Consider the following 72,089-nt stretch of genomic DNA (forward strand, 5'->3'; position numbering starts at 1 on the left):
CGTGAAACCCAATCCAATTAGGTTCAAATCCAAGGTGCCACATCATGATCTCATTATGTCTTCATCTAATGGCTGATGAAGATCAAATGGTCATGATTAAAAGCCCTATCTTCTCTGGGTGTCTGATATAATGGCCATTGTTTGTGTGGACTGTGGGAGTATTGGACTCATTCTTATTTCTGGGACAAATGGAGTTCTTCTGATTGGCATCATTAACCCTTTTTTTTGTCGAATTCATTCACTCTTTGAAATGAATGCATATAGAAACTTTACTCTCTCTCTCTCTCTCTCTCTCTCGCTCTCGCTCTCTCTCTCTCTCTCTCTCTCTCACACACACACACACACACAAAAGAAAGAGAGACAGACACAGACACGCACAGAGCTGTTTAAAGAGGATCGGTATTATTGCTAGAACGGCAGGATATATTAGTACCAAGCACATTAAGGATATCACGTGTACTACATCTCATGAATGCATACAATTGTTCCATAAAGTAGACAGAGGGTGAGGGGATGATGCTTCTCATGGAGGAGGAGGAAGCTTTCCCTTAAGGAATGCAGAGATCATGACCAGAGCCTTTTCAGGTTGGTAGCTCGGTACTTCATGGCCAGCTCCTCTTACTGTCACAAAAGTAAGTCCTTTGTATGCTACAACATAGCCTGCTACCTGTCATATGGATTATCATGGCAATAGCATGATTGCTTAGAATAGTTTATAGCCATTTAAGCTTTAAGCCATTACATGACAAAGGAATCGGGTTCAAGGATTTCCTACCTCACCATTGGCCTGCCATGGGCGCCATGGACTTTTGATGGGCAAGCCAAGCATTCTTAAAGAGTACTTTGTGGATGTTACTGAAACAATTGAATCCGTGTCACCACTGCAAGTGCAAAGTTTCATATAAAAATGAGTTCTCTTTCTGTTCACATTTTACTGATGTGCTTAGTTGCAGCGCAGTATCGAACTTGCCTGTATAACCAAATTCTTATGCCACTCGTCGTCAATTGCTCGATCATAGGCAGCATGGTATCAGGGGAATCCCTCCAACCACCAAGACTAAATAATGCAATTTACAATAAGAAGAGAATTCTCAGCAGTTTCAAGTGAGCATTTCATTAATTCTATTAGATCGACGCGAGAAAGAGAAGATAACCATGTGTACCTGCAGTGCGTCCATAGGCTTGGAACTGCATGAAGAGACTTTTGCACCACTGGTTGATTAAGATATACATCAACGTACTCATCGGTGCACGGATCAAACTCGACATTCTGGTCATGTTAGATTGCTGATTAGTACTTCTGTGAAATTAAGAATAACAGAGTTGAAAACACATGAAATGTCACGTTGGGACTTACCGAACTGGTAATGCAAGTTGCTTTGTGTGATTTTTCAGTGCAAAGTGGAGCATACACATTGTAGGGATTAATCGACCCAATTTCCATATCGGCCAGATTTGTGGCATGTTTGCACTCTGGCGAAGACATATCTGAAATGTTACATGTCCTTCGAATCAGCTTGTGGGTCCTGTCGGAATACATATCATGCATCCACAAAAACTCGTACATTGCCATCTCAGTTATGTTGCTGTCGATGTATGCGTTGCCCATCTATGCAGTGGTCAGTCAAGGTAAGCAACATATTAGAGACAGTAGTCAGTTCCAAATGGCAAATTGATCGCTTAATATTGGATAAGATGTTAAAATTGAGCTCCTAACGAAATACCTAATTTAATCATCATCATATATATTGTTTAATTTTCTAACAGTTTGATAGTATTGTCTTACTGCTATGCCTCTTAGGTTGATGATTGGTTTGTTGGGGTTCTTGTTGTTCAGAAGAATAAGACTGGCAAGCTGAGGCACATAGTGGCCAGCATAGCTCTCGCCAGTTATGAATAAATCTCGGGTCTTGTATTCCGGGAACCTCTCCAACCAATTGACTAGAAAGGTATAGGTGTCTTCTGCTGTTCTCTTGTCCCCCCTGTTTTTGTAATCTGAACTTGTATTGGTGTATGAGAACCCTACACCCGCCGGAGATTCCAAGAAGATCACATTTGCAACTGTGATTGTCGAGATGTAGCAATTATCGGATAGATGATATAATTTAAGTTAGTAGAAGACTCGAAGATTGCTGAAGAAAATGAAATAATGTTCAAGAGGTTAACTACACCACAAGTAGCCAAGAATCTCTTATCTAGTATCATAATTGCTTAGCAGCATTTTATTTCGATCACTAAAGGATCGGTGTAATCAACTGGAAAAATTGAGATATGAGGGTTGAATTCACAAACCATTGTTCCATGCATGGTTATTTCTGAGAAGGGTTTTGCCATCCCTGTTAACTCTGAAGGGTCCTAATTCCTGCAAGGCTCCATATCCCAAGGAGGAGCATCCGGGACCTGGGCAATCCAAATTTTACACATAAATTCATGATCTACCGAGAGGTGTTTTACATTTCTTTTTTCAAAAAAGAAAATAAAAGAAAAGAGAAGAACGGTGGCAGACCAATACATTTGTAACATCAAGTTGTGAATAATTCGATTAAGGTCTATTATTTGGGCAGCAAATATAAAAAGTAAGGGAAGTGAACAAATACCTAAACAATAAAATGCCAATTGAACAAGAAAATTGAATTATGATGGCATTGCTTGAAGAATGCCAATATATGACATTTGTGCATGGCAAACATTTGAGTTTATGATTGACATGATAGGCAAACAGCTGAAGTAGCAGTATGCAGTTGGCTAACCTCCATTAAGCCATAAGAGAAGTGGTTTCTTTTCTGAATCCCGTGGGGACTCAACAAAGTAGTAGAAGAGTGTTCTTCCATTCTGCGGCTCGACCGTCACATAACCAGCATATTGATCAAAGCTTACACCTTTAGGCTGGCCAGGCAATGCATCAATCTTATCTAAATCTTTCAGCCCATTCTGTGGAGCAACATAAATCGGTGGCGATGCTTCACTCCCGTTCACAAGATGCAAGAAACCATCAAAGCGACCACTAGATGACCTATTGGATCTTATCAAACTACGAAGAAGGTCAGCTTGCTTGGCATCGGTGCAAGTTGGCAAGAAGAGGAAGCATGAGAAGAGTATCCAAGTAAGTAATGAAGCATCCATCATGTGCTTGATGGTAGGGAATACATTGAATGAGCCAGAGGGAATGTTAGTGTGTATAGATATGGTGAAGTGGCTACAAGGGTACATCAAGGTGGCCATGCCACATGAGTTGACATTTCCTCAAGAGGCCTGGGGGACCAACATCTCTTTCAGTTTCGAAAGTCAGGATGGTACTTTGTCTTGTAGTTCTTTTTGGGGAGTTAAAGACATACTTGGTTCGAGAGTGAAGCTTTAATCAACTGGAAGCATGAGGACCTGATGTAATGCATGACCACAGAATATGAAACGGCTATCCAAAAAGAAAAGGAAAAAAAAAAAGAGTTTATGTATGAAGACAAGAAATAAAATGTAAGGATATGGTAAGGAACAAAAGATGGAAGATTTGATGGCCCATTTCAGTATTTACCCTTTTAACTCTGAGGAACTTCAGGATTTATCAGTAATTTTAGACAAGCTATCATCACCATCAAAGGAAAAAAGGATATGTGGAATGGACAAAAAACACATGCGGTGTCAAAACTTTCAGACTGGAGGAATTGTTATGCCAGTATGGAAGTTGATAAGTAACAAGGGCTCTTTTTGATCTGGTTTTGTCTGCCCTGCCTACTCTTCTTTCTGTTTTCTCCTTGCGGTGTTCTCAAGAAAATGGATGGCAAGGGCCTTTCTGAGAGAAGGGTATCCTTCTCCCTCTGGATTTTCTTTCATTGCCAATAGACAGGTGGTCACCAAGACTAGGAAAAAGAGAAGCCTAGGTGTGGCTAATCTCAGATTTTAATTGTTGGACCATAAATAAAAAAGTAAAATAAATAAATAAATAATGAAAAACAATCTGCAGGATTTGGCCATGTGTGGTTGGTGTATACTTGCTAACCCTTACCTTCCTCGGGCTGAACAGAACTTTGGATCATGCTTCCTACTTTAACCTTTCTCTTGTTAATTGCTATCTAGCTAGTTATTCAATAAAGTGGGCGCACATTATCAGTTTGTTTCTTTCTAGCTATGAAGGGACATTGTGCCTTAGTAGCTTAGAAGCATTTATTGCCAATTGAGGCCGCTAAGTGGCTGGCTTGGGCCAACTCACTGTTAGTTCAGGCTTCATATCTGTAAAATTGAAGGCTCTGATTTTGAGGCTATGATCTTTAGGGATTGTGATAGAAATGTATCAGATCTTGAGGCTATGATCATTCCGGACATAACAAAAGTGGCAGAATTAAATCCAGTGCTTAGGTCACATTTTGATATAATTTTAGATATGGACTGGTTAGCGTCACATTTTGCTACCATTAACTACCATGAAAAAAGGGTAAAATTTAAGATTCCTGACCATATGAATTTAGCTATTTAGCTTAATGAGTAGTAGTGCTTATACTTCCCCTTGAGTCGTCTTTGCAATGCAAATAAAGCGGCTACTCAAGAAAGAGAGTATAGCATATATTGCCATAGTAGTCGATACTAGACAATCAGACTAAAAATTGGAAGACATCTTAGTAGTGAATGAATACCCTAATGTCTTTCCGGAAGATCTTCTTGGTTTACCACGAGATAGAGAAATTGAATTTACAATTGACTTGATTCCCAATACCATACCAATCTCTAAAACTCCCTATAGAATGGCTCCAACTGAAATGAAGAAATTAAAGAAGCAGTTGCAAGATTCATGCAAAATTCGATATTTAGGAGAGTATTCATGCAAAAAAAAAAAAACTTAAAAAGAAAAAAGAAAAAAAGAAAAAGCTAACACTAATGCTTTTGTAAGTCAAATCCTGGTTAAAAAAATTCGCTCGACTGATATGCTGCCTTTCCATTGCTTATTTTGAAGTTTCTTATAAGCAATGTTACGACCTTAGCATTGCTCAAAAGCTTGTTCCCACTCCCCACCAAGCAGTTCAGCATAAAATTTTGGTTTCCCTCCATTACCAGCCTACACTCGAGCATTGTTCATCGCAGCGCCATTTGTTGAAAGATACTGAATTCATACAAGACTAGGATCATAAAAAAAGAACATTAAACTAAGCCTAGGTTAAATACCTGCATTGAGCTAATGCACTAGTGGTTTAATAGAAGAATTCTCCGGCAGACTGGATGCAGTTAAAAAGATATCTCAATACTGATCAAAATCTATTCCATCTTGCTGCCCTGGTAGCTGCTCAATACTGTCGTCTTCCATTACCAATATATGCTGGGGATTACATCACAGCACTCTCCGGTTCAAGCAACTCGCATCATGGCATTTTAATGGATCGATCTTTAGCTCATTTTGCCCTCGCAAGCTTCTCCAAAGGATCAAAACCTATGCGCACATAAGCAGTAGAAAGGATGCTGCAAGAAGAGGGGGACAACAATGCGAGGAACACAGCTTTCACCATTACAGTCACAATTTGCCTCTGATCAGTAGATGTCAGAGGTGTGGAGGATCCCATAATAAGAGAACACAACTCGGATAATGGCAGATGGCGGTTCCATGGAATCCCAGGAGGCTGGAAACCGGTGGGTTATTAACATATATCTTCTTATCGCTACTTGGGTTGATTCTGTTTTCCAGATTCTTGTGGAAAACCAGACCCAGAATGACATCAAATTAGACTTCATGTGGAAGGATCTATGAATCTTTTCAATATATAATAGTGACTTGTCTTGTGATACCCAAGTTGCACTCAGCATGAAAGCTATCTCAGTTGTCTTGCTTCGTCTTAAGAGAATGGACTCCAAATATTTTAAAGAAACCAGAAGAAAAGGTGGGAAATGCCTTCCCAAACAGAGTAAGACCCCATATTTCAGTCTTCTCACATGTTTGATGCATTAGATTGTAGAGAAATATCTATCCCTCATTAAGTCACAGATATTTCAATGTGGCCTCTCACGCTTCAGTTTCTTTACATAATAGTCACAATTTCAGCTTACTATGATGATTCAAATGTCATATTCAAAATATTTTTTAAAAAACAACTTTGCCAAATGTTTACAAAGAATACAAATAATGCAAGAAACAGGAAAATTTTATAAAAATGACATTAAATTTACAGTAACATATGCAAGTAAATGCCAAAGTTGCAAGCATGGCAAGGAAATCACCAAAACCAACGGGAAGAACTCTAGAGTCTTCCATGTTGGTAAGAAAAATTCAAAGAAAACCTAAACCATGAAATGATCATGACGAGAACAGCGCACTTGCAAATAGCTCTGGTCCGACGTATGAAGATGCATCATGAAGTATGATTTATTGTTTCATATGTTTTAGAAGCTATAGTAGTATGATTGTTCCCTTCATGTGGTTATTGAACCACAGATGCTGATACTACTAGAAAAAAATATTATTCCATGCCTCGAATCATCAACTTGCTTGGCACAATGAGAACTGCAGCAAAAAGCTTCTGATTCATCCTAGGATCGCTATATTAGCAGAGAGAAAAATAATGAGTCGAACAAAATATCAATTTATGGATCTGTCAAGGTTAGATGAATGTACAGTCTCAACTTTCTGGATACATTATGGATTTATGAGCCCGATATTACCTTGGTCATAGTACTCTGCAATGAGGTAACAGAATCCACAACAGATTTTGTAAGCCAACTTATCCCGACTTTTACTCGGTGTTCATCTGTAGGCAGTCTCAGGAGGTATGCTATCTTCCTTCCTGCAACATAGAATGTTCCCCTAACCTCCACAGACCCAGATTACAATTAATCATGTAATGGATTAGGAGAGAAGTTTACTTACCAGCATGCCCAACGGGACCCTCCAACGTGAGACCCTCAATGAAACTTGGTGAGATTGCAGCATCATTCCTCCCAAGAGTCATCATCTCTCCCAGATTTTGAAACCTGATTATTAAATGGACAACACATTCTATATTATTGCAATGAGACTAGCTACTCTTTCAGTCAAAGAATATATACTGAAGAATATATGATTTTGCATTTAGTATTTAGTTAACATTGGGGGAGACCAAGACAACTGATTAAGATGAAAGCAACATTCAGCCTGCATGTACACATAAGATATTTGCAGAAAGCAAATTTTCTAATCTACAGCAGCCGCTAAACTAAAAGCAAAACTAGCCAACTTTTTAACTATGTAGAAAAACTTAGTTTGTAGTTTGGAACTGTTTTAAATAATTAAAGGGACATTGCAGAGAAGAACCTAACCAGCAGACTGAGTATGAACACATTTTAACTGAACAACTGATAGTAGTGAAATAAGCACTTCATTTAACTTCAAATCCAATCTCAACTTTTCAGGACTCTATTAAGAAGCACCTCCCCTCCCAGAGGAAATAGGGCTGCAGATAAACCAGAATGTTCATGAATAGCTACGGCTCAGCTCGATAACAGGCTCATTCAAGCTCGTTCAGCTGAGAAACAGGCCAAGCTCAAAACTCAAAACATCTTTCAAATCTTGACTTGTAAAGGAGCAAAGCCTGAACATTCTGGACTTGCAAAATAAATAGAAGCTCGGCCAGCCTTGATACCAAGCATGTCAAGCTCATTTCAGTTCACAAATGTCTGACTTCGAAATATGTTGTTAGGTTCATCCAGAACCGTCTAGTGTAGGGCATACGGAACTGAAGTGGTCGATTATCAGAATGGAACGGTCTATCTATTATGTTCCTGTTCGGGCTGTACAAACCCTCGCTCGCCTCTTGCTTACCTCAGCTAGGGTTTCGTCATCCCGGCCACCACCAACGACGACCCCATATGCATCCCCCTGTCTCGCTCTCTTGCCCTCTACATTCTCTCTCTCTCTCTCTCTCGCTCATCAGTCTCGCCCTCTCCGTTCAAGGAAGCCCTACTCTATCTCTCTCTCTTTTGCCTCTCTTACTCAACTCTCACTCACTTGCCTCAGCAAGGGTTCTAGCATTGTCGCCGCCCAATACGCATCTCTAAGTCTCTCTCTTGCCCTCTCCGTTCTCTCCTCTCCCTCTCCCCCTCTCCCCCTCTCCCTCTTCCTCCTCCTAGTACCAATATAGATCGCGTTCGTACAGTAGATACCGACACCATACCAAATTGGTCGTTGACCGGTACAATGCCTAGTACCTATTTGGCAAACCTTTGTTTCTTACCATATACTAAACCAAAGAACCATCTTCTATGCTTTTTCATCTTATGCGAGGGAAGGGGCAGCATGACGTACTCATGCAAGCCATTTCACAAGAGAAGAAATAATTGAGGAGAATTTTGACTTGCATGTAAGAAGGAAGAAGTCTGATCACCTTGCCATGGTGAGAAAACCAATGTTTTACCAGTATAGATCGGTTCCATATGGTACGTGATGCCTGTGACCCCATACCAACAAACAGTACACTATTGGAGTCAGCACAGCACACATACCATGCATCATACCAAGTCCCTATATGATACCGATACCATACTAGGTTAATATGCTACATGCCATGTCGGCCAACATGGTTCGGTACTTAAAACCTTGGAGAAAATGCTAAACAAAATTATATCTAAGAATGCTCCAATTATGAATTGCACATAAGGATGCACCAATCATTGAGGCACACACTAATCCATGATGCCACACATAAAACTTACAGGCTTGCATAAGTCAAATCTTTGCTATATCTACTAACAAGTATGCATGTGATTTTTGGCACCAAACAGTAGTATGTTCTTAGTCACTGATGTAAATTTCTGATTGCCTCCATACCATGCTAGTTGGAGTTCAATGGAGCTTCACTGAATGTTTAAGCCCACTTAAAGCTAGTTAAAAAGTACCTGCTACCTAGTGATGTAGTGTCATAATTTATTTGAGACTACATAATGGTTCCTTTGAACACACATGATGAGTTGAAGAACAGCACTATGTAAGTTATTAGCAAAAGACAAGATCCATTCAAGTGATTGGAAGATAGAAACAATGCATCTATTATGTCCCAAGGATGCCGAGGTTCAGCTTTAGCAGATTAACCTACTGAAAATAGAAAACCATAACTCTATTTTCCTAAGTGAATTAACTAACCTGTTGAGGCTGACCAGTTTGAAAGGCCTGAGTCTGCATTGATGGACCTAAGGAACGTACTAAACTTGGCAAAGGTCTACATTTCACTATTCTCTCGTGCTACAGAGAACAGGGCAAATTTCCCAGTTGAGCTGTGTCCAGGCACAAGCAGATTCTTGGGATGTAGCTGTCTGAAGGTGTAACTTTCGGGGTCAATGCCCCTCTTGCATACTAAAAGGAATAGGAAGGAAAAGATGGTCTCAGTGATTATAAAAATTAGGAGTCAGATACTCTCTTGTGGGTCTTTATGAGAGAAATGAATCCTGAGGATACAAATTTGCAGCTGACCCGGTGACTGATGGAGGTAGATATTTGACTATTAAGAGAATTTCATATCTCTAAAATAAAAAGGTGCAGAAATATGCAGGCTATGTAGAAAAGAAACATAAAATTAAGTCTATTCAACTATTCATTTTAGGTGGGAAATGGTATATCTATTCACAGCACAAAAGAAATAGTGATACTCACAGATTCTGTAGCGCAGAGAATCAGCACACAAGAAGAGTATCGGCAAAAGAGAATAGTAGGAAAAGGAAATAGTGAAATTCTCCAATGAATATGTGTATCCAACTATTCATTTTAGGTGGGAAATAGTAATATCTATTCACAGCATAAAAGAAATAGTGAAAATCACAGATCTCTTTAGTGCAGAGAATCAGCATATAACAAGAGTATTGGAAAAAAAAAGAAAAGAAAAGGAGAATAGCAGGAAAAAGAAGAGCTTATAAGAACAAGTGCGCAGGGAGAGGGAAAGAAAGATGAGAGACGAGGAATTATAGATTAAGAGGGAAGAGTTGACCAAACCTAGAGTTCGATCTTTTTCTTTCACCCCAAAAAAGAAAATGGTATGAAATAATAATAATAATAGAATGCTTTCTTTCCATGCCCATCCATAGGGATTTTCCTATATCCTTCTCATGGCTTCTTCAACAAGTAATCTAGAATTCTTACAATAGGAAGTGCATCTCCTGAGTAAATCAGCAACTAACCCTTTATTTTTGCACAAATTAGACTCTCTTAAGATCTTAAAAGTCTGCTAATAGTAAACTAACTGAACAGCTAAGTTCCTAGAGGAATCTAAGGGAAAAGGAAATAAATCTTTTTCATGATTGACAGCATTACTGTATGGACATTGATCTGTGAATAGTATCTTACCCCCAAAAGAAAATTTCTAATTAATTTAAAATCCTTTCAGAAATTCAAAACTTGACATGGGCTGCAAGAAAGCCTTTTGTGGATGACTAAATCTACAGCCTGAATAATTGATCCGCTAATTTTGTTCCGTCAATGCTCTAACTAGCAGATTGTGGACTCAAATGATAATGATAAACATGATGCCATGCTTTCACAGCCTCGCCACCTGCTCCAAAAACAATTTAAGGTAGTGGGTCTAATAAGTTTCAAGGGGACTAGGGAGTTTACAGCTGCAACATATAACTTGTAGCTAGAGGATCGTAAGAGTTTTCGGAATAAATTCAGGTTTTACACTGTTTTCCAGAGAATCTTAGACCAAAGTCTGGTAAAATGCACTATTATGCATATATGGGCAAGCTTAGATGGAAAGTTTCATAATGGTGAATTTGGATTTAGATCATAAACCAAATTGTGTGGAAAATACTGATTGCAAAAGAATACTGAAGATTCAAAAGCTAAGCTACTAGGAAAAAACTTAGGTTGACAATTAGCTCCTGTATAATCTACTGTACTTCACATTCTTTTGGAACTGATTGCAAGAAATCATCAATCATATGCTTTGACAAATGCTTCTTATGTACAATCTTAGCCGGTAAGAAATTTGATGACAGATGTAATCATGTAACCCTAAAAGTAAGGTTTATGCAGTTAGATGAATATCTCAGAATGAGATAAGCTCTTGAAAATCTCTTTTGAACAAGATTCGCCGTCTCTGTACCGGACCCCGTACCAGATACAGTACGGAGTTATTTTGGCGTACCGAATGTCCGTATGCCACCCGTATCGGATACTGGTACGGTATGCTACGCTCCGTACCATGCAGTTCGGATCGGTACAACATACCATGCTTTTGCATTAGCTTTCCATTTTACTCTCTCTCTCTCTCTCTCTCTCTCTCTCTCTCTCTCTCTCTCTCTCGCTCTCTCTCTTTGTGTGTGTGTGTGTGTGTGTGTGTGTGTGTGTGCGTGTGTGTGTGGTGTGTGCCTGCATGCGTGTGAAGGAACTAAAAAACCTATTCAGCATATTGCCAAGCGAATCTGATCATGGAATGACTCTATCTCGGTTAGCTAAGCTGCATACTGAGCTTAAATATTAAACAATATTAAATTAAAAATAATGCTTGGGTAAATCCATATTCTAGAGTGCAATGTCTGTTCCCAGTTATATTACTCTGTCACTAATGATTTTTTTTTCTGTAAATAAGCAAACCTGAATGGTAATAGAGGCCTGTCATTGATTGCTGCCCAAAGATTCCAACCAGCGAAATCTGCCTGCTGAAAAGCAACCTGAGAAAGTAATACAAAAAATATTATTACAGAATAGATGATTTAATCTGATGCACAAAAATAAGAATCATCATACTTGTGCGGTGGCAGGCAGAAGCTTGCCGGAGGAATCCCTTAAAGCTGCTGAGTCACCAATGGCAAATATTCGAGGATGACCCCTCACGCGGAGAGTTTCATCTGTTTCTGCTTGCCCTCTAGCATTCAAAGAAAATATGTTGGACTGATCAAATGGATCCAGATGAGGAATTAAAGGCTTAGATCCCACTGTCCATAACACTATATCTGCTTCCAAAATCTGACTTTCCAGGCCTCTTTGGGCAGGTTGAAGTTCCAAGATGAATTTATTTTGGTGATTCTTTGCATCAATACTTATTTCTTCTCCAATTCTCGTCATCACAACTGAATTTTCAGAAGCAGAAACCTCTTTTATGCAGCTCACAAAATATCCCAAGAAAAGCTGAGTCTTCCGAGATTGAAGAACCTGATGGTATCATTGACAGAAGCTCTAGCTGTGAGCATTTGTAAAAGAATATAGCCTTATTAATGGATTAGCCTTTAACAAGTCATGGGTGGAGTCAGACTTTAAAAGATATTAAACATAAGCATCATGATAATAAAAAAAATCTCGTTTGTAAACATTTTTTTATAAAGGTTTTAGTCCTTTTGCACCAAGTCTTAAGATGACTTGTCGAACACAACTATCTGAATTTATTCTGGCCATGCTAATGGGTCCAAGAATGTGACAATCTGTGCTAGGACTTCTTTCATTACATGTTTAATTATTCTACATTTTTCTAGCTCTATAACAATCAAACATCAATTAAGTAGGAGCAATGAGCCACCCACCCATCTTATCATGCTACCACACATGAATTAGGCCCCGTTTGGCAAATCTTTGGTGGGCCAGAAAGCACTTTTTGACCCTCCAAAAATACTTTTGGATAGAAAATGGGTGTTTGGTAAAAAAATCAAAAAGTTGTTATAGTTTTGCCAGAAAGCTAAAACAGCTTCTCGAGAGAAGCTCCAAAATTACAAAAAATGGAGCTTCTTCAGAAAAGCACTTTTAGCATGCGTCAGAAAATTGTTTTGATTTATAAAATTTTTTTTGGACCAAAATATCCATAATAAAATATTATAATTACAGAAAATATCCCTTTATATTTATTAATATATAATGATAATAATTACAATATTTTATATCTTTATTATTGTATTATACTATAAATATAATATTATATTACATTATATCATAATACATATGTTATGTTATATAATATCAAATTATGTTACATTATTATGCTATAGTATACAATATTATATTATTATATTGTAATAATATTATATTATATTAAAGTAATATTATACTATATCATATATTTATGTATTAATATATATTATATTTTATTATGCTCTATTGTATAATATTATGCAATATCTTTTATGATCATTTTGTCATACCAAAAGTACTCTCTTAATTTGTTTACCAAATACATTAAAGTTCTACGGCACTTTAGAAATGCAGTTACCAAACAGTAAATAACTTTTTATAAAAGCTCTACTTACTTTTAAAAGCTCTACTTACTTTTAAAAGCTCTACTGTCAACAGCTCTGCCAAACGGAGCCTTAATAAGTAGAGATGCACATGACTTGGGTCTCCACATAAATTGACCACAATCACAATGCAACGTGACAGCACCTAAACAAAACTATATGACATCTTGGGTTGGGTTCAGCTGGTTCCAAACCTAGACTTCACTAATAAAAAGGGTAGAGCTTGCCACTTGTATATTGTAACTTAATCCCAACATACTGCAAATAGTATGGACCAAGGTACGCCATACTGTACTAAATCGGACGGTAGAAGCATATTGTACTATGCCTATTCGGCACCAATATGCGGTACATGAGGCAAACTGATACTCGATATGCTGAACCAACCTCCGTTAACATGGTAATATGGTGGCACCGGTATAGGGCCGGGTACCGAGACGGCATACCTTGGTATAAAACATAAAATGGTTCAGGTGATAACCCAACCCAACCTGACCCAATAAAACAAATACTTATGCTAATACATAGATACATATAAAATTAGATACGTAGATAAATGCATAAATATTTTTTTTTTGGTTTCTGGAGGCATGAATACGTACATTATACTATATATCAAAGTGTAAATGCACTCTCCTTCATTAGGCCTTCATGGCTCTCTTATTTCACTAGAACCATTTTAGCCCTCAATCGGAAGTACCAAACCCAACATCACTATCTCTTCAATGGTCGCTTTTTTTCTCTCATGATCTACACAACCACAATTTATTGTGCCTATATCTCCCCCTAGAATTCCCTTTCCCATTAAGAAGCCATAGATGAGTTAGAAGATATCCAAAAGAATTGAGAACTTGCACAAACGCTCTCTCTCTCTCTCTCTATACGTAATTCTTTGTAACAAGATTCTGAGGAATAAAATATTGCTCAACTTCCAATTTAAGGAGACATGATGCACATTTGTGTGCCTTCCAATTACGCGCAAATGACACTATGACATCTCGCTGCAAATGACAGGTAGCTGGTGAATCACAAGTCATATGGGTAACTCTACCATAAGGAGTACATGGAATACAATCCATAGTGATGGCCTTAAAAAGTGCCCTCCCACACCCCCACCCCCACCCCCCCACCCCCCCCGCGGGGAACATAGAATGCTGAAAATCTGTTTTCTAAGAAAAAAGCAATCTTACAAAAAGATTTATAAATTGAGAAACAGTAAAAAGCTTATTAATCAAACATGACCCTATGAAATCATGATAATGGTCCTGTTTTCTGGTGCTGTGCCATGATGAAACATAATCAGACATTGGCCCAGCTGGGCATCAGTCACTTTGGACTTACAATATACTAGAGCTTTATTAGATATGACACATGCAGAAAATAGAGGAGCATTTGGTGGATGGTTGTGATCAAAGGAGGAAAATAAAAGAGGAATCTTGGATTCTTTGTTTTAAAAAAAGCATAAAATAGAGGAGTTTACAAAGGATGTTAGAAGAGGAAAAGATGAGACGGATACAAAAAGAGAGGAGTTCTCAAAATTTTGTTTTGAAGAAAAAAGGACCTCAGAACTTGAGATGTACCTAGATTTGTGGAGTATGGACCAAGGTTCGTTGTAATTGGTACAGTACGGTATGCTCGGTATGGTACCGACTGACATGGCAAATCTTACTATAGACAATATTGGGATTCTAACAGGAAATACAAAGAAATAAAAGTCTGATCACAGTTTTTTTCTTTTTTCATTTTTCTTGTGTGTGTGTGTCCGGAACTGAAATGGGAATCCAAGGACAGAAGGCTCTCCCATGTAAAATGGAAGATAAAGATTGGACTTTTATTATCTCAATCAAAATTCTTATGAAAAACATGAAAACAATGGCCATTGAGTTTGCCTAATAGAATCAATTGTAAGGACATAATACACAAGAACAGTATCTTATAAGTGCTCGTCCAAATTTCTGTAAAAAAAATGCATGCGGACATGGTTGGCTTCGCTTGATAATAGAGACAACGCAATGCATAAGAGTAGCTAAACCAAGATTCGCCATCTTAGTATTGGCCCTCATACATACTAGTACCATACTGGTAGTGTCGGTAGGCCCAATATGGAGATCGGTTCAGCATGCTAAGACTCAGTAAGATCCATGTACTGAGTCTCAGTTCAATATTGGTATAGTATGGTATGCCGGACGGTGTGGTATCCACTAGTATAGTAAATATAAACTAATGTAACTTCTTGGTCAGGTCATTAGTTTAGACAAAAATAGAACCAAGAAAAGAATACAACGTACCGTCCAAGATGCTAGAGCTGCTTCAAAGTTTTTTTCTGCTCACTTAAATTTTAAGATCATAACTGAATAAAATTTAGCCATATATCGCTACAACCGATCACTAAGACGAGAAGAATAACCGTGTAGAATAAAAGAAGCATTAAAAGCCCAAAGACACAAGAAAGCATCCAAGTCTTTTATTCCATAAAAATATACATTATCATACAAAATTCATCATCCTATATGGACCACTATTCATGCACACCCAAACCAAGACACAGGGATCCCGGACTCACTATGGAGGTCCTTGCATCAGGAGTTTCTTACATGAAAGAGAAAATTGAAAGAAAATGAATGTTTCTGATTTCATTACTCCAGATATCATAAAATAAAGAAATTTCCCCCCGATGAAGGATTCAAACAAATGAGATTAAGACCCAAACAACACAATTATGCAATTGATTGTCACAGGTCTCAATCTTCTGTCAATCCACAAGCCACAGACTTGTATTTCAGTGACAACAATAAGAACGGACCTTCAAAGCTTGCATCAGCCATTTAGAGATAGTTGGATTGCTTACAAATGGTTTTTACTGATTTAGGATTATGAATTCCATGGATTAATTTAAGGTGGTTTAATGAATATTCAGGTTGATCAAGCACATAACTAATTAAAGTTGATTTTCTATCATGTTGCTTGTAGTTCAGCTTGTACATTGGATAGTCTATTATGGATCTTAAATTCAACATACAAATGAGATGGCAGACACCATAAAAACCTGAATCAAAAGACTAATGTGAATGCACAATTTGGACAAACACAGAGAGCCATAAATTTTGTATTCTATCAAAATATGCTCAATATGAATTCTTACTCTGAATGCAGCTTCTCTATTTCCAGGTGGAGCATTCGGACAAATAGCAGTTTCAACACTGATTGCTTGAATTATCCCTCTATGTTCGAGTCTTTCAGAAATGGTAGCAGCTAACTCAACACCAGAGTAGCCACAACCGACAATAGCCACACGTATGGGAGGGGAATCCTTACCAAACCTCTCTCGTTCCAACATTCTTAACTTGCTGTTGACTTTCTGCAGCATTGGAGATTCAAAGAGTAGAAAAATAAGAATACTTGGAAAGTCTTGGAAAGTCCCCATGATATTTTTTATATGCACACAGATAACGAAAAATAAGAATACTTGGAAAGTCTTGGTGAACATCAAATCAACAGACACAATAAATTACCAAAAACAAATTAAAAAATTAATCATTACCAAAATGGTCTGAGCTACACAAGTTATATTAATCAGTGTTTTCCTCTCTCTTTTTTTTGCTGAAAAAAAGGGGAAGGGGGGAGGAAGGGATGAGCCCACCCCCGCATAGCAGCCCCCACTAGGCCCCCACCCTGCCAAAAGAATGTTCGATGCGGGCAGAAATGACCGTGTGTTGGACACGCCGGCTGGTTTGTGTTTTCCTTTTGGCTTGCATTACGAAGACTTTGTTAAGAAAGAATATGTTGACCAGGATCTCAACAATAAATAATTCTATATTATTTCGTTTCTTTATGCTTGTCAATTTGAAGTTCACCTTGAGGATCATGTCATTGGTAGCATTTCTTCATCTAGATAATCACTTCTGCTTATTTTCATTTTGGCTTCGTTCCTAGTGTCTGAGGCAATTTGCATGAATATGTCGTGTTTAAATATGTATGGAGCATCATATGTATGTTTCCTGCAATACTTACACGACAGGAGCCTAATTTCTGTGTCATGAAAATCTTCATTAAGTTTTTAAGTGAAGCAGTGAAAGGATTTGGTATCTCATAAGAATCCAACATGGGACTCTCCTAAGATTCAGACATTTGGGACACATCTTTATATATATAGTAAATATGTACAAGTGTATGCATATAAGGAATAATGAACTAGATCTATGCTCCTTAGGTTCATAAAATTGGATCAAATGGTTGCTAGTTGTGATGTTAGACTTGATAAATTTTACATGGAAGTGACAAAAGTAAACACATAATGATGATGGCATCATAATCCGATGGCATTAAGTGTCAAGGAATATTACAAGGTTCCCTATCTCCATACCAAACCCCGTTTCGGTACCACACTGGTACAGCATCAATACACTCAGTCTAGGAGTCAGTTCAATGTACCAAGGTTGGCACATCTCCTGTACCAAGTCTCAGTTCGATACCGGTGTAGTATGGCATATCCAGTACAAGATGGTTTTCGAGTGCCCGACAACTCAAAAAAAAAAGGTTTCCAAGAATCCAAGTAACACTAACCAACGATCAACGGCTACTAGTGGTAACAACTATTAAAAGCTGAATACTGGAAAGCTGTGATAATCCTATCTAAACAAGAGGTAGAAAATAATAGAGCTGAATATCAGAAACCTCTGGCTATCCCATCTAAACAGGAGGTAGCAAATAATTTCTATCTTTCAAAAGGTAGCATGCATGGAAGTGGATCTTTTAGAAAAACCATATTCCAAAAAAAGCTGGTATATGCTTCAAAATATTGTCTTCTAAGAGGCAACACACTCGGGATTATTAGTAGGCGAGTAAAAATACGAAACTCTGTTGCATTTCGGCCACTCCTGAGTATTTCGCAAACCCATTTTTGCAAATTAGAATAGAAGTAAAAATACAAAACATCTTATTCCCAAAATTTTCCACTGCAAGTACTGTCAAAATGCTGGATTCACTCCTGAGATGAAAATTCAGGTCAATGCAGACCTCTAGTTGAGGATTATTTTGAGATCAATCTGAAGATGGAATAAGTAGCCTTTAATGCATGCCTAAAAGTGTAGAAAAATATATGTAGCATCTATTGTTGGATTCTACATGGATATTAATATTTAAATATTATTTTTAAATTAAAAAATAATTAAAAATATATAAATAATACCAAAATTACAAAAAAAAGCAGTATGTGTTACATAATTCAGAAGTAATTTTTAAGATAGAAATCATGTTTTTCTGAATTTATGATATTTAAACATATTTTTAAATTTAAAAATTATTAGAAATATATAAATCAATAAAAATATAAAAAAAATATTATATATTAGATAAATCAGATGTATTTTTTGAGGTTAAAAAATATTTTTTTATCTCAAAAAAAGTAGGGACCACGTTCACGATCTGATAAAACACGCGAAGATGCGATTGCATAGAGAACGAATTTCTGGAGGTCATTTAGGAGGACATGATAAAGCTGTATATGACCTTGCATGTGAAGTAGAATTCATAGATATATTAGATTTTGAATCGTATATTATATTCTATTACCTGCAGTCACAGGTAGCCTATGACCCATATGAATATGAATATGGTGCGGCTGGGGCATCTTCTAGTAGCTACTATCCTACGTAGCCCAGAGCATCTCATGGGTTGGATTTTGCTGTCAGCATATTTGGATGGACCCCTCCACAGCCGTATTATCAGCCAGAGGATACTTCACAAAGCCAGAGCTTTAGCGAGAGATCCAAAAGTGCTCATAACCCGGCGCGCATTCGTTAGGGGATGAACGTACAAGACTACAACGCCGCTTGGTTAGAGGGGTGAATTGATGTGCCTCCTGACTATAATGATGATCCGGATATTAACAAGAGCCATCGCCACTCGACCAAATTTTATATATCGGTATATATGTTGTACTTTAAATGTATGTAATTGATTGTATTATTTTATAATTTTATATTACTACTTGATTTAAGGATATTTTATGTTATTTCTTGTAGCATGCAACATCTCACTAATCATTATGATTTGTTTCATTTTAAAATAATAAGATGCATCATTTAGGTTAAACCAGAATCATAGAAACATCAAAAAATATCAAGAATACATCAAAAAAGCATCAAATTAGGCTTAAAATTATTGAAAAAGTTCAAAAAGAGCAATTACTAATTAAATATTTTTGAAAACTCCAAAAAAAAAATATTTGCTTTCTTGCACCTATACCCAAAATAGCTTCCACACCTGCTCCCAATTCTAGCAGCTAAGGGATCGCCAACATCAGTCTGGTTCCAGGGTCCTCAATTGATTAAAAGTTAGAAACTTATACAACACCGACAAGATTGTATGAGATAAATCCAACACAACATAAGCTGCATTAACATGTGCAAGCAATTTAGTTGAGTTTGCTCTTTCTTTCTCCTTTTAACTAAAACTTGATACCCATGAATCCTCATCAATGTAGAGTTCCCTAAATAGCCTATCTAATAATTTGTTTGCTATTCTGGAGCTTCATGGTGCCTTGACGTGACTTCAAGAATCCTCTTAATGCAACTCTAGAAGAGCCTCACATGAAGAATGGTGCAAAAAAGGTATTATTATGGATACCAAGTGAAGGCCAGTGAAAAGATCTTGCATTGCTGAATTATTCATTTATTCAGAACTACACACTAGAAAGTGTAACATTCCTTCCATCGTAGGAGAAGGTGTTTGGGTGCTCCACTATGGTTAGACCTAGGTTTACCTTAAACCCATATCCTTAACCCCATACTTCGGCAACCCCGATGCAGAACCCTTGCTTCCACTTGCGTTCCCCTTTGGCATGACAAGACCCACCACATCTAATATTGTACCATGTCAATAAAAGTACAGCATAACAATATTTAAGAAAAGAATGACTAGTTACAAATTCAGTGAGAACCTTAATTTAAGATGGACAACTTGTAGAAACAAAAATGACATAGTAAATTATTGCATAAGCTCTTCAGAACTTACACGAGCATCCTCCAAGGTCGAGAAAGGAAAGGCATATTCAGCAGATCCTGGGACAACATCAAGTTTTGCTTCAGCTCCTAAAGCTAGAACCAGCCTGGCTGCCCAGTTTTCATAGAAAAAAAAAAATGCAACATCAGCAAGAGCATAATGAAGACAAAGTACAAGATGGAGAGTGAACTCAGAGATTGCACTCTCTCTCACACATGCAGAGACAAACATGCACACATGCAAGTGCAGACAGGGGCACCCCAAAAACAAGATGGAGTCCACAAAATAAGACCATGCAGAAGGACTGGCAGTAATATCCATTCAAGACAATAAGTCCCATGACACTGCTACCAAGTGTACTGTGTGTGCATGTATTTTGTATGTTTACATGATAAACTATTCCAGAAAACAATGTCCACAGTACATAAGAATTTATATAAATGTAAGAGCCAGAATCAATGATCATTCCTTTTCAAGTTGCAGAATCTTAATGTGAACAGACTAACAGAGCAAATTTGCTGTGGACACTTCGACTTGTGAAAGAATAAGAATTTTCTTTGAAGGATAGCAGTAAAGAGCAGAATAGAGAGACATAATACGATGCTGATGACAATCAAGTAGATAGACAAATACAAAGTCATAATAAAGAAAGAGATTCTGCAACATCGAGGCAGAGACCAGTCATATTCAATGATTATCCCACTCTCAAGTTGAACCAATCCTCCAGAGCGTGACCTTCCAGGCTCCCTCATTTCTATACGATTTAAGTGGTCCAAAGGGCGTAAAAGCTTGACCCTGTCCTTGACAAATTGCACACTGGTGTTCCTCAGTAAGTCTGTAAAGGACGGTGCTATTTCCCAGTCATCTACTTCTGCCATCCAGTGATATTCAGTAAGAGACATTCAGTAAGAAAATTAAATAAAATGAGTAATTATAGAAATTACAAAAGGAATAAACAAAGAGGTGAACAATATTAACAATGAACTGCTTTCAACTACAAATCTTTAGTACCTCCAGATAGTAGTTCATACAGCAATGGCTTAAAAACAAATCGATCAGACTGATCTACAAGCAGCACCTGAAATGTTTTAATAAATGACATTATATCGGAGCCTTTAGCTGAAAAAAAATCAAAATCAGAACCAAAGCAAAGTAATGTAAGCAAATATTAGTGAAACATATTATGTAAATTGTAAATTACAATAACAGCTTACATTGCTTATAGGAAGCAAGAAATCAACATGCAACAGTAGGGAAAAAATGAAACAGAGCAAAAAGAGACCAAAAATTACTAGAACCCCATATTTCAAAATATTTTGCAACGGAAGACAAATACAGGCATTACTTAGGAAGGATCCTGAACTATACTCATTTCCTATTGAAATGTCAAGATTGCTTAGCACTCGAAAGAAGAGTTCCCATCCTAATTTCAAGTCAAAATTGCCTCTTGAAAGACAACCATTGGTGAATTATATTTTATTACAACTTATGTGGCTAATAGACAGCAAGAAATCAACATGCAACACTAGGAATAAAATTTACAAGAAAATCCAGAATTCCAATTATTTTGCAACAGAAGACAATTACAGGCATCACCATTGGAAGGGTTTGAGAACTATACTCATTTTCCTATGACCATGTCAAGATTGCCACAAGAGGACCAAGAAGAAATCAAGAAAATTTTTTCATATCCCCAATTCTAATCAGATTGCCTTTTGAAAGAAAATGAAGTACCACACAAAGTCTTTCCAATCCAAGTCAAACTATTTGTCTCCTGATATGTATATTTGAACAATGCAATGTTGTAAGAACACACAAGCAACTTAATAAGTTCCAACATTTGTGGTCAGCATACACATAGTGGAAACAGAAGGAGATGGGCAATTGAACAATGTACAAGACAATTTGACAAAAAAAACTTACTAATTTCTCCCTGTAATTTCATAGTATGTAGGAAAATTGTTATGTGGAATTGTGGATCAATGAAGCCAGTGTTGGTTAAACTTAAGATCTTTATCTGGTTGTTTAAATTTGATTTTGTCAAAATCAGCACCAAGGAACCTAGAGGGGAATGAATGCCTAGGCTGTAGCTAACTAGGCATTATTTTATTTAAGCAGATGGATAGTTGAGCATACACATGCATGCATATGTACATGAAACCCAGAAAATTCCAGACAAAAACCCATTTTTGTTTTTCATATTTTTACTTTCATGAGTCATTCAATCTTCACTAGTACAATTGAAATGAACTTATAACTAAACTGGTAGTAAAAATTCGATAATTTACGATGCTTTTACTTCATCTTCTCCCCCGTCTCACTGAAATTGGCAATTTCTCATCTCATCCAATGCAAGGGCAAGATGGCAGACCTCCAGCAATTTTACACCAGTTCTCTTCCAACTGAAGGCCTGCCAGCAGTCATCCTACCACAAACAGACCTCAGTAGCCCAATGGCTGTGGTCTGACCATCATCATAAAGTATGCTTTGTGTACGTTGTCCCTTTTCTTTTATATATACTTCCTCTTCTCCCCTTTTCTTCCTCTTTTTCTTTCTTTTTCCTTCTCCTCTTATTCCTCTTCTTTCTCCCCTCTTTTTTGACTCCTCATTTTTATTCTCTTCCTCTTCTTTTTGCTTCTTTCTCCTCTTCATCTTTTCTTCTAGTTTCTCTGTTTTTCTTCCCCTGTTTTTCTCTTATTTCCATTTCTAATCTATTTTCTGCTCTTTAGTATTTTTTTGTCTTTTTCCTGTCAATTCTCTGCAATCCTCCTCATCACAATGGAAATCACAAATAGTTATTGCATGTTAAATTAACTTTTACTGCCATGCTTAACTAAGTAAATGATATGAGATGAAATAATGCATTTCTTCTCATGAATCTTAGCTCCTACCATGCTATAATGGTGTATTTGGTTATTTATATATACGAGTGTTTTTGGGGAAAAAAATGCGGTAATTGATCATTATTTTTTTCCTCTTTGCCTTCTCTAAAGATGGACCATGAAAATCATATGCAATCCACCTAGGCACTTAGGCACTTAGGCACTTAGGCACTTAGGCAGTCAGGGATCCCTACCAACTAGGGACTAATAGCTGCCTTGACAACCATGAACCCTGCAACCAAATTCACACCTTGGAACTATATTTTAAGTTTGTGGCATGATATTGAAACTGTTGATAGGGATGCAACTCAGTTGTTTTGGCCCATCACACAAACAGGTCAACCCAGAAAACAAATCAGATTTAGCTAGAAAAACATACACTACCAAGTCAAGCATGGGTTCTGGTTGTTTATGCTGAATATTAATCAGGTGAGGCCCCAAATCAATCTCAACCCAATGCAAAACCAACCTGACCAATTTTTTCCATTCAAATTCCTCATTCCTCATTTCCCTTCAATTCTTCATAAGGGACCTGCCACTCCTTCCTAGGGAATCACAATGGGCAACTAGGTTGCAAATGGAAACAATTTAGTTGTGGCCATACTTATGCCATAAAGACTTCGCAATATCTCCCATGCATCACCATCCCCTCACTCCAGCAACCTGACCTCATAGAGATGATCTACCACTTGCACAGACTTAGGTCACCATGGCACAGACTTAGGTCAAGTTTGAGTCCAAGTCAGAAAGATGATCTAGATTAACCTTGACTCACCTCTGACCATACCACTTGCAACTCCAACTGAGGGAGCTCATATATTGGTACTTCAGAGCTTATCAACAGTGGGTTCTCTTAGCTTTTGTTACTGTATCTATTGAAAAAAGATGTCTTTTTATCATTACAGTAAGCCTTCAGATCCTTGCACCACCCCCGCCCCTCAAGAAATAAAGAACAAAGGAGTTCCACACCATCTTGGGAATAGAAAAAAGAGCTGTTCAAGAATAACATAATTTCAGACAATTTCAGATAGATCACAATGTACAAACTCATACTGCTACATGTTATCTTTAGTGTGTGAATTGTTTTGATAAGTTATTAGAACCATGGACATCATAGATTTGATCCATAGCACACAACATTCATGAAATGGGGAATTTATACTTGAACAAATCGTCTAAGTTTCATGGTCCAATCATGTTATCATGGTACGAACTACGAAATATATCACAAACATCATTTATGCTCTTCTCTAGACATAATATCCTCTCACCAAATGAAGCAAAATATTTTAATTTATCATACTTAAGATGTCATTGTATAGTGATGTACTGTACAATCAAATGTAAACAAACTTGACCATCTTCCCTTCTTGAATTCTAAGTTCCAGGAGGAACACCTTAATCTGACTGATATGACAGTTGATACAGACAAATCGAAATACTACTCCTACATTGCAAAAAGAAGTAACATATTATTCTTCCTACTTTAGTAGACAAGCTTAAATTAAGTAGGATTCAATTTCTTGCTGAGTTTCTAGATCAAAACCATAGAGAAATTGCTCTACAAGAGATATATTGATATTTCACCAATGATATTCTCAATGAAATAGAAAGTCCTCAATCTTTGAGTTTGTTTTTGGTAAATATTAAACTTTAAGTGTTGCATAGTATATCATTATAAAATAGTAGTCCCACAATATGTCTGTCTAATCTTCTTTGTTCATCAAGGGCCTCAGCATCATGCACATCCATAGACTCCCAATACTACTGGTTCACAAGTTACATAATTTTTAACATATGGAGACATGCCTGACATAAAAGCATGCCAAAGTGTGACGAAACTGGATCTAAATGAAACCAAAACCATTCAATTATACCTACCAATCAGTCTTTGAACCTAAATGATGCAGCAGTTCACCAGAAAGTTTTGTGTGGCACTCTCCGAAAGAAGGCTCATCAAAAATAATAGGTGGTGATCTTTCTCAAATACTTCATCTTGTTAGTGTGTGGAAATCTGTCGACTTATTCTTATCAGTTAATCAATAAGTAATGTTTTATTGAGACAAGCTATCTCTACTCAGGCTTGCAAGATTCCAAATCACAGAATAAGATGAAATCAAGTTCACCAATTACTATATGTTTTATGATAAGATTTAAATGATAACATATTATCTTCTAACTTTTAAAATCTTTGAACAGATCCATTCCAGCCACTACAGTCGCTCTCCTTATAGTGTTCTACAAATTTCTTAATGACAATCCCATAATCTATATTCTATAGGCCTTCTTGAGCTTTGGTGCACCATATCACGTTGCTGCCCTTTATTCTGCAGCAATTAGCAGCTCATATCTTCCTATTTGTGGAAATCGTAGAGAAAAGCATGCAGTTCCATGGTACCTTTTATCAGAATCTCAACATGCTATTTAGTTCTTGAAATTAAATTCTATTCTCAAGCATCCAAAGAATGTTTGTAAAGTGGTTATGATCCACCAGAACATCATCATCCGCCATTAACAGCCACTGACCAAGAAGAGAAGAATTTATTTCAGTATGTTTAAGCCCCTCACTCTCCCTTTTCCTCTTTGCATTTTATTCCACTCAAAAACTAAAGAGATAATGTTGGATATTCAAAAGACCGATTTAAAGAGCATTTTATTCCACTTATTCTTCTCATATGATAAACTGTAAGAAATTCTGATTGGAAAGGTATAATTCTTCAATATAATGGACATACATAACAATTGAGATATAGAAAATACTGTGAGCATTTTAAGTAGCATTAATTTCACAAGGGTAACCAAAGCATATATGTTGGAATAGAAATCAGTTTCAGTTTTCAGTTTATCAAAACAATGTATTTCAAGAATTGCAGCAAAGCGTATTACCTGAGGCTTCCTATCATCAGGCCATACAAGAGACTCCAATCTTAAAGCAGTGTATAAGCCCCCAAATCCACCACCTAAAATGCAGACCCTTGGTCTCTGCAATGTGTAACTGCCTCAATTATTAGAGGGAAAAATAATCTAAATTATCATTTATTTGCATTTCTTTCAGTGATGCATCTAGTTACAATGCATATCAGTAAAATTAATGTCATCCAGGATAATATTCAAACCCTAAGAATATGAAGCATGACATCTTTTTTTAAATCGTTAAATTCATGATTCTTACTACTTCTCAAAATACACATACCAAAGCACGACATCAGAAAACAAGCTATTCATTAAGGACAGATGCTTCATTGGAAAAAAAAAACTAATGAAAAAAAAGAAGATAGATGGAATATAAAGCATTACCAACATAGTGTGTTTTCAATGATCACCTTGTTTAAACTAGATATAAAAGAAATAACGACATAAAAGTTAGTGAAGCGGAACTGGTTTAAATTAATTATTCCAATACAATTAAACATGTTTTAATAACATGCACAAATCAATCTTGCAGACAGAAAAAAGGATCTGGGATGGGAGACAAATTTCTAGACAAAGGTTTTCATTGAACTTCTGGAAAATAATTTAAAAAATCACTTGATCTCTTCTTCTGGGAACTTATGCTCTTGCATAATGTTCAGTTGGGGATTCCTTTAAGTGAGATGCAGAATAAGAGGGTTAAATTCAAAGATGCGGTAATTAAGGCTAAAGCACAAGTTGTGATCAGCTTGCAAAGTATGCAAAATTATATGAGTTTTTGCAATACATGTCAATTACATATAATCCAGTAATTTAGTTTACCTAAGTGTGAAATGAATTTATAATGCAAAAGAGGAACACCAGTTTCAATAGGTTCCAAACAACCTGAGCTTTTTTGTCTTACTATTGATTTGACTGTAGAATTAAGAGCAAGTCACTTAATTGGTCAAATCAATCATTTATTCAAGTTTAATGTGATTAGCTTATATTTTTATTTTGTTATTCCAATAAATAGCTGAAAACTGATGTTCATTCTTCTATTAATGTCTTTTGGTGACTGTGGCATACTGGCATGGTGAGAATACGGGGTTATAGATCAAAAAGGTCACCATTAGCCGATGTTGCATCTAATGCAATGACCAATTATAGCCAGCTTTTCATTATGATCATCATCACTAATAAAAATAGCCAAGTAATAGAAATTCAGTCACATATCAGACATGGAATTCTATTTCCAATTCAAAGAAAAGCCAATCACCTTGTACGGTTTGATGTATGTTCCAGTGACAAACAAAAAGTACTCAAAATCTACCTCACCCTAGGTAAGGATGCTTTGGAGCAGAAGCATCGTAGGAATCCAAGCCAACCATGGGGATCGCTATTGGTTGGTTACCTCCCACAATCCATATTTGAAGTTTTTGTTAGAATAATTTCAAAATATGGGCTTACACTGATTGCGTATTTTTGTTTTATAAAACGGGTTAGACGTATGGCTCAGAATGATACCATGGTTAAGCCCAATATGATGTGTGATCATTTTGTTTATGGATTTTGTGCACCTTGGATGTATAGGATTGAGTCCTATTTATTATGATAATTTTGGTATGTAGGCCAGGAAACCCAATTAGGGTTTTGGAGCCTTTAATGGGAAAGCTCCCTTTATGTTTCCTATATAAAGGTTAGGTCTCCCTCTCCTCTCCATATGGTTGATAGCTTGCCCCATTGACGGCTATCTTTTGTGAGGAGCAAAGAAGGGAAGATCCAGCCGCTATTATTCCAAGTGATTGAAGAATCGTATTCAATATGTCTTCCGCAGGTATATCTCTCAAACTTGAATACACTATTGTTGTGATTCTAAATCTTAGCATGTTATTATATATGATTAACAATTGGTATCAGAGCCTCCATGCTAGGATTAGAATCCTTCATGCAAAATTATTTAGAAATCTTCAAGATTTCGTTTTTTTCATCCTAAAGCCCGAAACTTCTAAATCTAATTCGCTGGATTTCTTCCTCTCGGTCTTTTGTTATTTCTGTCTATGATCAACAACATCTGGTTCGTTCCCTTAATAAATTTATTAGTATTTGTCAAGTTGTTTAATATTCATAAAATCGTATCAAACCAGATGTTGTAAAGTCCGAACGCAACTTTTGAAACATAAAATAAAAAAAAACATTGATGTGCGTTGGGGCCAGCGTGACATGTCATTGGTATTCTACTCTCCCTAGCAACTAGTTTCCCACCTTTTGTCATGAGATGGATGAACTAAATCTCTCTGTTTTTCCTTCTCCCGCAGACATCCTTCATCTTCTTCCCGTTTCACAAATCCCCTCTTCATGGGAAAGAAGAAGATGAAGGATGGCAAGAGGCCTTCCTCGCCGCTGGCCGGCGCCTCTGTGCCGTGCGACGACGGCGGAAGGAACTTCAGGCGGCTCGCACACCACCGCCGCAGGCGGAAACCACCGCCCAAAGGACCCCGGCCACAGTGGGATCCCGCCTCCTTCACGGGCAGAGATCACCGCTGTGGGGACCTATCCCGGCCATTCCACGGCCAGCCGCGCGCCACGGGGCGTCGCGGCGGCCCGGCGGGGGTCGTGTTGAGGACCCCCGCAAGCCACGCCGCAAGAGGAGCAACAACCGCACACCAACCGAGGGCCAAAGTAGCCATGCCAACCAAAGAGGACCATCGGACCATAAGGAGGCCAAGCCAAGGCCAACTACTTTGCTTGGAAAGCCTTGGCCAAACCCCTTCATACGGCCGAGCACGCCCAACCTCGGCCGAGCCAAACATGCGCCCATGCATGCCCAAGCCTCGGCCAAGCATGCCCAACCTTGGCCGAACCCGCCGCGCACACAGCCCCGCCGAAGCCAAGCCGCAGCCAACCTCACTTGCTACAGTGCGGCGAGGTTCTTGGGCAAGAACCTCGCCAGCTACAGTGCCCGCGCACAGCCAGGCCGCCAGCAGCCAGCTACAGTGCGGTGAGGTTCGGCAGGACGAACCTCGTCTGCTACAGGCGCGCGCGCGCCTGCCCGCCAGCGCGCCCAGCAGGCCGGCCGCCCGCGCACCCGCGCCCGCCCGCGCTTGCGCGCCCGCCAGCCTGGCGCATGCCCAGTCCCGCCCGGACTGGGACACGCCCAGCCGGGACGCGCGACCCGGTCAACCGGGACACGCGTCCCGTGCGCCCAGTCCGCGGGACCCATGCAGATCCCACCCTCCATCCTCTTCCATCCAATGGCTAAAAAGCAAGCCAAAGTTCAGCCGTGGGAGGGCCCTTCTTGGGTGATCTTTAGCCATTCATCTCATGCCAATCAACAGTGGAAAAGCTTTGGATCCATGTGAAGACAAATTGCCATGTTTTGTCTAGGACTTAGGCTATAAAAAGAGATGTAAAGGACCATTGAAAGGCATCAAGAGTTATTCTAGAGTCATGTTGTTATGTCGGCCATAAGGCTTGGGCGGCGTTTGTGCCGAATTCGGTCCTTAGATTTTGTGTTCTAGGACTTGGGCTAGTGGTAGATCCATCAATCTCCACTAGATTGGGCTAGGGAGAGATCTCTTCAATCTCTTTCTAGATTTCTTTTGCTTTCTTTATTATTGTTCTTCGTTCTTCAAGTTAGTGGAATATAAACCAAGTTTGCTTTCATTGTTGATCTTCTTCTTAAGTTATTCCACCGGGCGTTGCCTACAATCGGTCCATCGTCATCGTTTTCAAAGGCGCACGCGAGGAGCGCAAGGAAAGGGGCTTGGTGAGGGGCTTTGGACCGTGAGCCCCCATCAGGTCGCCGGCCACGGGTGGTGGCCGGCACGGTGGCTGCCATGGGAGGCAGCCACGGGTTGCTTCCATCCCCAAAAAAAAAAAAAACACAGGGGCGGCGGCCATGTGAAGAGGAAGAAGATAGTGAGGGAGAGAATAGCTTAGGGTTTTCCTTTTGCTTGGGCTTGGGCTTGGGCTTGTAAAGCCCAATCTGAATAAGTCCGTGATTGCGGGTTGGGCCTTTTATTTAGTCAGCCCATGTTTATTTCATTTGCATTTTATCTTAATGGATCAGAATGGGTTTTGGCCGTGGGGCTAAAAGCTAATAACCCATTTAATTATTGTTTAAAAACTGAATAATTTGAATTAGGCCCTCATGCATATTAATTATTAAATTGTTAAATTTTGGACATTTCTTGCTATATATGCTTTTTGTAATTAACATCTTTGTTTAATCAATCACGTGTTTTTTATTATGTTTGTAGTTTTTTTGATGGTTATGTTATTGTCACATAAACCATTATTTTTGTGATTGAAATTTGTTGGGCATAAAGACTATCTTTATTTTCCCATTAAGATAATATTTTGAAATTGAAGTGGGTGGTAGCCACCAAAGTGGCACACTCACTGATATTTATCTGATTTTCTCAACAAAAAAAAGGGTAGCATTGCATTTTGTCAAATCATTGAATGCAATATCTTGTCCGAAGATGTTATTGTATATGATGATTTGGAAAAATGACATGAAGTGATTAATGGGATTGCATTAGCCTAGAATCATTCTTCTGCCCAAAGGTGATGGTGTTTCGAAAGCTGATGTGATTTTGTTAATTGGCTTCATGATATGTCTTAAGAGTACCTTATAGCGTGTTGTATTGTTAGCCCAAAGGTGACTTTACAATGATGCACCGAGGCTCTTACCGTAATTAGACTTATATGTTTTTTCAAGTTGATTACGGACTATCTAATTAATAGCCCAAGTTAATTAGATAGATATGTTATCATCCATTGATTGCATGCATCATATTTGGATGATATTAAATAAAATATGTTGTTTCTGCAGTTTTGAATGCCTCTTCCCTTTCAAGCCAATTCTCCGCCATTGAAACCTTGACTGGAAATAATTATGTGAGATGGAAACGAGACATAAAAATAGCATTGGGTCTCTTGGGTTTAGATTTTGCTTTGAAGGAGCAGCCTTCAAAACCAACAACTAAGAGCACTGTCGAATACAAGGCTGAGTATGTCAAGTGAGAAAGAGCTAACATGCAATTCAAGTGATTTAAGATCTGTGCAGGATGTGATCCATTCAATAGTGGATTCGCATGGAAAATACAACCATTCTCCAGCGTTGTTTATGAAATTAACCATCTACATGCAATTCAAGTCTGGTTAGAGGGAGATTTAACGACAATTGTGGCCTGGATCATTGGTGTCTTAAGGTTGAAGACCAGACTACCAACATTATTGAGAGGGGAATCAAGTGCCAAGTCTCCTGGCCAATTTGGGTTCATAGGCCGAGCAACTCACTATTTGGATTGACGTCTTCCCACCTCTAGTGTCTCAGTTTGCATCTGCTGATGTCTCTGGTTTTCCTTATATGAGAGCGTAATGGGAGCTTTGCCTATCACCCACATAAACCCATGAAAGAATGGAGCGGTGTTGGAAAAGCAACACTCTTTTAAATATCTATGAATACATCACCTTGGGCTCTCAAGATGGTAGCCTTAAGCAGCCCAAATACAGCCTACCAAAAGTTTTAGTTACTACGATTAGCTCACTCAGCCTAGTCATGCTCTGAACGGCAAAAAGAGACTAAATGAAACAATATAATTATGGAGGAAAAATGAAAAGGAGAAGCTAGAAGGTTTTGTGAACGGATCCAATCTCTTTTGTCACTAGCCCAATATCTCGGCCCATAAGCCAGCAAAGAAATAGACAGACTGAAGACCTCCATTGAATAAGCTCAATTGCAAAAGAAAAAAAAAAATGTGGTCCCACCGCACCTTCTGTCAAAGCCCATTGGCCCATTCTTAATAATGACTAAAACTATAAGAGATCCATTAGGAGCAATGACCTTTTGGATCTTACTCACACTGATATTAGTGGACCGTTACTTTTTACTATATGTGGGAACAAATACTTCATAACCTTCATTGATGATTTTTCGTGTTATGGTTATGTTTGCTTGATTAATGATAAATCCTTTGCTCTTGAGAAATTCAAGATATTTAAAATGAAAGTAGAAAAACAATGTGGGAAAAGTATTAAAGTTGTGAGATCTGACCGTGGTGGTGAATACTATGGTAAGTATGACGAGTCCGGTCAGAATACGGGTGATTTTGCAAGTTTTTACAGCAATGTAGGATAGTCCCTCAATACACAATGCCAGGAACACCTGAGCAAAATGGTGTTTCTAAAAGACGTAATCGGACTCTGAAGGATATGGTTAGGAGTATGATGAGTAGAACAAATTTGCCAGAATTCTTATAGGGTGAAGCATTGAAATCTGCCATGTACATTCTGAACAGGGCTCCTAGTAAAGTTGTTGAGAAAACTCGTTTTGAATTGTGGACAAGTCGTAAATCCAGTTTAGCCCATTTTAGAGTTTGGGGCTGCTCAGTTGAGGTTAGGATTTATAATCCTACTGAAAAGAAATTAGACCCCAAATCCACACCAGAATTTATAGATCAAAGGGCTATAAGTTCTATTGTCCTAATCGTGGCACCAGAATTGTTGAGTCCATTATAGCAAAGTTTCTGGATAATGATATTGGTAATAGTGGAAGTTCTGTATTAAAGAAATTTTTTGCAGAATCGAATCAAGTTGTGGTTTCAATTTTCATTGTACAAGAAAGAGTTATTTCTCAGCTGATTACCACAGTTAATGAAGAACCTGGGCATCAAGAAGTGCCTCACGTTCCTCCTCCAACAATGGTTGAGTCAGTTTTTTGAACCACAGGTTAGAAGATCACAAATGGAAAGAAGGTCTGCATTGCCTAATGACTATATTATCTACTTACTAGAGAGTGATTTTAATATTGGGCATAATATTGATCCTGTCTCTTTTAATGACGCATTAACAAGGCCTGACTTAGATAAATGGTTGAATGCCATGGAAAATGAAATGCTTCCTATAGAGAAAAACAGAGTTTGGGAACTTGTTGAACTTTCACCACATGTTAAGACCATAGGTTGCAATTAGATTTACAAATCCAAGTAAGACTCAAAAAGGAATGTTGAACGACAAAAAGCTACATTGGTTGCTAAAGGGTTCACTCGACGAGAGGGCATCGACTATAATGAAACTTTTTCACCGATTTCATCAAAGGATTCTTTTAGAATTATCATGGCACTTGTAGTATACTATGATTTGGACCATTCATCAAGAGGATGTTGAGACAGCATTTTTAAATAGATATCTGTGTAAAGAAGTTTACATGAGGAAACATGAAGGTTTTGTCGTAGAGGAAAAGAAAAATTTGGTGTGTAAGTTGAACAAATCCATATATGGGCTCAAGCAAGCATCCCGACAATGGTATTTGAAATTTGATGAAGTTGTGACTTCTCTTGGATTTGTTTGAAAATACAGTGGACCAATGCATTTATCTCAAGATCAGTGGGAGAAAATTCATTTTTCTTGTTTTGTATGTAGATGATATTTTACTTGTCAGTAGTGACTTAGGGTTACTTCAACTAGACAAAGAAAATATTATCAGCTAATTTTGAAATGAAAGATCTTGGGGAAGCTTCTTTTGTACTTGGAATTGAGATACAACGTGATAGAGACCGTGGCTTGTTGGGCCTTTCACAGAAGACATACATACGACACATCCTAGAAAGGTTCAATATGCAAAACTGTGCACCCAGTTATGTACCTATATAGTAAAAGGGGATAAGTTTAGCAAAGCCCAGTGTCCAAGAAATAAACTTGAAAGAGAATCTTTGAAGAACATACCCTATGCAAGTGCTGTAGGGAGCCTGATGTATGCTCAAGTTTGTACTAGACATGACATAGCCTACGCAGTGAGCGTCCTTAGTAGATTTCAATCGAATCTAGGACAAGAGCATTGAAAAGCAGCCAAGAAAGTTATGAGATATTTAAAAAAGATTGAAGGTTATATGCTTACCTTTCAGCGTACAAATCATCTTGAGGTGGTAGGCTACTCAGATTCTGATTTTGCAGGATGTCAAGATGATCTGAAGTCAACTTCAGGTTATATTTTTATGATGGCTGGTGGTGTTATTTCTTAGAAAAGCGTTAAGCAAACTCTAGTGGCTTCCTCTACTATGCAGGCTGAATTTGTGGCATGTTATGGAGCTACAGTCCAAGCTATTTGGTTGAGGAATTTTATTTCTGGACTGAAAATTGTTGATTCTATATCGAGACCAATTACCATCTACTGTGATAATAGTGCAGCAGTATTTTTTTTTTTCAAAGAACAACAAGAGTTCTGATGGTTCTAAGCATATAGACATCAAGTACTTGGTGGTCAGAGATAAAGTTAAAGAAAGGCAGTCAAAAATAGAGCATATAAATACAGAGGCAATGATTGCAGACCTATTGACTAAAGGACTCGCACCGAAAGTTTTTAAGACACATATTACTAATATGGGCATTGCGGAAACCTTTGATGTTTTGGTTAGTGGGAGTTATTTATGTAAAGAAACTACATTTTGGCTTGATCCCTTTTTTTTACGGAATAAGTAGGCAACCCATATGCTTCGAGTACAGCCTCTTCCAATAATAATAACATTATCTTCCTATTTATAATTTTGTATTTTGTGCACAGAAATTATAATTATGTTTGAGCATGCATTTCACATATGTCTTTTACTATGTTATCATTTTGATCTCGAGATATAATGCATAAAGACAAGATGTGAGTCTCTTTTGAGACATGTGGCTTCTTTTGAAGCATTTATGAGGACCGATATGAATTAGCACACCTTTGATCACATTTTGGTGCTAAGTTCATACTACATACTACCACATTGGTTGGAGGATGGGGATCCATGTCGATAAGGATGTTAGTATTTGTAGCTATGAAGTGGTCTTACATCGATTAAATAGTGTAACGACTTCCATGTTCAATGTTGATGTTCTTGTTGGACCGGATCATGTATCCAAGGTGATTATCATTTGAGCTATTTGTGTGGCCACTTTTGTAGTCTAACCCGAGAGTCGTTTTCAAAATAAAGTTTTTTTTAAATTAATATGACAATCCGTGTTCACCCAAGTGGGAGAATGTTAGAATAATTTCAAAATATGGGCTTACACTGATTGCGTATTTTTGTTTTATAAAACGGGTTAGACGCATGGCTCAGAATGGTACTATGGTTAAGCCCAATATGATGTGTGATCATTTTGTTCATGGGTCTTGCGCCACTTGAATGTATAGGATTGAGTCCTATTTATTGTGGTAATTTTGGTATGTAGGCCAGAAAACCCAATTAGGATTTTGGAGCCTTTAATTGGAAGGCTCCCTTTATGTTTCCTACATAAAGGCTAGGTCCCCCTCTCCTCTCCATATGATTGATAGCTTGCCCCACTGACGGCTATCTTTTGTGAGGAGCAAGGAAGGGAAGATTCAGCCGCTATTATTCCAGGTGGTTGAAGAATCGTATTCAATATGTCTTCCGCAGGTATATCTCTCAAACTTGAATACACTATTGTTGTGATTCTAAATCTTTGCATGTTAGTATTTTGATTAATAATTTTCCCTATATGGCCTGTATACTTTAGCTTTATTACCAAGAACTTGTGGACCAAGACATAAAAAAAATGCATTTTGGCAAAAGTATAAAGCTAAAGTATATAGTATTTCTAAAGACTCCATATATAGTATTTCTAAAGACTCCATATAGGCAAGAGAAAATACCAAAAGGGCATGTACAAACCCATTGGTCATTGGTCAGCCAGAAGATCAGCAAAAATAACTTGTTCAAAATATTGACTTTCCTAATCAAAATGACTTCCTAACCAGATAAGATTCGGATGCTTAATATTAGGAGTTTGATGATTCTTAAAACATCTTCTAATATGCAGAACTTAAATAAATCACAAAATTTTAAAACTCTGAGACAAAGATAAGTTATAATAAATTTAAATTATATATTTACAAAGTACGGCACCAAGCAATTAAGTTTATGATTTGACATCATACAGAAAACAAGTACTATTTGTGAAAGTGTTGATGGCATTATTTGTCTAACTACATTTGGAACACAAAAAAGCCAATTTTGTAACGGGAAAAAATCCAAAATTTTCACACTTGAAATATATATATGTATACATATATTGACCTGGTTATCTGGCCATGTGTATGATGAAGGTTCTGTTTCACCTTCAGATGTGTGCCGAACAAATCTGTTATCTTGTACTCCAGATGATGAAATACTGCAAAAGAACCTTACAGGAGTCTTGTTGAATAAAGATAATTTGCCAGTGTATCTCCTTGAACAATCCAGAAACAATTTCTCCCAATGATCTCTGGCTGCTGAAATTGTTCCTAACAAAGATTTGTTAACCAAAACTTTGGAAAAGATAACTGAGTTATGCTTATTCTGATATACTCCTTGTCATGCAAATAAGGACTTTTCTTTTCACTTAGAATGCAACTAGAAGATACAATGTGCAAACATAACTCTTATTGTTAAAGAAGACCAATAATTAAGGTGCCATTCATCCACTCAGCAAAATACCAGCACATACCATGTTAATGTCTAATCAGCACATGGCACAGATGTGTGCCAATGTTGCGTGGCAGTGCATTTGAAGCACTGCCATGGCACAGCATTACACATCCAATGCCAGTGTCAAGTCAACATGGCCCAGTACACAGCAAGAAATACTAAAACTAATACTATTTATCTGCATAACAAATTTAAATTGTAAATATAGCAGCATCAAAATATAGTATCGCATGCGTATGTGCGTGACAACATATCTTATGATAATTATCAATTCATGTATCATATTAAATTTTTACAAGATGTATACATATAAGGGGATTCTTTGGTGCATAACTTTCATTGGTCAATGGACCTTCTAAAACAGTCGGGTGAAGTGACCTTGCTTACTTCCCACTTTCCCATTGCACTTCAGCCACTCTATCCTTCACTTACTCATCGCTCACTTACCACTTTCCTAATCTACTTCAGCCACTCTATCCTTCACTTATTCATTGCTCATCTACCTCTTTCCCATTCCACTTCAGCCACTCTGTCCTCTACTTACTAATCCAGGCTCCACAAAGTGTCAGCTTTCTCTACTCCAATATACTCCACCTGCATTTCCAATAGTTAGCACTGAGTAAAGCATCATCCCATTCCCGAGCAGCAGCCTGCCTCTCCATAAGCAGCAACCAATCAAGAAAGAGCACTCTATTGTGGATATACATCACAGCATGCATTTGTCAATACCATACATGGTACCTCCATGCTGATAGCACATACAATTCAAAGCTTGGAACTGTACATGGCACAAGGGCCTGCCCCGGTGCCCTGCAAATCACAGGGTATTGCTTGGTGCCATCCTGTGTCAAACTATACCAGTTCAATAAGGTTCTCGCATGGCTTGACATTAACTATTACCAAGCCAAGAGGCATGGCAGAACCACCCCCCCAAAAAAAAAAAAAAAAAATCTTTGCCTCATTCTTGAGAGGGAAAGGGAGCTAAGTGGTAGACTCTTGAGGTAAGGACTATAAAACATGCATGCAACAATGGTATCTAAACTTATGTGGTGTGATGTTAATATGTTATTAGGTGTTGTAAAAGCTTAATGTATTATTTGTGAAATAATGAACAGATACTCAAGCACAAAACAGGCACTTTCCATTATGTTATGTCCGAGCCATGATAATGTGTAATCTTTATCATCTAATATCATTTTTCTCATGAAGATGTTCTGTTATTGTGTAATATCATGCCATCTTACATTAAACAGTATTAATCATCACACAAAAATATCTTCATTTTTTTATTTCAGAATGCTATTTCTTTATTTGAATTCTTTTCTTCTGCGTAAGACTAATTTAAAAGCCTTAGAAAGAAATTTAGGATAGTTTTAATATATAAAAAGGATAATCCAAAGCGAAACTGGTTGAGTGCCTATAGCATGCTGATGTATAACGAGCACTAGCACAGCACCAGCACACAACATCCCTCCTCCATCGCCCCCTTTCTCTTTTTCAACCCTTGCAGCATGAGTGGTTCAAGAGTGCTATGTTCTCTTTGTTTCATTTTCTTTTTTCTTTTAATACCTTATGTGATTGTTTTATGACTGGATCAGGGATGATTTTGAAGATTAACTATTTCATCCTATAGCCTTTGGTTCTGATTTAAATATGTCGATGTTGTCATTATATCTTTTATTGCTTCTTTATGCAAGATTATGAGCTTGAATTGTTGTCAAACTTTGGATTATAATAAGTTTTTGTCTGTTGTATCTATATAAAACCTGGTAGAGTCAAATTGTTATGCCCATAATCTGTCTTGCTGAAATGTCTCCATTAACTATAAGGTTCACTAGCAACCTGGAATACACAGTTGTAGCATGTTTTGCACACAGTTATGCATGTCCTATACACATTTCATACCTGTTTTTTACAAACTTAGGAACTGGTCAGCAAAGCAGAGTACTGAGAAATAACATTTTTGGTCAACACGCCCCAATTGTGAATGGTAGGCAAACCAAAACTGGAAGTTAAGTTGTCAATGTTATTTTGAAAATGAAAGAAAGACATCAACATTATATAATATTTTTGCTGTTTTAATAATAAGGTAGAGAAAGTTATGCAATCCCTTGAACATAAATTATTTTATCATCTATATTTAAAGGCTTGTAGCATCAACCTTCTGATAACATGTATGTTAAAATTTAAAATGTCTCCCTTGTGATAACATGTATGTTAAAAATTGAGATGTCTCCTTTAACTATCGAATTATATAATAGTGTAATACACTATTAATTGAACTTGTAATGTAAAGACGGATGCACAATCTCTTCTATATGATATGAACTTTACTACAACTCGAAGAAACTACGGCCTGTTGGTGACCATCCTCTTTTCATTAACTCTGACAAGTTGCTAAACAATAGAATCCATAAACTATTGACAGCAATGGGTACCAACCACAAAGTTGAGGATGAATCTATAAGTACATGAATTATAGTAATTACAGCATGTATTACTTTAATCCTTCCACAGAGTGAAAGGAGAAATATTTGAAGGGAAGTTGCAATAAATAGGGATTTCTCCTTCCAGTTATTATTTTTTGAATTTATTATTTTTGGCTGGCTGAAACATAGGCACAGCCGGCACATAGACCCAGAACCTAGGCTCTAGGTACCATTTTTGCAGCTCATCTACTGCCTATTGTCTTTTAGAACTTTGACTATAGGAAAGTATTGCTTGGTAGTCGTCTGGGACATGACTGTGCCCAAATTATGCTCCTCATCATGGAGTTTGCTACAATTTGAAGGACTTCAGACTTAATGACCCTAGCAACTGTGTGGTTCAATTCCAGCGCTTATCATGTGGACCGAAGTAGAGTTTGTGTTTGCAGTATTGAAGGTTTTGTCTTCTGCATCTCACTTCCCACTCAATGAAAATGTTGATAAGTTCATGTTCGTATCATACACAATGATCTGATAGGAGAAAATCTGAAGGTGATGAAATATTAGATTAAAAATCATTAAAGAAGAAGAATGTTTCCAAGGTTACGTTCAACCCAGATAACAGAGACAACAATGAGAAAAGAGCAGAAAATGGGCAAATATAAGATATTTGATCACAAGTAATATGTGGAATGCATGTCTCAGTTTACACTTTTGTCATTGTTTCTATAGTTTCTAAAATTTGCATATGTACAAATTAAAATGATGTCTTCTACTTGTAGGAACCTTTGCATATGGAAACATTAAGGTTATCTCTTTTGTACAAATCTCTGTCATAGTGTACATAAACATTTTGTTGACGTCTTCTAATTGTAGTAAAAAAAAATCTGCCATGCATATCTTATCAGAAACTCTTAACCAGTTAGTTATACTTATCATGCTAATTCTAAAGGTAGCACATACTCATGTTTGCATTTTACAGGACATTGCAAGGACAGGTAAAAAGGGTACTCTCAACTTGCATCAGGCTTCGGCAATTAATTAGTTTCTTATTCATTTTTCTGGTTAGCAAAGTTTGGGCCTTAAAGTTCATAGACATTTTGGAAAGCCTGCATTTGTAGTTGCAATGGCAGTTGTGAACAACAGGTTCCATCAGTAATCAAATCGAATGTCAAAAGCCATTGGAGGACTATCAAAACTAACCATTTCAAGATATAGAAACTTATAGCTTAAAGTGGTGTCCCATGGTACGGTACATTTAAACGGGCTAATATGAACAAAAATCCTCTGGTGCATGCCCCAGAGGTGATCGTATAAAGCGGTCTTCCTATTTTACCATGTATCCTATCACATCCATCTCAATATGGAAACCAAAAAGTCAAAGTGGGATAGGACTCCTTCTATTAATAGAGTCCATTCATCCCATGGCTTAAAAAAAGGAGGGAGGAATACGCGAAGCATTGTCCACGAAGTCGTTCACCCATATCCCCCTCTTCTTCCTCGTCAAACCATCTTTCCCTCTCCATTCGTCGATGAGACCTTCTTTCTCCTGCATGAGTCCCTTTCTCCTCCTCTGAATCTTCTTCCTTATAAAGGCATCCCTGCCAAGTGTGTATCACATGGCCACGGACTGCATATTGGTGAACACTATATTTTACAAACTATATATCAATTTTTTTGAACATATATATTAGATCATTGTTGAATATATTTTACAAGTTATATATCGATTTATCTGGACGTATGTATTAGATCACTACTAGGTATATCCATTTGCTTGGACATATATATTAGGCCACTACTGGGCATTAGGTCACTACCAAAATTTTGATAGCTTAAAATATGTATCAGAAACACGTTGAGTGTGTATCATCTAGATATCTATTGTGTACTGATAGACACAATATTCTAAAAACTATGTATCAATTTACCTAAACGTGTATCGATTTGTCTAGAGGTGTGTATTAGATCACTACGAAGTATGTATTCAAGAAGCTTAAAGTATATATCAGAAATCCATCAAGTATGTATCATCTAAACATGTGCTTGTACTGGTGAATATGATTATTGAAAAATGGATATTAATTTATCCGCATATGTATTGATTTGTTTGGCGGTGTATACAGGATCTCTGCTAGCTATATATCTAAAAAGCTTACAGTATATATCAGACAGTTATCAAGTATATATCACCTCGATATGTAATATGTGCTAGTGAACACGATATTCTGAAAACTATATATCAATCTGTCTAGAGGTGCATATGGGTCATTCGATGACAAATTTACTAGATGTGTATTACCTAATCATATCCTATGTGCTGATGAACACAGTTTATGGTCATGGGAAGGAAGGGATTCCATATTTCAAAGAAGGAAAAAAGGAGATTCGAGGAGGAAGAGGAAGGAACGAACGGAGAGGGAAGGATGGCTTGATGAGGAATAAGAGAGGGACAAGGGCGAACAGCCTCACGAATGATGCTTTATATATTTTCTTTTCTTTTTTTCAAAATCTCGTGGTACGGACTCCGTTAGTAGGAGTCCTGTCCCATTTTAATTCTTTGATTTCCACTTTAAGATGGATGCGATAGAATACGCGGCAAAAAAGAAACACCGCTCCATATGCGCATCAGAGGATATTTGTTCGGCTAATATGGATCCAGCTGCTATAAAAGCATGTGTCTAGTTAAATATAATTCATTTTCCAAAGAGTTAACCATCAATGAAACTATGACTCGCCAATGTGCCTTATATCGTTTCTCTGACTTACACTGAGGAAATGCAAGCGTTTCGGATCAAAGAGAGTAGTACCTTTAAAGGGTTCTCTGAAGGCCATGGCTCTCCATAAGCGCGACGAACGAAAGTGGGCGAGATCCCTTCTGCTTTGGGGACGAATCTCTGCCCTCCTCGGGCCGTTCACGGAGGGTCCTCCACCGAGAATCGGGGAGCACCGCCCGGCCAATTGGCTCATCGCGGTGGCGGACGGCACCGGTTGCTGGAGAATGGCCAAAACCTAGGAACCCAAGGGGTGGGTGCGAGGGGAGCGCGACTGGATAGCGTTGCTTTGCTGCTATTAGTTGTAAGCTCCTTGGAGCGGAGCGTGAACATTCTATTGGGAATCCTAGTGTGCTTGAGTTCGCGTTGTGTCCATCATTCCGACCGTTCAAGTTTCTCTCACAAGGACGGACGCCACGTATCCATCTTTATGAAGCCAAATAATGGCCTAGTTAGCTGAAGTGGATATATGCTGTAAAAATCTTAATACATGTCTTCCCAAAGTTTTGGTCAATCCCTTTTTCCCTCCTTACCAAAAGAATTATTACAATTACTATATTCAATTTTAAAGCATGTCCACCATTGTATGGTGTGTTAGACATATGCACTACATGTTTGAAGAAAAGGAGAAGAGAATGCGAGAGTGGTATCGATTTGAATTTGAGAATTCAATATATTTGGGTCAATTTTTTTAAGAAACATGGTGCAAATGTTGGATAAATATGCAATGATTCAAAACGGAGATCGCACCCTTCTAGTTTGAAAGTAAAATTAGAGAAATAGATAGAATAATTTATTTGGGAGTTTTATGAAAACATTTGATCTAATTTGGAAAGGAGAAGAAAACATGCATGATAGTTAATGGTGATAAAAGGTTAATTAACACATTTTCTAAATAAATAGATGGAGTATTATTGGTATAAAAATTAAGAAATGGAACCAAAGGAGAATATTCTTTGATTTTGAAATTGTTAATTTTTGTATTTGGTATTAGATATAAAAAGACTATACGAATAACTATAAGTAAAAATTCTTACCATATAGAAGGGAGATAAAAGAATTAAGTATGATCCCATGGTAAAAGATACACCTTCAAAAAAGAGTTTCAAAATATTAACATATAATTGCTAAATGAAAGTGAAGCAAATTTTAAAAAATGGTAAAAGTATGATCCCATGGTTTTACAATTTAAACAAAAGCTTTTTATCTTGTCAAATCTACTTAATAAGATTAATCGTGAGGGTAAGCTTAATTAGAAAGCAAAAAACTACAATGTGGGAGGAAGAATTTTTTAAGGAAAAGAGAAATGATGTATAGAAGCTTTGATAAAACGAGAGAATTATTATAAAATCAAAGGCAAGCATGGTTTAAATAATAGTTGAAAAGGTATTATCCTATATTTTTGTTAATTAGATTGTTGTCATGTCACATTAGGGGCTCTTTCACGTTCTGTAACTTGAGCTGTGCGAAGCTTAAGTTGCAAGTGTAAGCCAATCAGCTTGTTCGGAGGCATTCATTTGAATGATATCATGCAATAGAGGCTTGGGTTCCATTACAGAAATTTCACTCTTATGATATAATTTGCTTAGGTTCTTTAATCTTAGATGATTTCTTAAATGCCAATAATATACGAGAATGAAAATCCTTTTTTTTAACACAACTTTTGATAGATCTTCAAGACTAGTAAGAGATAAAAGAAGCGTGTTACATATAAGTGAATTAATATATGTTGAATAATCAAGTTAAATTATTAGTGGTAACTTGGATCAAAGCAAAATAGCAATGAATATATCAGCAATGACCTTGCTTTGAAGTGAAAAAATTAGCAAATGGATCAAAGTGAAACTATGTTAGATAACAATGCTATTATAGTTATGCCTTTTGAGACTTTTTGAAAAGAGTTGGTCATTGTTTATAAACCCTTACCTTCACACATCATTTTGCCTTTCCTATTATGATGACAGAACTTTGATTGTATTTTACTGCTGAATATATAAAAATTTATCAATTTTGTAATATCAATTGATATTTAGAGTGTTAAAATGAAGGATCATAGTTTCTCCTATATACCGAATTGTTCCAAAGTCATAATTTGATTAGAAAAATTTTATTTCTTATGATAGGATTGGTTTATCTTTCAAGTTTATATTATCTTAATTTATTGCTTCTCTGCAACATGATGGAAGTAGTCTCACCACCATTCATATGTTTAACCATCAGATATATATGAGTAGCACTCAACAATTCAATGAAGGCTATTTATTCAACATCTCCATTTCTAATGTTTGCCTAGCATCTGTAGCCTTTTGAACTGATTGGGTGCACCACATGAGTATAATAGGTTCCAATGTTAGGTATTAGGAAATTAATCATAGGGCTAAGGGTTATTAGATACAATGAAGGTTGTTGGATACAATAATCAAGGAATTTAACAAGGATTCTTTCTTCATGCATTGAGGTAGATTTGACTAAGAAGGCCAGTGTAGAGTCTTTTTTGATAATGATGATGATCTATTTATCAATTTTAGCCATTCATGTTGTTGTCAAGTTGCCATTAAGCATTATGGTGATGTTGGGTAGCACAATAAATTTTGGAAGGAATATCCTTTTATTGTTGAGTAATAGATATGCTCGATGGAATAGAAGATATTTTAGATTTTTATTACAAAAATAAACTTGCTCTACCACTTTCTATATGTTTATAGAGTGGATAAGAGCAAAATTGTATAAATTGGAGGAAATAAAAACAAGCTATTCCTTAGTACAAATCTATTCTAGCAAAGTGGCGAAACAGAATTATACTATGCAAGCCTACTTATACCTCCACATGGCATAGGTTTCTATTTCATGGCCTTTTTTGGTATTTTACAAGAATATCTCCCCATTTAGGAGGACTTACTCTGCAACCAATTAGGTCCTACTACTCAATTCAAAATATATGCATGTCCTATGTCAAACTTTTTTGATGCTGAAACTACTAATAAACACAACATCAATCATGTAAGATACTTCACAAAAATTCTAATTGTATAGAATACTTTGTACTATACCATAATTTTATAGAGTTTTTATTTTACTTTTTAGTTACTAAAATAATTATTTTTGTTATTATTATATAATATATTTTATTTAATGGGTTTAATTTGTGAATTATTTATTTTTGTTACCAATTTATATTTTATTTAATTTAAATTTTATAATTTAGTACCAAAGATTTTAACCTCCCCCTTGCATCATGGGGTGCTTCACTAATTTTTATTAGAATAATAAAAAAGGGAAAGTATATAGTTGCATTTTAATGGTTAGCCTTTCTAAATTGCCTTGTGCATTTCCTCGGAGCCGCGTAGCTAGACATACATAGGGTGTTGTTGAACCAAATAATTAGATAGCATACACCTAATATTTAAGAAGTCCCACCATGATACAATTTAATTAGTTGATATCTGATGCTTATTAATGTCAAACTAATTTGGTGTTGATATGTTGGACATGTCTCCATGAGACGTAATGTGGCCCGCATACATTTTTTTTTTGTCATATAATTATGGGTGGTAGGTTATGATAACTACCCATTATCTCTATTTATGACTAAGATAGATTTCTTGAAGGAAGCTAACAAGGTTTTGGTTATCTAATAAGGGTCCCTAGCCTAGCTTATTCAAGCCTGTGATATTCCATTGGTTTTATGGATTTTATGAAGGCATAATTTAAAAGACTCTTTACTCTTACGGTTTTCTTGTGGGTTTGCATAGAGAGTGAGAAACTCTGATCAAATACTTGAACAATCATGGTTGCTACACAAAAATATTTTGCTTGTGATATTAAAGCCACCTTCTTGTCTTATTATTTAGCATTTAGATCTTAATCATATGCGATCTTGACATTACACAGTTGATTTTTGTATACCATACTTGTACGTTTATTCGGACATAGTAGAGATTTTACAAACAATGTTATGGAACATCCTTCAAGTATGATTTTTTGTATTGGTTATGTGAAAATAAAAATTAAATAAAAGGGAGAAAGGTGAAGAGAGAATGGACGAGACACTAGCCATGGATCTCTTGCCATCTTCCTTGATTCTCGTTTGATTTCAATTAATCTCTCTATGGGCCTCAGAATGTATAGAATAAACATCTAGAACAATCAGCATATGAGATAAGAGAACAGAAAGAAGGTAATCCTCAAACTCCCATGTGATCAACATTATAGGCAGAGCCAGCCTCTAAAGTTTGAACAAATATGACAGTCATTGATATAGAAAAAGATTTTTTTTTTACATCATTGTTCTCAAAAGAGGTCACTTTCGCATTCTAAACTTACAAAACAAACTGTCTCAACCCATGGCCATTTGTTTGTTGAGGCTTGGGATATTCAGAGGCTCTCCAACTGGTTATTATATAGGGCATTACAGAAAGTGACCAGCTAACTTTAGTCTTGATCCTTTCTAGACTTGGACAGTTAGGCCTATTGTAAAAGATATCCACATACTTCAAAAAAATTTAAAGAATATATATATATATATATATATATATATATATATATATATATATATATGTATGTATGTATGTATGTACATATGTGTGTGTGTGTATGTGTGTGTGTGTGTATATATATATATATACACACACACATACACTGCATTTGGTTGATCTTCCTATATTTTAAGATTTGATTTAATAACCCTTTATCCCTTTTAATTAAATGATCGAACCAAATTAGATCAATTGGGTTCATTTTGGTTTACTATGGTTCCCATGTAATTGGTCAAACTGGATTTAACTAGTCTAATTTAGGACTACAATATAGATTAATTTGCATCTATTTGCATAATACTTGATTAATTATATCTAATTAGACTAAAATAGACATATTATTGATTTAATTTAGCTGCAGTTGGTGTGAACCAATCTAGCTTGGGTTCATATGAACTATAAAAAAGGGTTAATCTATAACATAATAAAGAAGATAGGGAAATGCGAATAATTTTTGAAGATTTGTTTATAAATTTTAATTTACAATTAAGGACAGCAAGAGCCTACACGTAACAACATGTTTGTTTTGCATGTTATATGATTAATTAATTTATTCAACATTTGATGACTTGATAATTTATTTATAATATAAGGTTTTGAGATATCATAGGCTTAGGAGTAGCCGTAGCATCTTAAGTCATTATGATATATGATGAATTATATTTCACTAATGTGATTATTTAATGGCATGGTTACCCAACCCTACAACAAGGTAGCTATTTTCTAGTATTAATTGGATTAAGAGAGTAAACTAGACATCAAAATAGAAATTTTTCTAGGCCCACAGGTATGGAATATTTCATTTTGGTTTTTGTGTTTGCTAGTCTTATTGATAAAGAATTAAGTAAATTCTATGCATGCTTGCAACCTCCACCCACATGAAGATTTAGAATTTACTATTGAATTTAAAAATTGGTTAATTCAAATTAGGTTTATGTTTCATGGCATTGATATATGTTTATCTTTGGTTATTGTAGTTAATTTTACAACTATTTTTCTTAATGATTCACCTTGTATTCTAATATTGTTGGGTGATAATTGTTTTGATTGAAAGAATAAGATTCTCTTGACTCTGGGATGTACAGATTTGGATTTAGCTCTCCATATGGATGAACAACCCATCTCTATAGAATCAAGTATGCTAAATGAGAGGGCTACTTATAAGAGGTGGGAGCCATTTGATCACTTAAGTCTTATGCTCATTGAGTCCCATGTGATTAAGAGAAGTAAGGGTTCAATCCCAAAATATGATAAGGTCAGAGGCTGCATGAAAACTATGGAGGAACAATTTCTAAACTCTGACAAAGCATTAGCTAGCACCCCTGATGAAGAAGTTTTCAAGCATGACACATGACAAAAGTAGGAGTGCGTGAGGGCACATTATGAAAATAAGGGATATTGTTGCTCAATTAAAGTCCCTAGAGGTTGAGATTTCTGAGTCTCTCATGCATTTCATTCTCAACTCTCTCCCTGTAGAATATGGACCATTTAGAATATCTTATAACATATATAAGAAAAGATAATAACTAGCTGACCATATGTGTGTACGAAGAGGAGAGGTTGAAGCATGAGATATCTGAGACTACTCATTATGTGAATCATACTAAAGCAAATGCTAAGAAAGGCAAAGGTGTTCCTTGATAAAAGAAAACGGATGTACAAATGAAGCAAGTTAGCGATAAGGATAAATGCCACTTCTGTAATAAAAAGGGATACTTTAAAAAGGTTTGTTTCAAATATAAAAAATCACTTGAAAAGAAAGGTAATCTCACATTTATGTACTATAAATCTTCGGATAATACTGCTTAAGGATTAATTCAGCTACTACAATTCATATTGCTAATAATGTGCATGGCTTTCTAAACCTAAGGAAACTAGTGGTAAGTAAACAAGGCATCTATTCAGAAAATATGATGCATTCACATGTGAAAGTTGTGGGGACTTATAAATTAGTTTTAAAATTTGGTTTTGAATTAGACATTGTAAACACCTTTTATGATCCATCATTTTCTAGAAATTTGGTTTCTATTTCAAAATTGACGTGTATTGGATTTGAATTTAATTTCATGGTTCAATTGTGGATCTTTTAAAAGATAAAAATATTGTTGGATCCCACTTATGAATTTAGTCCTTTAACCCTACATAGCAACGAAGTTGGTGTTAATGTTGTACTATTAATGAATGCTTCTCTAAACTTTGGCATAGGAGATTGAGACATATTTCTATTGAAAGAATTAAAAGGTTAATAGATGGTGGAGTCCTAAAAGCTTTGACTTTGCTGACTTTGATATTTGTGTGGACTACATAAAGAAAAAGCAAACCAACAAGACCGCTAAGGATGCCGAAAGTTGTATTGAGCTTCTTGAGATCATACAACAGATATTTGTGGATCATTTCCTACCCCATATCTAAATAGTTAGAGATATTTTATTTTATTCATTGATGACCATTCAAGGTAGATGTATCTCTATCTCTTAGTTGATGAAGCAAAAGCACTTGATGCTTTTAAGATTTTCAAAGTGAGAAGGATAGCTGCATAGTTTGCAAGCTAAAAAATGTATATATAGACTAAAATAGGCTTCTCATCGATGGTTTATAAAGTTTCACAATATTATTTCTTCACATGGTTTTATAGAGAACATTGTTGATTGATGTATATATCTTAAGATTAGCTGGAGCAAATAAATTTTCTTAAGATTATACTTATTGCATGAGATCAAATATTTTCTTAACTGAAACTTTGATATGAAGGACATGGGTGAAGCTACTTATGTCATTGGCAGAGAAACTTTGATAGAGCCTAAAAAATATTAGGACTATCTCAAAAAGCCTACATTAAAAAGATTTTATAAAAGTTTAGGATGAAAGAATGTTCATCTATTGCAACACCCATTGTACAAGGAGATAAATTCAGTTTGAATTAATATCCCTAAAACACATCGAAATGAGAATATATAGATGAAAAACATCCCTTATGCTTCCGCAGTAGAGAGTCTCATATATGCACAGATCTGCACTAGGCCAGATATTGGATATGTAATAGGAATAGTGGGTATATACCAATGTAATTCAGGTATAGGCATATGAGGTATTTAGAAGGAACTAAGAACTTCAAGCTTACATATAAACATTCCGACCTCTTGTAAGTGATTAGATATTCAGATTCAGATTTTGCTGGATATATAGATACAAGAAAGTCTACTCAAGATACTTCTTTTTTCTTATTGAAGGTGTTGTATCTTCGAGAAGCATAAAATAAACTATTCTTGCATCATCCACTATGGAGATAGAATTTATTGCATGCTATGAAGTTACATCACAAGTAATATGGTTAAAACATTTCATATCTAGCTTAAAAGTTGTGATTCTATTGCTAGGCCATTGACGATTTTCTACGATAATTTAATTGCAGTTTTTTTCTGTAAGAATAACAAAAGTGAAAGCCAAAGTAAACACATTGACATAAAGTATTTAGTTGTCAGAGAGAATGTTAAAAAGCAAGAAGTGATTATTGGGCACATAAGCATTGAATTAATGATCGATGATCCTATGACTAAAGATTTGCGGACTAAGTTGTTCAGGGATTATATATATCATATGGGCTTTTTGGCTCATTTTAAATAATTATTTTTGATCCTCTGAATATTATGTATGCTTATAAACATATATGGTTAATTAATGATATGATGTCTATTGTGTAAATGAAGTAATTAAGTAAATTATAAAATCCTCATTGAGGTTTATATTTATTACACTTACTCCCAATACTTATACCTAGTTAAACTAATGGCCTTAGTGATACCATTTACCTCATGTAAAAATTTAACTATTTACCCAATAGTTTCCCCCATTTAGTGAGAAGGAAATGTGAACATTTTCTTATATCCTTGAGTGGTTGTTATGTCAGTTAGGTTTATTTTGATCATTTTTAAATTTTCTTCTAACGTGATATTTGGATCCCATTTAAGGTTAATGGTTTGACTAATATTTTGTTACGTTATGTGTAAACTGTTAAAAATAAATCTCAGGGGGTAAGCATAGGTTTTTCAAAATATTGTTGTAAGTGTAATTTATCCCTAATTTGAGGATTCATTTGGATCAATAAAGTTGGACCTTGAATGATTTATAAGGAGATCATCCATAAAATATCATGAGATACTCACCTAGAAAGTATCATATACTATAATACATGGAAAGAAGTTTTCACCAAGAGAGCATGACGACTATGATTTGTGTATAGAGAATTTTTATTTAGGTAACAGTTACATAACTAGCTGATTACACTACAACAATTTTGAGTTTTGCCGACTTTGTTTTTCCGACGCTAAGGGAAAACATCGGAAAAGTTTGGCTCAGCGCCAATCTTTGCCGACGCTTTTACCTAGCATCGGTAAATCTCCAGAAACGACGATGCTTAACAGCGTCGTTAGAAAACATTGAACCCCCCAACCGCTCGCTCGGCACCCTCTCCTCATTTTTTATCGGTTGATGCCCTAACTTCCCCGCTGCCGACTTCTTAGTTCTCACCTTCATCGCGAGCCCTAGCTTCCCCGCTGCCGTCGACCTCGCCCCATCTGAGGTAAGCCTGCTCCTCCTCCTCTTCCTCTTTGTTTTGTTCTTGTTTTTAACGCTCGCTCGGCCCCCTCTCCTCATACTCTCTCGGTCGATGCCCTAGCTGCGCGTCGACATCAAACTGATCTCACCTCCATCCCTAGCCCCGATCGGCGATCGAAGATCCCGCTTCTCCGCCGCTGTCGACCTCGCCGTCGTCTGAGGTAAGCCTCCTCCTCCTCCTTCTCTTCCTCCTCCTCCTCCTCCTCTTTGTTTTCTTCTTGTTTTTAACGCTCGCCCGGCCCCCTCTTTGTTTTTGGTAACGAAGCCCTAGCTGTGCGCCGACATCTCACCTCCATCCCGAGCCCTAGCTATTCCGCCGGCGTTGACCTTGTCGTCGACTGAGGTAAGTGTTTTATGCTTACTTTTCTTGTTTACATGTAAATATTTGATTTGTCAATATAGTATTCATTAGGAACTTCGTTGCCCCATGATGTTCTGCATTGGTGCTGTGTTCATCATTAGATTGTGGTTGTATAGTTTGTTACAGGCATAGCCATCAGAAAATTTTCAAAAGTTACAGCACAAACTGGCAAACAGATCAGCACAATTTTTTCCTACAGAGGCATGACATGATGTAGAAGTGTTATCTACAAATTATGTTTCATATTTTGGCGAGAATATATGAATAGTCATAAACTTTGCTTGTCATTCTAGCAATTGATATATTTTTTCAGCATTAAGCTTAGGCACTGCCATGCCACATGTAATAGATCAAACTTCCTGAGACCCCAAAAAGCAATAAGCGTATACTGTAAAAAGATTTAAATGTACTAATGTTCATTTAAAGTGGATTGCAGTGTATTCTAGTCACGTGGGCTCTTTAAAATACACTTTATGTATAAAAAATGATAGCATTTATCTCTATCAAACCTTGCCTTCCTCCCTCTTTGTCTAGACTCATTAAAACTACAGGGAAATTTTAGAATGTTGTTCATGAAAGAAGGGGCAACTTATGGTGCTTAATTGGTTGGTTTTAACACTCAAATAGAGCCATTATTAGTGGTATATGCTTTCAGCATGCTGATTATATAGCAAATAGCAGATTATGCACCATGATGCAGACATCCAACAACTATGGTTTGCTAAATTCCTAAGTCTCCTACTTCCAGTACCAAGTTTTAAGCTTACAAATGCTGAATTCTGGTTTTCAGAACAGCAAAGCCACCCTTATAAAAGTTAGCTTGCATGCTCCATATGCTGTACCACTACCTTTTGCATTCGATAATGCCCTAGTTGCATCAGCCAAAGCTACATAATCATAGAGGTAGGTCTCCCTACCCACCCAGAGGACCATCCAGACAGGCCTTTAGGGAGTTCTTTGGTTATTTGGCTTGTATTTTGTTGTTATCATTATCAGGGTGCTAAAAAGCATGCTCTTATGACTCATCCCTGCAAATTATGATGTTTTATTGAAGTTCAATTGGAATAAAAAAATAAACAATGTATTATCAGTATCCCTTTTTTGTACCATGAGTTCGTATTGGTGATTCATACCCTAATTTTGTTTATTATTTTTATATTAGTTGCAGTTCAATCAGTATTCTAATAGAATGGACAAAAATTGGATAAATAAGTTGAGATCCAGTGCCGAATATTTGAATGGAGTTCAAAATTTCGTTAAATTTGCTTTTGAGAAATCTGAAATGAATGGGAATATTTTTTGTCCATGTCGAAAATGTGTAAATTATTTTGTCATCGCTCCACAAACTGTTGAAGCACATTTGGTATGGAATGGTTTTCTGAAGAGTTATACAGAATGGATATTTCATGAAGAGTTTAAATTGTCGTCTTCATCTAACTAACCCTTAATTATAGAACACACTGCTAGTATTGGATCTAGTAACACAGACAGAAATTCTGTTGTAGAAGATGATATGAGGGGCTTACTCAGAGATGCTTTTGAACATAATATTAGAAATTTAACAGATTTTAGTGGGGAGCAAGAAGGAGCTCCAATAGGTGATGAGCATACCGTTACTGAATCTATACATATTGAGGAACCTATAGACTCTGAAGATAACACAACTCGGTATCATAACTTGCTGAAAGATTGTGATAAAGAACTATATCCGGGTTGTAAGAATTTTATGAAGATTTCTTTTATGGTGCATTTATTCCATTTGAAATATTTGAATGGATGGTCTAGAAAGTCTTTTACTATGCTTCTTCAATTATTAAAAGATGCATTTCCAGAAGGTGTTATTTTGCCATCAACTTCTTATGAAGCCAAAAAACTAGTAAAAGACTTGAATCTTGGATATGAGAAGATACACAGTTGTCCAAATGACTGTATTTTATACCGTGGTGATAATATTAATGAAGATTCATGCCGAACATATGGATCTTCACGATGGAAAAAACAAAATGAAGACGGGCATGATTTGTCGAATGAAGTGGATGTTACACAATCTAAAAAAATTCCGGCTAAAATTTTGAGGTATTTTCCTCTCATACCTAGATTGAAAAGGATGTATGCATCATCAAAGATGGCTACCTTAATGAGATGGCATGATGAAGGACGTACAAGGGATGGAATGTTAATACATCCAACGGATAGTTTAGCATGGAAAGCATTTGATGATAGGCATCACGAATTTGCTTCTGATGTTCGCCGTGTTAGGCTGGGTTTGGCAACTAATGGATTTAATCCATTTCGAACGATGAGTTCTACATACAGCACTTGACCAGTTATTTTGGTTCCATATAATTTGCCACCATGGATGTGTATGAAACAGTCTTAACTCATTCTGTCAATGGTTATTCGCAGTAATAAAAGCCCAGGTAATGATATAGATATTTTTCTGCAGCTTTTAATAGATGAATTGAAAAAGTTATGGCAGGGTATTGATGCATTTGATGCTTTTACTGGCCAAACATTCAAATTGCGTGCAGCTCTTATCTGGACAATCAATGATTTTCCTGCATATGCTAATTTATCCGGTTGGAGCACTAAGGGGCGTATTGCATGCCCTTCTTGTGGAGATTCAACTCATTCATATTGGTTAAAATATGGAGAAAAATTCTGTTTTATGGGTCATCGTCAATGCTTTGAAGCAAACCATCCATTTCGACATCAGAATAATCAGTTTGAAGGTACCATAGAGTTGCGATCTGCACCTATTCCGTGAACTGGAACTGAAGTTCTTAAACAAACTCATAGCACTAACTATATACCTGGTAAGGCATCCAACAGTTCAAAGAAGCCGGGAAGGGGGGATGTTGGTAGCTCAATGATGCAGGTTTTTTGAGGATGCTGACAACTTCGAGAATGATGACAGCATTTATAGACAGAAAAATGATGATGGTACAAACTCGGTATCTACACAGAAGCAGTTATGGAAAAAAAGGAGCAATTTTTTGAATTACCTTATTGGGAGTATAATCTTCTTCGACATAATCTTGATGTCATGCATATAGAAAAAAATGTTTGTGATAACTTGATTGGAACAATATTAAATCTTGAAGGAAAGACCAAAGACAACTTGAAAGCGTGTCTTGATTTGAAAGACATGGGCATAAGACAAGAGTTTCATCCGAAAAAACAACCCAATGATAAATATTTTATACCTCCTGCATGTTACACAATGTCTACTCCAGAGAAAGATTTTTTTCTAATAATTTTGAAAAATATGAAGGTTCCAGATGGGTATGCATCGAATATTTCAAGATGCGTTAATCTTAAAGAGCGAAATCTTTCGAATCTTAAAAGTCATGATGGCTATATTTTGATGCAAGATATCTTTCCATTGGCTTTCAGATCGTCAACACAGAAACAAGTTCTTGTAATTGTGTCTCAGTTATCATCTTTCTTTAAGGCATTATGTTCCAAAGTTCTTGATCCCAAGGAGCTTGATCAATTGGACTCTAATGTTGCACTAACACTATGTCATATGGAGAATACTTTCCTCCTGGATTTTTTACTATTATGGTTCATCTACTCATTCACTTGGTTGGAAAAGCTAAACTTGGTGGACCGGTTCACTATCATTAGATGTATCCTATTGAGAGGTGATATTCTTAAACTCGAATGTCCATATTTATATTTAATATGAATATGTATCCTATTATCTTCCTCGATGTTGATGTTGAGCATTAAAATTTTTTGTTGAAGGTATCTTGTGCGCTTAAAGGAATATGTACGTAATCGAGTCTATCCCGAGGGATCGATTGCTGAGGAATATATTGCTGATGAGTGTTTGACATTTTGCTCGAGATACCTTGAAGGTGTTGAAACTATTTTTATTCGACTACAAAGGAATTACGATATTATACATAATGCAGAGAAGTACAAGTTCTCATCTGGTGGAAGATTTGTGGGGAAAGCTGAAAGTACTGTAGTTCATCACAAATTATTGGCACAGACACATCGTTATGTCTTACTTCACAGTGACTTAATATCCAAGTATCGCAGGTCAGTATGGTTATAAGAAATCACAATTTACTGTCATATCAGATATAATATTCAAAATAAATAAATTTTTTCTCCTGCAGAGAATTTTTAGTGGCTCAGCGAAGCGCCAACAATAACATTCATCCTACCCCAAGGATTGAGCAAAGATGGTTGGTTGAGTTATTTCCTAAATGGTTATTAAAACAGGTTAGACATTGAATTCTATTAGGTCTTTTATTATATTCTACGATCGGAACTTTGAAAAATTAATTATTATCTGACTTAAATTTTTTTAGGTACCGACTATGATGGAGAGACATTGTTCCAATGAATTAATAGTCCTTGCTCGAGGTTCAAACAATATTGTCAACAGATATGATGGGTTCATTATAAATGGTTTTAAATTTCATACAAAAAAACGTAAAAAAATTAGAAAAATCCAAAATAGTGGAGTTATAGTTGAGGCGGACGGAAAAATTTATTATGGTGCCCTAACATATATTTATAAGTTAGATTATTACGGAAACTTTAAGGTAGTATTATTTCGATGTGATTGGATGGATATAAACTCATCTAGAGGTTTGAGGCAAGATATAAATGGCTTCACACTAGTAAATTTTTCAAGGTTGATACATATTGGTGTGCTATTGAAAGATGACCCATTTATTTTTTCATCTCAAGCTCAACAAGTGTTCTTCGTGCAAGACTTGAAAGATAAAGATTGGTCTGTTGTTATTAAGACTAAATCTAGGGACCTGTATGATATGGAAAAAGGGTTAGCAGAGGAGGATGATGAGACTTATACTCAGTGTATGCATTTTAATGTTGCGCCAATTGTTGAACTGAATTCTACTTGTTTGGTTAGGATGGATGTTGAATGAGACCTGGCTAGTTTCTTTATGGTAAGAAAAACATTACTTTTATGCATTAAATTATTTTACAATTTATAAATTATTTCTATACTTTTAATATTTAACTAATATTGATTCTTTTTTGTGCATACTAGATTACAACATGCCGCGAGGAAAAAGTTTTAGAGATATTGAGTTTCAGCACACATCTGTGGGATCTACTTCTGATCATTCCCAGCAGCCCGATGAGCCCCATACTCAGTCCAGATCCCAGTCTGAGCACGCGCCACCTGCAGCTTGTCCAGACACGGATGATGCGTCCTGGGTAGTTTTATATTAATTTCTCTTACAATCTATCTATTTTAAATCATTTGCCTTTAATGGACTTCTTATTTTATAGATGGACTGGGGAGAGTGAGGAGAACACGAGGGCCCACTCGAGCACGGGACGTATGGACCCTACCTGAGGATGAGAAGATTGTCGTCCATCGCAACGAACTGGGGCAGCCCATCAAGAATGCTGCAAGCATTTTATCCACTTTTTTAGGATCGATTGCGCGGAAGGGACAATTGTGTCCGCTCAACTATACGAAATGGAATGAAATGCTTCCTTCGTATAAGATTGAGCTTCTTAGAGTTATTGAGGTAAAGAATTGAAGTTGCTTACTATCTTCAATTATTTTTTGATTTAACATTGATATAACATTTTTGACTTTGATGTAGAAAAAGTTTGTCCTTCCTGCAAATAGCCATGATTGGGTGCTGAAGTCTGTCAACCGCAAATGGAAAGAATATAAGATGAAGCTAAAGGCGGATTGGAAGCACGAGGGCATGACTGAAGAGGAGGTGGCCCGTGTTTGTCCTCCAGATGTAATCTCTCATCAGTGGAGGGAGTTTGTCCACTACTGATTTTCCGAGAAAGCTCAGGTTGTATATATTTTTTCAATACCTTAGATTGTATTTACTATTATTATAGATTAGAAATTTATACATTGTATAAATTACATTGTTTATTATTTTTCAGAGAAGACATATTCCAATATTGGTAGAGCTGCTCGAGCATCGCAGACTGTTCCTCATACTCCATGAGTTATGCGAGGCATAGAGTTGAATTCGTAAGTTTTTTTGAAACTCTTTAAATTAATCTTAAATTATTCTATCATATAGCATGTATACTCTTGAAATATACTTTTTGTTGTAGATGGATGATAATGGGAGGGAGCCTGGTAGGGCGGAGTTTTATAAGATGACTCACACCCACCGAGATGGCAGCTTTGTCCGGAAGGAGTCAAGAGATATAGTTGTATGTATTCATCTTTGACTTGTGCTGTATTTTTTTTTGGGTTCTATTATTGGCATACATTAATTTGAATTTTTTTTTGAGAGATATAGGATAGGGCAACAAATCTTATTTCAGAGCACGTCGGGGGGTCATCATCATCCGACGCGACCAATCATATTGAAGCTCAAGTGCTCGCTGAATTGATGGGCCCAGAGCGTTATGGTCGAGTGAGGGATTACGACGTTGGAGTTACCCCAACTCAGTTGTCTTCAGTGGGCACATATACAAGAAATGCCAGAGAATGTAGTAACACTGCAGAAGTTCGTCATCTTCAAGCAACTATTGAAGAGCTGAAGCAAAACCAAGCAAATTTGCAGTCTCAGCTTACGAATATTTCATCCATGTTACAACAATTTCTCCCTTCTCAGGTAAATAACTATATATATTTGAATACTTTACATATTATCAATTATGATATATGAGTTAATGTATCACATTATTTTTAACTTTTAAAGTTTCTCTTTTTTTTCTGTAGATTTCTGAGACTTCAAACGCTTGTAGAGATGATGATGGAGCTGAATCCCATTCCTAATGCATTCTAGATTATCTTTTATGAGTTTGATATGTATATATTTCTTATTTTTCAGAGTACATTGTAATTTGAAACTTATTAAGCAAATTTTTAATCAGATATGATAATATTCATATTTCGAATGATCTGAGTGTTTGTGTCAATGTATCAATGTAATACAGGTTCATATGATTATAATGTATGTTTTGTAATGTGTGTTTTATAATATGAATTGGTGTTTTATTTTTTAAAAAAAAATAATTTCCGACGCTTTTAAGCATCGGTAAAAGACGTCGTGGCACCGCACCGGCACGCTTATGTCGATGCTTCAAACGCTTATGTTAGCATCGGCAAATGAGGATATGCCGATGCTTTAAAGCGTCGGCAATTTGCGACGCTCTAAAGCGTCGGGAAAAACCAGAAGAAAAACCATGACGAAATTGTCCGTCGGGTTATTGCCGGCGCTACTTAAGCGTCGGTAAAGCCTGATTTTTACCGACGCTTTCCTCCTGCGTCGGCAAAAACTTTTGCCACTCTGGTATCTCCGATGCTTTGGCGACGCTTGGTGTTGCGTCGGCGGTACTTTAGCCGACGCTAAAAAGCGTCGCTAAAGGTCCAAAAAAGCGCCGGGATAGGTTAGTTTTCCTGTAGTGTTAGTTGAAGTATAAGAATTGTGTGACTACGTCATATGGACCAAGTGAGCAAATGTTGGACATGTCTCTATGAGATGTAATATGCCCACATGCATATTTTTTTTCATCAGATAATTATGGGTGGTAGGTTATAATAAGAATCCATTATCTCTAGTTATAACTAAGATAATTTTCTTAATGGAAGGAAACTAACAAGATTGTGGTTATCTGATAAGGGTCTCTAGCCTAGCCTATCAAGCCTATGATATTCCATCAATTTTATAACTTTTATGGAGCTATAGGTTAGAAGAATCTTACTCCTAAAGTTTTCTTGCAGGTTTGTGTAGAGAGTAAGAAACTCTAATCAAATACTTGATAATCATGGCTAGAGGTACGCATTACCAATATTACCACTGCATAAAAATATTTTTCTTGTGATGTTTTCTCATATGATATACTCCTTCTAATCAAAGAATCTTACTGTTTAGCAAGTTTGAAGCCACACACCTAGGTCATCAAACTGTAGCACTCTACCGAAGTCTAGTGGATATGCAGTCCCACTAATATGTCACCTTAGTATTTCTACTATAGTTAGAACATGTTTGGATAATTTCGTACAATCCAACATGATTCATATTCACAAGAACACAAGCCAGGCAAGATCCATTTCACAATATTAGCACGAAATTTTTTAGAGTAGGCGAGCCCGAATTCTATAGGAAGAAAAAAAATGACCTTACTGGGTCTTTTTTTTTTTTTTTTGACCCTACAAGAACGGAATAGAAGAGATCAAATTGACGTGGGTTGGGTCAGCTTCATATTTGGTAATATTTGACATAATCTGTGCACATTGTTTAGAAGATATATACTAGGTAGGCCAGACCCGATTCCTGCAGGATTTTTAGCCCAATGCTACAGGAATATCCAAACAAATCCTTAGTCGCCTAATTAATCACTTGGTTTGCTTCTCCATAGATATGTAAAGATAATATCACTATAGGTATCAGGCACATAGCCATTAAGGATCTCAAGCAGTACTCTGCTTCCCTCTCAATTTATGAGCCATATGTGGACTTGTGAGATAGCAAACTAGTGTTAATGCATCCCTAAGGGCCAACTTTATAACATTTGGATGTAGCCCCAACTATAATAGTAAGTTTATATTATGGCTTTCCAACTTCATATCTTGTTAATTTCACACATTCATCCCAAAGAAATCTACATACCATTGTCATCACCTTGGAGGATCCCCAACTAAGAAAAGCACCATTAGCAAAAAGAGATCTTGAATCATGTTAACCAAGTAAACTACATGGAGCACACTATCAGATGTTTCCTTCTAGGTGGTACCAAAGAAACCACCTACCAGCCCTTTCAATCAACTTTTTTACCAACCAAGAGCCCACTCCGTCCTCCACTGCCCACTCTCCGAAAGTTTAATGCGCTTGTATTATTGGATATAGACTTCCTGAGGTGCAAATCCTCACATCAATGTCTAATTCAACCCTTTAATGGAGCAAAAGAACATGCACTGCCTAAGCCTAGGTGTTGGCAGACTATTCCCTAGGTAGGCTGTACCAATCTGTCACAATTTTATCCTCTAAATTCTTTAGGCAAGATATAAGATGCCATGTATAAAAGAAGATGAGAGATGTGAAAAGTGAAATCAATAGTTAGATTGCATTGCATTATAACCGTAGAAATATTCTATTCCATAGTTATAACTGGCGAGCCACTCCATTCCTAAGAAAGAAAACTACTCTGGAAAACGTTATGTGGTTACAACCTTAGAACAGTCTGTGTATTCTGTTCCAGTCGAGTGGTTACAATTATTCTTATCCAATACTTGGTGCCCAGCAAATCTAAATTATATATAGTTAAAGTTACAGTCTAAAATAGTGTCATATGCCTATTGATCTTGGAAACAAAGCCTGCTGCTAAAATTCATATGAAGGTCCTTTATGATTTTAAAAGCAATTCTCTCGCTACCACTTTAGCAGGTAATTCAGTAGAGGTGTGCAACAAAATAAAAGCTGACACATACTATGTTTGATTCATCAATAAGAAAAGGTGGAATCGGAATATAGTCATACCTATCCAAATATTTATGCCAAATGATAGTTTTATTTTTGTTTGGTAATGAGGAGCGGAAGACTACTAAACAGGCAACATTAGTCTTATTTGAGATATGATTGCCCAGGTATAAAAATAATGAACCTATAAAAATTCTCATAATCCCCTTATCCAAATCATAGAACAACACAATTTTTTGTAAAAACACTACAACAAAAATAACTTTTGGCAGTAAATTGCTTTATTATATGCCATTAAATTTTTTTTTGTTACATTATGGTATAAATGACGCTATCTTCCAATAAATATTTTTTTATTAGTTATTGTAAAAACTACTATAAATTTGTATTCTGGGTATATAATTTGGAGTGTTGGAAACTGGAACTACTATTATGGTATTTAATTAATATTCTAATAAATAATATCATAATTTATGGGATTATGGAAGATATTGCTAAACCTTAAATTGTTAATTTTTATAAGAGCTTGATTTTGGTTGCACGAAAGCTATAAAATATGTAATTATACATATTATAGTGGTCGTCGTATCTCTCATGATGCACCCTTTTTAGTGAAAATATTTACAGCAAGTTAGCATATCTTCTTAGCATTAGCATATGTAGGTTGTTGGTTTGATCAAGCTTGTATTAAAATATTAAAAATAAAAATTTATTTAAGATAAAAATGTAATAAAGTATATTAATATTTTTGCATAAAAAAATTACGAGTTTTAGTTTATATAGTTTATTTTTGAATTTTTTTTGGCATAAATAAAATGCTATGATTGAAATTTTAAGGACACTTACATACGCTACCAGAACAAAAAATTTTATCGTTATTTTTTTGAATAGACCAATAATTAATTGTTGATATCATTTTTGGACGATGCATAAGAAAATGTTGCAAAAATACCGATAAAGATGTTTGTAGCTTTTTTTCTTTTTTTTGCTTATAACAGTATTTAAAAATATTGTTCATAACTTTATTTTGTTATAGTAAAAATAAAAACTAAATATGGAATCACAACTAGCAGTTACGAATAATTAGATACCAATGATCATTTCATGGTGAGCAATCTCATACCGTACAATCGAGACCTCTCGATGTTACTTCTTATGCTGTCTTCTCATGTGGGAGTTATCTTAGGGTTTATCAGCATGGTTTTGTGGTACAATGCTACCACCTCGGTGTGTCCTGTAAAAGGAGCAAAATGGAGGTCTTTTGGCACATGACTGCTTGCTTTGGGGGCGAGCATCGTACAAGGGAGCAAACTTCATGAAAGGGCTCCTCCTAGAATCTTTGTTTGGAGATCCCGCATTGCAGGATAGGATTACTTATCATCGCAGCCACCTTGGTATGGACTCAGGGAAGTCACTGTAAAAGTATAGCATATTGGCGTTTGTTGAACAATTAATGTTGTCTTGGAGAAATATTCTGAGCTACGAATTTACTATTCCTATTCTCCATGCACGGTAATTGTTTTGGATTCTTGGCATTTGGCAATGCCCCAACAGAAACTTATGTTGAAGCAGAATTTCTAGATTTTGAAACCGGTTTTGAAGCATGAATTAACATTGTCCTTAAGCGAATTTTGTCCCCACTATGTTGCTGTTGGTGATCCAACAAATTTACTCCAGAATATAACAAAATCAAAATAGAGTCTAGCCAGCAAAACTAGGATTCCCCAGAACAACTGAATGAAAAGTTTAGAATGAACAGTGTCAATCTTTGATTAATATAATATTGGCTTTTCCTCCACAAATTTTCACCAAAACATTACATAAACATGTGTAGGATACGAATGCTTATAAAGCTTTCTAAAAAAACTCTATATAAGCAATGTGGGACTAAAACTCCTCTCAACATTACATACTACCAAAAAGGAAGGAGACTTCCAACAATCCCCTACTAGCTTGATCAGATTTGTAATGTTAGGACAAGTTTGGGCAGTCTTGGCCTGAGTCTAGTTGTTTCCATCCCTAACTAGTGATGAGGTTGACAAGTTCAGGACCAGTTTGTAATATCGTGCACAACAAAAAGTAATGCATGGCACTTACACGATACCATGGGAGGATTTTTGGAGAGGAGCCAGCACAAGAGGAAGTGTTCAAAGAGCAATATTATTAACTATGTCTCACATACTTTGGAGAAATTTCTATGCACATATCTTACTCCTATTCAAAATAATTATGTGCTGGCCCCATCACCTGATAAAAGTTTATGGTCTAAGATATTGAGGTCTAACAAGTCATTATGTCAAGCTCTTAGGTAAGATAGATTCTAATATTTTATTACTATTATTATTATTTGATAAGGCGGATGGATCATACAAGTTTAGCGTGAATACATCCAATAAAATTAGAAAACAAGATGTCTCACAACGAGGACGGAATAACTGCAGTGTTGGCCCACAAAGCTCCACCAGAGTGCTTTGCTACAAATAAGGCAACCCAGTCTGTCACACTATTTGCTTCATGGTAGACATACTTGGCCACCCAGGACATGCATCCCTTAAGACTCCTCCAAATGTCAAGCAGGAGCAGATGGGCATCGTCGGACCCTGCCCAGAAGGAGATCCACCCGGTAACCATCACCGAGTACCCCTCAATCACCAAGTGATCCGCCCTCAAAATCTGCTTTCCATAGGTGATCCCCTCCCAGGCTGCCCTCAGCTTAGCTCCCGAGACTATGGTATCACAGATTGGCGACCTGCTCGTCGTAATCAATCTAGAGTTTGGACCCCTGATCACGAAAACCACACCACCTCTATTGCTACCATCCATCACACTAGCATCGAAGTTGACCTTGACAAAGCTTGGAGGTGGGGGCTCCTAGATGATAAAAACTACCTGGGTCGCTGCATGAGCAGAAGGGGAGTCCTAGATGTCCCAAGTTGTCTCGGTCTTTCCGGTGGTAGATAGGGAGGAGATCTCGGTAGCCTACACCATCGCACTCTCCAAAATAAACCTCTCCACATGAGTCTCTCCCTTGAAAAGATGGGCATTTCTGATAAGCCAGATGTGATTGGCAATATAATCAACACTAACACCTCGCAATCTGGACGTCTTGCTGCCAGACCTCCTCTTGTTGCCGAGCTATGTAGCCCAAAAGAGGGATGAATTGAACTTTTAAAAAACTTAAAAGCAATGCAACAAAATTAAAAGCTTGACAGATGAATATTAATTTCAATAAATGAGTAATAAGTAAATATGCAAGAAATTAGTGCAACTTAATCAAGCAACGTAAACACACAAAGTTTATAGTGGTTTGGTGCTAACTCTGCACCTATGACTTTCTTCTTGGAAATTTTACTATAATCTTTTTGAGATTATAATTCAATTGTTTTACACAGGCTCACAATCAGCCGAGTTAATTTTTTCAGGTAATCAACCAAAGCCTACACCGATTATTTTACTCGGGCTCATAATCAACCCAGTTGATTTTTTTAGGCAATCAACCAAATCAATTCCCATGCATATCCTAGGCTCAACACAATCCAATTCAAAGTTTGGATAGATCTTTTTCTAAGTTTCAGTCCTTGAAACTTGTTGCAGCAGAGTATAGAAAGAATTAAATATAGGCACAATAAAGTACAGCTCCTAAATAATAAATACAAAGAAATAAATGGAACTTGACTATATTGGTTGGCTTTGATTGATCTTGAATGCGCTTCACTAACTCTCAACTATAGAAGACGTTTAGCTTACTAATGAATGCTCTTGAATGATTTTTTCTTTGAAGCTCTCTTGTTTTTGCTCTCTTTCTTGCTCTAATAGATTTTTTTTTCGTATTGCTTGAGCTCTCCTTGTCCTTTAGTATTCTCATGCATTTATACCATTTGGAAGAGATTGGAACAGACTCCAAGCCATTAGATAGATAAAAGAGTCGTTATGAGATGAAAATAGCCATTCTAACTTATAGAAAAACTAGCCATTACTGTTGTCACATGCAGAGGGGTCGACTTGTGATCTCCACAAGTCGACTCATGATCTTCAAGGGTCGACTTGATCTTGCATCTACTATTTCTGTACTTTGTCTTTCTTTTATGTATACTATGTAGTCGGCTCTCTCAGTTCTGGGGGTGGACTCGTTTGGTGACAAGAGTCGACTCGTTGTTTTCTAGGGTCGATTCTTCAATGATCTAAGTTTTACTTCTCTCTGCCTTTTCAGTGTGGCCATTTAGGGGTTGACTATTATTTGACTAGAGTCGGCTTGTGATTTCTATAGGTTGACTCGCCAATGTGATGAATTTTACAGTTCTTTATTTTTTCTCTGTGGCCATTCGGGGTCAACTCGCTTATTTTTAGGATTGACTCTTGTTAGACTGGAGTCGGCTCATGTACTTTATGGGACAACTCGCCACTACGTTGAATTTTGTGGCTTTCTGTCTGTCTTCTGAGACTATTTTGGGGTCGACTCGCGGCTTGAGTCGGCTCATGAAGGCATATTAGTTGACGATAGTGTGCCAGGGCCAACTCGTTGCAAGCTTTAGGTCGACTCTTGAGGTAACTCAAGATAAAATTTTCTATATTTGCATGTGAGCTTCCAAGGATTATTTTTATGGCTTTTTTGGAGTTATACTTTTTGATATGGAGCTTTAGATAGATGATCTTCATTTGAGAGTAATTGAAGGCATTCTTGTTTGCTTTCTAAAATCAATCAATTAGGCTCAAGGCAATAGATTAGTTATCTTTTTATTCAATTATTTTGTATCATCAAAATCAACCCTTTAGAGTCAACATTCTTATTCTTTTTGATGATGACAAAATTCTTGAGTTCCAAAAGAGAATGATGTAAATAGTATTAATTTGCAAAATTTAGATAGTACTATAAGCAGGAATAATATCTGAGTTTATATTTAAAAAATTCAGAGAGTGATAATATCCTTTTAGATTGAGTTTATATTTGCTTTATATCGTTCACTCTTTATATTTGATTGATTGAATTTACTTTTATTACAAGGTTTATAAGTAGTTCTCACAGCATATTTGGCCAACATCGCCTGACTCCTCATAGCCAGAGACTGAATGCCCAAACCTCTATCATGAAGGGGCTGGCAGATAATATCCCATGCCACCAGGTGAACTCCTCTCCCACCTGTATGTGACCCCCACAGGAATCTTCTAAACATTTGCTCTAGCTTGGGGAGTAGAGCTTTCGACAATATAGTGTTAGCTAGTAGATAAAGTAGCATGGAGCTAAGAACTAACCTGACCAGAGTCACCTTGTCCATCGCATCCGATCATAGGCACTCTCCATTGCATCTGATTGTAAGCTCTCTCCATCGCATCCGATCGTAGGCTCTCTTCATGTCAAGCTTGATAGCCATAAGATTGTGACAAAGCGGGGATCTATGAAAGTCAAGCATAAACTCCTAGGCTATAAGAACATTGTCGGAGATGCTATGAGCCCCCACAAAAACCTCCTACTCTAGACTGATGAGGTGCAGGAGAATGGGGTTGAGTTTGGTCACCATAATTTTGCCTACCTCCTAATACACGGTCGTACACAAGCTAATTAGCCTAAAATGACTAGGATCTAAAGAATCAGACCTCTTTGAATCAGAATGATGAAGGTCCGCTTCTAGGAATCTGTTATGCTTCTCGTGGTAATGAACTATTGGATACTGCCACCACCTCATGATAGATGATGGGCTAGTATCTCTTGAAGAATAAGGGAGGAAATCCATCCGGCCCAGGTACTTTATCCTCTGCCATGGACAGCGCCTCCAGACCTCCTCTGCTAACAGCTCACCAGTCAGAGACCCATTCTCCATGCCAGAGGCCACCTCATCAAGAGGGGGGCAAGAGAAGGTCCCATCGCCAGCAGCCTGGCCGTCCATCTCGATCTAAAGAAGGATACACCTCATGTTTGATCTCCTCCTCGTAGTCCATCCACTGCCCACTTGCGCCTTGGAGTCCTCGGATCTAATTTTGGTGCCTACTGATGATCATGGCTTGGTGGAAGAATTTAGTATTTCCATATCTTTCCCTAATCCACTAAACCCTAGACTTTTTCCACCACATTACCTCTTGTTGCCGAATTAGGGCATGGTGAGTAACAGCTTCCTCTAGAGCACGGCCACCTCTACCTGTGAGAGCCCCCCATCATGGTCCTCCTTAAGCTGGGGATCAAAAATGGAACCCTCAGTCTCCTCTAGCTTCCTGAAGATGTTGCCCACCTCAATTCGGTTCCATTGGCGGAGCCTCTGCCTGACCAACTCCAGTCTCCGTGTCACCCGATATATAGCATCACCATGCACTAGAATCCTCCAGACAACTTGCACAATATCCCAAGACGAAGGGTAGGAAAGCCAAAACTTTTCGAAGCGGAAGGGGCTGCGATAATCGATAGTGGACTCAGTGCAAATGAGAACTGGGCAATGGTTAGAAGCAATCCAAAAAAAGTGACAAACCTGATAGTCGGAAAACTGCTGACCTAGCTAGCTATTGCGAATGCTCTCTCAATCCTCTCCTAGACTTTGGTGCTCCCCAGGCGGTTGTTGCACCAAGTGATCCTAGGCCCAGAAAACCCAAGGTCAATCAACCCATTCTCTATGATAAAGTCTCAAAATTTTCTAGACTCAATTTTGTCAGAGAAAGTGTTGCCCCTCCTTCTCCTGAGGCCCATCTATGCAATTAAAATCACCAGCCACTAATGCCGGAATGCCCTGACCAATCAAGGTTACGACCTCATCCCAAAGCACCTGATTCTCCCGATACTCAATACTAGCATAAACACCAGACAAAAGCCATGGGGGCCCATTTCGTTCTGGTATTACAACAACTTGCTAAGTACACTTGTGAAACATCAAATTGGAGGGGCAGGTAATTTTGGATTTTCACTATTTCATGCTTGGACTGGAGATTCTAGCCAATTAAAAGGATCTTCTGATCAATCCATAGATCATTCCGATTCCATTAGAAATGAGGATTCAGAATATCACTTTTAGAGCCCTTCTCAAGTGAGTTGACTACACATACCCGTAAACTTAAATGAACAGCGTGAAAGCTTCACCGAAAGCTTGATGACCTGGTGTAACAACCTAGGATTTTATCCAAAATGGCTAGCCAAAAGGTATTATTTGGATTCCTTGATCATAAGTACCCAAGATCTACCCAACAAATAACTGATGTAGGGGTAAACACACACCTGCACGGGTCCTCACATAGTTCCTCCGTTTAAGCTATGCAGTCCTTCCCAGGCTAAGGGTCCAAATTCATTCAAATCTAATCATAAATACCACGATCGGCTCATGGTTAGCCTCAATGAACCTATGTTGCAGTGCCTCCTAGTTTCATTGGGCCATGAGGCCGGGTCCTGAGGATGATAGTGTTATTTTGATGATTAACAAACAATTATCCAAAGCATGCTATAAGTTAAATTGATACTTCATTTATAAGTTCATTACTCTCAGTACATATGCTTAATTGAAAATATATATATGGTCTTGTTCATTTGGATGGATCTAATCTTGAGAATGCAACAAAGTGTGAATTGAGTCGACCCATAGGTTGATTGGGTCGACCCCGGGACTTAAAGGAATCATCTGGCACACTCCTGCAAAAACAGCACAAATGAACAGTGAGTTGGGTCGACCCAAGGTAGGCATGAGTCGACCCAACCTCCAAAGAACCTCAAAATGCAAAGGAAAAATGCTCTCTGGATTTACTGAGAGGGTCGACCCACACAGTGGTTGAGTCGACCCAAGCTTGAGTCGACCCAAACCCTGAGAGGGTCGACCCAAAGGCAAGACAGAAAGACAGACAGAAAATGGTTCTCTGGAATTACTGAGAGGGTCGACCCAAGAAGAAGTTGAGTCGACCCAAGTGAACTTTGAGTCGACCCAAACCCTGAGAGGGTCGACCCAAATGGAAGACAGAAAGACAGACAGAAAATGGCTCTCTGGAATTACTGAGAGGGTCGACCCAAGAAGAAGTTGAGTCGACCCAAGTGAACTTTGAGTCGACCCAAAGAATGGTTGGGTCGACCCAAGTGAAGGAAGTTTGAAATTCATGTTTCTGTGTTCTCTGAGAGGGTCGACCCAAGGAATGTTTGAGTCGACCCAAGGCCAAGTTGGGTCGACCCAAGGACAGGTTGAGCCGACCCAAACACGGGCTGAACAGTAACGGATAGTTCTGCAGATGTACTTTTTGTCCTTCCCAAGGTCAGTAACGGCTAGTTTTTGAATTCTAACCATTGGAGCTTGACCAAAGAAGGTGGGAGGCTATTTAAAGGGGCACTATTCATCAGAGAGTAATATCTTTTGAGAGGTCTATCAAAGAATACACAAGAATACAAAAGTGCCCTAATCTTCTTCATCAAGAGCTTCATTCAAAAATCAAAGAAAGGGATTGAGCAGATTCAAAGAGGCATCAAGAGCTCCTTCCCCCATTGAAGAGTGAAGCTTCCTTGACAAAGAAGAGCCAAGCGACTTCAAAGCGATAATTTCTTTCTAACTCTTCTTCATTGCTCATATTGTTCTATATGCTCATTTAGGAGTTTAAATCTTTTCTTTTCATTTGTTTGAATACTTTGTAAAGGTTCGTTGGTGAGCCCGCAAAACCAACAAAGGTTTTTGGTAAACCCGGAAAACCAAAGTTGTAAAGGTTCGTTGGTGAGCCCGCAAAACCAACAAGGTTTTTGGTGAACCCGGAAAACCAAAGTTGTATAGGTTCGTTGGTGATCCCGTAAAACCAACAAGGTTTTTGGATTGTGAGCCTGGAAAACAATCCAACTGTAATCCGCGAGATTATAGTGAATTCCCAAGGGTACGCTTGGGGAGTGGACGTAGGTGCTAAGGAGAGCATCGAATCACTATATATTGTTGTGTTTGGATTGTGTTTGTGCTTTCATTCTCTCTTGCTTTACTTTCTATTCTTGCATTAGTTTAACTCACTCTAATAACCTAAGAAAGCATCCATCGCATTTAACTAAGAAAGTTTTAAAAGCACTAAAGTAAGAAGAAACCAATTCACCCCCCCCCCCCCCCCTCTTGGCTTGTCACCTTGGGCAACAAGTGGTATCAGAGCAAGGTGCTCTAATAGTACTCATTGATCTAACAATCAAGAGTTAAAGATCATGACAACCCAAGTGGGATGTGCAATGAGTGAGGGACAATCCACAAATAGACCTCCTCTATTTAATGGCACAAACTACACATATTGGAAAGCCAGAATGAGGATATTCATTCAAGCTTCAGATTATGAACTATGGCAAATCATCACTAGAGGACCTCACACACCCACACTTAACATAGAGGGCACTATCATACCCAAACCAGAAATGGATTGGAATGAAAATGATAGAAGATTAGCACAGTTAAATGCAAAAGCTGTAAATATACTTTACTGCTCTTTAGATGTAAATGAATTTAATAGAATATCCACTTGCACCACCGCCAAAGAAATTTGGGATAGACTTGAGGTCACACATGAAGGGACCAATCAAGTTAAGGAGTCTAAGATAAACATATTAGTACACAAGTATGAACTGTTTAAAATGGAATCTACTGAGTCCATAACTGATATGTTTACTCATTTTACTGATATTATAAATGGGCTTAAGAGTTTAGGAAAGTCTTATTCTAACTCTGATTTGGTGCGTAAAATTCTCAGGTCTCTACCAAAGAATTGGGAGGCCAAGGTAACCGCTATTCAAGAAGCAAAGGACCTCAACACACTGCAGTTAGAGGAGCTTCTAGGATCACTCATGACCTATGAGTTGACAATGAGGCAAAATTCAGAAGATGAGGTCAAGAGGAGAAAGCCTATTGCCCTAAAGACTACCACCCCTAGACAACAAACTGAATCGGAAGATTCAAATGATGATGAAGATATTGATGAAGAAGGGATGGCAGTGCTTGGGAGAAAATTCAGAAAATTCATGAGAGGTAAGAATAGATTCCATAAAAAGAAGCCCTTCATTAAAGGTAACTCAAGCAAAGAAAAGGGTAAGGACAAAGAAAAGGAGAAAGAAACTCCCATTTGCTATGAGTGTAACAAACCCGGGCATTATAAGATAGATTGCCCAGATTTGAAGTGGATGGCAAGAAAATTGAAAAAGAAGAATTTTATGGCCGATTGGAGTGAGAGTGAGGTGTTGCTGGAAATTGGACCCGGGGGCCGCCGCGAAGCCGGGGAAGGAGGAGCTCCGCTGCTGCAGGGGGCGGACGGCGGTGCGCCGGCCGGCTGCGTCCTCCGCCGCGGGGGGTGTGCAAGTCCGAAGAGGGGTGGTGCGTCCAGTCCTGTCCTGTCCTGCAAAAAAGCCGGTGGCCGGGCTCCCCGGCGCCGGCCCTCCGATGCCTAAGTCAGAGGGGGCAAGTATGTGGAGAGAGCAGGGAAGAGAGTCTGTGGAGAAGACAGAGAGAGCTTCGGGTTTTTCCTCCCGTTCTTTCCTCCCTCTTCCCCCCAGGTTTTCTTTTATAGGAGGATTTTGGTTACCTGGGAGGTGACAGGAGGTTTGTCCTGTTTTGTAATAATTGGGCACGATTTAGCCCATTAATGGCGTAATGGAGAACGGGACCGGATCAGACCGGAATCAGAGAGTTGTCACGGTCGATCGGACCTGTTGGAGTGGTTGAACCGCCGGCCGTAGCGGGCCTGGGGTCTGTGGATGGTAAGTGCATTTATTACCGAATGAACCGGCGGTCAGGTAGAGCCATGCGCTCTGATGGTTCAGTGATCCGGAGATCGTCTTGGGCCGTGTTCATTAAATGCCTGAGTGCATATTAAATGCCTGAGTGCATCGGAGACTTGAGGGAGTCTCATGCATTAATGGCAGGTCGTGCCGAACGCCTGCGGAGATCTTATGCCTTGATGGCTTGGAGATAGTGGCAGGTCGCAAGCCGTAGGAGTTGTCAGTCCCTTGGACTTTAGGCGGAGGTTGAACATTTGGTTAAGGCATCGGCTCGGCACCCTTGCCGAGCCGAGCTGGTCGCCCGATGGGGCACCCTGTGGCGGGGCTGCTTTGAGTACTCCTGGTCGGCGCCCTTTAGGCGAGCACCTTCTAGCAGAGCGCCTCGGCGCTGTCTCTGGTCGGCACTTTCTAACCGAGCAACTTATTTTGGTTGGGCACCTCTTGGCGCGCACTCTGGTCGGCGCCCTCTAGTCGAGCGCCTTCCTGGTCGGCATTCCTTGGCCGAGCAGCTTTCCGGTCGGCGTACTTCGGCCGAGCGCCTCCGTGGATGTATGACTTGGGGTCTTTCCCCCAACACTACCCCCCGACTTCCGAGCTCCAGTTGGCTATCAGCTGAAGCGCGGGAAGTAGCTTTAATTGGGTCATTACGAATTTTGATTTACTGTGCGTTTTGAGTTATCGAACGCTTCGAGGTGCCTTTAATAGGCGGCGTCTCTTCTTTCCCGAAGAGCCTCATTATTGGGACACCTTTTGCGAAGCGTCCTCGCGTCGTGGGCTCATGATGGGGCCGCACGATCTTCGATTGCGGACGCCTTTCCGCACGATCCGATGGGGCGCTTCGACGTTCGAAGCGCTAGCCCTAATTAAATGCGTCGTTCTGTCTTTTAGGCCGACACGTGT

At 37.4% G+C, this 72,089-nt stretch overlaps 2 protein-coding genes across 14 annotated transcripts; both read right to left on the reverse strand.

The window, feature by feature from the left end:
* Positions 1-383: 383 nt before the first annotated feature.
* On the reverse strand, positions 384-3,230 carry LOC120106645 (serine carboxypeptidase 1-like). Its single transcript, XM_039119647.3, has 8 exons — positions 2,751-3,230; positions 2,293-2,400; positions 1,787-2,061; positions 1,358-1,609; positions 1,164-1,270; positions 971-1,057; positions 776-881; positions 384-667 (listed from the first exon to the last, which is right to left on the reverse strand). The coding sequence occupies exons 1-8, from the start codon at positions 3,220-3,222 to the stop codon at positions 524-526; spliced, it is 1,551 nt and encodes a 516-aa protein (XP_038975575.2). The 5' UTR covers positions 3,223-3,230; the 3' UTR covers positions 384-523.
* Positions 3,231-6,043: 2,813 nt separating this feature from the next.
* On the reverse strand, positions 6,044-42,006 carry NDC1 (NAD(P)H dehydrogenase C1). 13 transcript variants are annotated; one of them, XM_088701321.1, is made up of 12 exons: positions 41,640-42,006; positions 36,014-36,207; positions 25,929-26,024; positions 21,172-21,238; positions 20,839-21,031; positions 20,173-20,266; positions 16,301-16,516; positions 11,684-12,088; positions 11,531-11,607; positions 6,842-6,945; positions 6,637-6,758; positions 6,044-6,513 (listed from the first exon to the last, which is right to left on the reverse strand). In XM_088701321.1, exons 1-12 carry the CDS (start codon positions 41,797-41,799, stop codon positions 6,505-6,507), a joined length of 1,737 nt encoding a protein of 578 aa, XP_088557447.1. In that variant the 5' UTR covers positions 41,800-42,006; the 3' UTR covers positions 6,044-6,504. The 13 variants fall into 13 exon arrangements, with proteins under 13 accessions (XP_088557447.1, XP_038975573.2, XP_088557455.1 ...); XM_039119645.3 differs by having other exon boundaries at positions 36,014-36,219; positions 41,640-41,922; XM_088701329.1 differs by having other exon boundaries at positions 20,173-20,270; positions 36,055-36,207; positions 41,640-41,909.
* Between the last annotated feature and the right edge of the window lie 30,083 nt (positions 42,007-72,089).

Source organism: Phoenix dactylifera, chromosome 7 (genome assembly GCF_051530095.1).
Source record: "Phoenix dactylifera cultivar Ajwa chromosome 7, Ajwa_hap1_PhDact_Kaust_v1.1, whole genome shotgun sequence".
In the NCBI taxonomy this organism is placed as follows: Eukaryota; Viridiplantae; Streptophyta; class Magnoliopsida; order Arecales; family Arecaceae; genus Phoenix; species Phoenix dactylifera.

Bases quoted from the DNA above. Each gene is read 5' to 3' on its own strand.
- NDC1 (XM_017846794.5), bottom strand. From the start codon at position 41,799: ATGAGCCAATTGGCCGGGCGGTGCTCCCCGATTCTCGGTGGAGGACCC. The intron at 21,032-21,171 runs GTACTAAAGATT...ACTGGATGGCAG, and splicing joins GTATGAACTACTATCTGGAG to AAGTAGATGACTGGGAAATA. The intron at 11,608-11,683 runs GTATGATGATTC...TTACTTTCTCAG, and splicing joins TTCTGCCTGCCACCGCACAA to GTTGCTTTTCAGCAGGCAGA.
- LOC120106645 (XM_039119647.3), bottom strand. From the start codon at position 3,222: ATGGCCACCTTGATGTACCCTTGTAGCCACTTCACCATATCTATACAC. The intron at 1,058-1,163 runs GTACACATGGTT...TGCATTATTTAG, and splicing joins AGCCTATGGACGCACTGCAG to TCTTGGTGGTTGGAGGGATT. The intron at 668-775 runs GTAGGAAATCCT...TCCATATGACAG, and splicing joins CATGGCAGGCCAATGGTGAG to GTAGCAGGCTATGTTGTAGC.